At 33.4% G+C, this 72,089-nt stretch overlaps 4 protein-coding genes and 1 long non-coding RNA gene across 6 annotated transcripts; 2 read left to right on the top strand and 3 right to left on the bottom strand.

Moving 5' to 3' along the window:
• Positions 1–1,610: 1,610 nt before the first annotated feature.
• LOC111918004 (uncharacterized) lies at positions 1,611–3,181 on the bottom strand. Its single transcript, XM_023913648.2, has 6 exons — positions 3,022–3,181; positions 2,857–2,910; positions 2,329–2,402; positions 2,105–2,222; positions 1,969–2,027; positions 1,611–1,878 (listed from the first exon to the last, which is right to left on the bottom strand). Exons 1-6 carry the CDS (start codon positions 3,124–3,126, stop codon positions 1,800–1,802), a joined length of 489 nt encoding a protein of 162 aa, XP_023769416.1. The 5' UTR covers positions 3,127–3,181; the 3' UTR covers positions 1,611–1,799.
• A 3,351-nt stretch (positions 3,182–6,532) lies between these two features.
• Positions 6,533–8,525, top strand: LOC128128463 (uncharacterized). Its single transcript, XR_008226414.1, has 2 exons — positions 6,533–6,635; positions 8,360–8,525. It is a non-coding gene; the product is annotated as an uncharacterized LOC128128463 (long non-coding RNA).
• Positions 8,526–22,822: 14,297 nt separating this feature from the next.
• Positions 22,823–26,259, top strand: LOC111918003 (splicing factor SF3a60 homolog). Its single transcript, XM_023913647.3, has 13 exons — positions 22,823–23,071; positions 23,429–23,542; positions 23,680–23,784; positions 24,004–24,146; positions 24,228–24,324; positions 24,420–24,584; positions 24,675–24,746; positions 24,978–25,136; positions 25,217–25,294; positions 25,377–25,502; positions 25,573–25,719; positions 25,810–25,970; positions 26,043–26,259. Exons 1-12 carry the CDS (start codon positions 22,898–22,900, stop codon positions 25,954–25,956), a joined length of 1,527 nt encoding a protein of 508 aa, XP_023769415.1. The 5' UTR covers positions 22,823–22,897; the 3' UTR covers positions 25,957–25,970; positions 26,043–26,259.
• Positions 26,260–27,012: 753 nt separating this feature from the next.
• LOC111918002 (histone-lysine N-methyltransferase ATX4) lies at positions 27,013–32,809 on the bottom strand. 2 transcript variants are annotated; one of them, XM_052767512.1, is made up of 21 exons: positions 31,233–32,809; positions 31,029–31,150; positions 30,874–30,942; positions 30,718–30,786; positions 30,554–30,645; positions 30,367–30,459; positions 30,056–30,191; positions 29,869–29,974; positions 29,680–29,779; positions 29,461–29,585; positions 29,240–29,385; positions 29,043–29,147; positions 28,883–28,947; positions 28,580–28,796; positions 28,396–28,479; positions 28,239–28,295; positions 28,058–28,147; positions 27,889–27,975; positions 27,723–27,797; positions 27,459–27,559; positions 27,013–27,352 (listed from the first exon to the last, which is right to left on the bottom strand). In XM_052767512.1, the coding sequence occupies exons 1-21, from the start codon at positions 32,380–32,382 to the stop codon at positions 27,262–27,264; spliced, it is 3,180 nt and encodes a 1,059-aa protein (XP_052623472.1). In that variant the 5' UTR covers positions 32,383–32,809; the 3' UTR covers positions 27,013–27,261. The 2 variants fall into 2 exon arrangements, with proteins under 2 accessions (XP_052623472.1, XP_023769414.1); XM_023913646.3 differs by having other exon boundaries at positions 31,029–31,154; positions 31,237–32,808.
• Positions 32,810–67,259: 34,450 nt separating this feature from the next.
• Positions 67,260–70,226, bottom strand: LOC111917996 (two-component response regulator-like APRR5). Its single transcript, XM_023913642.3, has 4 exons — positions 69,902–70,226; positions 68,292–68,714; positions 68,076–68,174; positions 67,260–67,617 (listed from the first exon to the last, which is right to left on the bottom strand). Exons 1-4 carry the CDS (start codon positions 69,983–69,985, stop codon positions 67,528–67,530), a joined length of 696 nt encoding a protein of 231 aa, XP_023769410.1. The 5' UTR covers positions 69,986–70,226; the 3' UTR covers positions 67,260–67,527.
• Positions 70,227–72,089: the final 1,863 nt, after the last annotated feature.

Consider the following 72,089-nt stretch of genomic DNA (forward strand, 5'->3'; position numbering starts at 1 on the left):
ATACGTTGGCTCAATTAATCATCGGACTGGAATGCCAACATGCAACAGATCCGATCAGTAATCAGACTGGAATACCCAGGGTTTGTCGACATGCCGCCTTAACCTAACCGCTCTTCTCGAGCCTCACTACCTACAGCTTACAATCGGCCCACACCAGGTATCTTGTCCTACAACATATAGTAGGACCACCTCAACTTATCCCACCACCATATGATTATCCCACGTAAGATGTCGTGAGAAAAATTTTAAGAAATCATTCATAAATACTGAATAAGTACAAAAACAAAAATGACTTATTTTGCAATGAAAAAAATATTAAGAACTAAATGTGTACAAAGTGAGAAATATATTACCCTATTAAGTTATTTTTACCGGCTAACCTGGAGTAACCGGTAATAAGGACTAAATGTGTACAATTTAACAAGTTGGAGGGGTAAATGTGGACGAAAAAAATCAATTACTAAATATGTATAAATCAAAAAAATACATTATTTTTTTTAAGTCGTTATCCTTTTTTAAGACTGCGGACTCATTTTCAAAATTCAAAATAGTTATTTGGAAATATGTAATATCACCTATTTTTCAACCAAAACCCTCATTTTACGCTGTATCATATTTACTTCCTATGTTTTTTATTTTATTATTATTTTTTTGTGTGTGTTAGATTTCATTAAAAATAAGCATTTTCTTAAAAATTTGAATTCGTTCATCGAATATCGGAAATGTTCTGAAATTTCTTTGAATACAATATTTTTTGTCTGAATATGTGCTTTTAATGTGACATAAGTTAGTTCGTAATAACTATGAAATACCTTCGTTTCAAACATGATGGTCATTTGACTCATTTCTAAAACTAAAATGGTTTGATTATTTTATTATATTCTGAATTTTCAGACGGTTATTTTTGTGAATATCCTTATTCGAACCCGCCATCCTTTAAATATAATATTGTTTTTATTTTGTATTTATTTTATTAACATTTAGTTATCTTATCTTATAATTAATAATTGAATATAATCCTTAATTTTGAAGCACTCCCTACTTACTTTTTATTTTGTAAACCTAACCGACTAATTTGATTTCTTGTCTCCCACACGAACTAAAAAACCTTAAATTAGACGTTTCTAATTTATTTTTTGAACAACTAATTTGTATTTATAATTGTATTTATTTCAAACTTCAAGCAAAATTTTATGGATTTGTAACAGTTATTGCTAAATAAACCTCCAATATATGGTTTTGTGCGTGTTTGGATCCCAGGTATGCTTCAAAATTTTATTTCCTACTAACCAACTTAATCATATATTAAAATATTATTTTTTTCTCTCATATGCGTAAATAGCCTAGTTTTATATTTTACCAACACATTATTGTCTATAGTTAAAAGTTATTTTATTTCAGATCATAAAAAGTAAGTAAATATTATTATTTTGTATAGTTTGTATATTTTACTTATAATCCACCTTCCATTCTCAAACTATGATTCACCTTCACTTCTCTTATAACCTCTAATAAAACATGTTTCACCACAACACCTATATATTTCTATCAAAACATTTAATAACTCTTTTTGCATTTCATGGGTCTGAATTTTGAAAGATCTTAAAGCATTCAAATCAATCCTCCCTCATTCAATATATAATACCAAAACTTGCAATAATACGTGAAATCCAACACAATAATTATTCAAAAAAACCACAATATATTCAATGACATGTGACTCCACGATGACACACGTTAATAAACAAAATGAATATAATAATGATCATGAACGAAATATTTTCTTGAAAACTCTTTACCTAAATCTCAGTGTCAAAAAGACGAATTGTCACTTTTGAAACAACTGCTCGAGCAAAAGGTATGTAGCTTAAACTATACCTGAAAATATTTTATACCACTTACATTATCAAAAAAAAAAATTTTAAAAAAAAAAGGAGTAAAGAGATTGAATAAAGATGACAAACTTACCAGATGAGTGCACATATCTCACATAGTATGGCAAGGATAGTTAACAACTTACTATGAATCTGCGAATGAAAAAAAAAGGTCAAATCATAAAAAGTCAAAATATCTTTAAATGGATTCAAGTTATTTATTTTGTTACCCCAAGAGCACAAATGAGAGCTAGAACAACGAATCCAATGTAAATAGATGTTGCATAAATACGAACTGGATCAAACATCATTTGTAGTTGTCGTGTAGCTCCCATAAGAAAAACTGTGCTGTTAAATGGTAAAAAGAAAAAAGATTAGACAAATTAAATAGATTAAAAGTGCAATTTTTTTTTATAATATAAAAAGGATTATATATAAATACAAGAAAACATACCTTCCAATAGCCAACAAGTTACCAAAGGTAAACAATACAGCAAACTTAATCGGAATGGCAAACACAATTGTCGACTGCAAAATTACCATTTAGATTTTAGATAGATGATGTTAAATTATGAATAATCATGGCCTTTTTATTCATGCCATTATCAATTTAAGTACTTAATGAAAATTTAGTAACATATATGTCAATCAAGATTCAAGCTTGATGCTTGGTGTTAACTTTCATCATGCCAAACACTTGAAGGATTATGATTTAGTATACTTAAGCATAACCCCAATCCCAATTTTACTTGAGATCAAGAACATCTTTCAAACGCAATCGATAATTCGCATTTTCAAGAAAATAAGGGTTTCCATCATAGAAGCCAAACCCATACTTGATTTTTTTTTTTTTTGTTTTTTGTTGGTATCGAATGATCAAAGTAACTAAATAAAACTCAACAGTATCACATTAAAAACGCCTTTCGAAAAAAACCATATAGTGGGAATGAGATCGTATACAGAAGAGTGTAAATCGAAGTACCAGTAACATACAAAGGAGTCCAGCTAAACAACACGCACCGAAGCCATATAATCTCTGTGTCGAACAAGAAAACAGTGACGTTGTATAAGCTTTTAGGGTTCATCACAGATGATCGTGATTTATGGGAAATTTGCGAAATATTGGGGGAATTGGATAGAGTAATACCTGTGTGGGAGATAAAGAACAGAGACCTTCGGCTTCTTCCAACAGATTGTCTTGTGAGTCGTCATATTCTTCTTCCGCGAACAGAGATTGTGCCTGCTTCCACATTTTTCAGACCTGGATCATTTTATTAATGGCTGCTTTACTCCTTAAACAACTTTCCCAACTGTAATTACAGGGCGTAATCGTAACTTTTGAAATATGAGGGGGTTGTCTGTATATTACAGAATTACAAAAAGAGCAAACTATCGTTTTGGTCCTTGTGGTTTATATCCATCTACAATTTTGATCCAACTTTTGATATGAATAGCCCATATGGTATCCAAAGAATGCACGCACCATGCATCGTTAAATCTAACTATTTGACTATTAAATATTTTAAAATGCCCATACCAAATGAGTAAAAACATAAAATGAAAGAACTGGTCATGTAAAAACTCCAAACTCAAACCTAAGAACCCTAAAAGGTCGTCCCTACTATCATTTGAACCTGACGTCTTCATCACTGAAGCCACCACCACCTTCACCTCCATTATCATTTCCCTCACCGTCGTCACATCCACGACCCAAAGGCTTGGTAGGGTTAGTTAAGTCTTGCTGGTTCGGTGGGCATTTATGTTAGGCTGCGAGTGTTGTTATTGGTTAGCGGATCGGAGGTAAGCCTGAGTGTTGTTCGTAGTTAGCGGATCGGGGGTAAGCTCGAGTATTGTTATTGGTTAGCGGATCAGGAGTAAGTCTGAGTGTTGTTATTGGTTAGGGGATCGGGGTTAAGCCCGAGTGTTGTTAGTATTAGCAGAGTTGTTCGAGCCGAGTGAATACTTGGTCTAGTTTAGTATGTGATTGATTGTTTTTTTTTTTAGTTTTGTCGGCATGTTTATGCAGGGTTAGCAATAACGACATTCGGTCGTGGGTTTCATGCTTTATCTTTCTTGTATGGTGGTATCTGGCCGGGAAGATCTCGATTCGATCAAATCTATAGATTTTTGGTCAGTATAGTTGATTTGGAGGTTGGTTAGCCTCATCTTCTAGGCTTTTCTAGAATTTACGTTGGTGCGTCGGTATGCAAGGTTGTCGGCTATGGCATGGGTGGTGGTTTCTTTCTTTGGCTTTTCAATGGGCGGTGCAAGGTCAGGAGGTCTTGGTTGGGTCAGGTCTGCAATTATTGGGTAGCATGGGTGACAATTGGGATGGCTCGGTTTACCTGGAGGTTGTCTAATACTTCGGAATCTACATGTTATGAATAAGGAAGTGGGTCCTTATCGTCATGGTTTAAGGAGGTTGTGTGAAGATGTTTTCATCAGATTGCATGGTTTCACAAATTTAAGGTTGGCAAAATTGTCGGGAAATGATCGACTATTTAAAAGATGTTACAATAGAGGTGATTCAGAACTTGGAGTCTCTACTTAGATTGGCTTATGAGCTTGGGATGGAACCATTGTTGGCTATGGTTGCAAATGTTGGCATTCAAATGATCTCAACCCGCATTGAGGGAGTAGAGTTTGGAGAATCCACAAGGAATTTGAAGAGTGTGCGGAAGTGGAAGCGAGAACTGATTTCAAGGACAAAATCGAATTTAAGTGGGGGGTAATTGTAACATTGAGTTTCCAAATCGAATCGGTTTAGGGTATCAAGGAGTGAAGTGCATGGTTTTAGGGTAAAATCGGGTGTCATGATGTGACAGGTTGAAATTGAAATGTGTATCCAAGGGGGCTTGTCACAACATGACAATAGAATGGTCACGTTGGGAGAGTGGTTGCAGCCCAAGCCCACGAATTTTAGGGTTCTCTTCATATTTAAGGAACTTATCTCATGACCTAGGGTATTCTCTTCAGCCTCCACTCAGTTTAAACGAAACCCTAGCCCTATTTATGAGTTCTTGAGCTTTTGGTGGTGACTTGGTGACCATTGAATTTTGACCAGTTTGACCCTAAGCCAATCTTGAAGGGTTTTGGGCTGATAAATAAGAATCTACCATGTTTTGGTGCTAGTAAGTTCGTGGCATCAATCAGGGCGTATCGCGGTGTTTTTGGGTTCTCCAATTCAGGTGAGTTTCCTCACTATACCTGTGGGTCGAAGGCACCAATGTCGGCCCACTAGATTTGATTATGTATCCTTGTGTACAGGATGTTGTTGTGTTGTAGTGATATATATATATATATATATATATATATGTGTGTGTGTGTGTGTGTGTGTGTGTGTTTTAGTCAAAAATCGATTAAGTAGAATCAACCAAATTGTATGAGGGGATGTGATGTGTAACAATTGGTAAAAAAAAAAAAAAAATAGGAACGATCGTACGATGCTATCTTTTGATTATTAAGCAATATGAGTATTTTATTAAGAATGGTTGAAGGAATTTAACCTCTTTTATTTAAATAAGTTACTGTGAAATATAAAACAAGTAGCTATTGATAAATTTCGTTATGATGTATGGCTACGAACCATCACCGGTTTGTGAAATTAGCATATAACATCATTTGAACGCAACAAACTTAATTTTTGTAACAACATGTATCTAGTTGATAATTAAGTTAGGTTCTATGTAAAACGTGTGCTTAATAGTTGTGTAGGATCTAAATTCGACAAATATACGAACCAAAGTGACAAAACGTGTTTAACGATATGGTTAACCGGTTAAATGTCACGAAATTATACATTGGTCAATAAATTTTATATTTAAATAAATTAAAATATAAAATGAATTATTATAAGGTATAATTAAAATGTATCCAAGTGTTTTTGAATAAAAAGAATAAAACATAAACATTAAAGTTCAAATACACAAAAACTACATTGTTATTTTATACTAAGTATACATGTATGTATTTATACATATGTATTATTATCTAGTGAATAACTAGTTATGGGTCATTACCTAAAGTGATTTCATGTAAGGAATATGATTTCTAAATCAATTAAGATAAGAGAATTGGTGGAGATAAGTGCCAACTTAACTAATAAGTGCTTAATCACTTAAGACATTTTACTAAGAATGCTTATTAATCCCTCTTCTAATTTTCAAGATTAAGACCTTCCCTCTCCTTAAATAGAACTCCTAACTAACTAAATAACTAGTAGTTAGTTAGTTAACTAACTCTATCTCTAAGCAACCACCCAAGCAAGTGGCTAGACAAGATCACATCACTTAAACTCACATCCCATCACAAGCTAGTCTAGGTTTTGTCCCCTTATCCTCTTCCACCCTTTCCTCCTTCATAACCACGAAATTTCCTCTTCATTTTACCCTCATTTGACCAGCCAATACTCCAAGTAATTACTCTCAACCTTCATCTCATTTTCAAGCACAAGAACTTCCTTCCAAAGCCATCAAAACCATGAACTAAAGGGTTGCTGTCCCTTTTGTGTTTCAGCCACCATTTCACCCATCTACACCTTCCTTTTGCTTGATATTTTTACCACCAAATACCCCTGGAAGTTACTTGTTTTGATACTCAAAATTATTGATTCAAAACAGTGAGTAAACTACCCTTTTTCTTGCACTTTTGCTGTGAAATTTTCGTGACAGCAACATAGCCAAAAGAGTGGCTGTTTTGGAGCATCAAACCAACAACCAAAAGTTCATCTTCAACTTTCCATTCTTCAAGTATTCACATAAGGTGAGTTCATACCCCTACATTTTCATGTTTTATTCAAGTTTTAAGGGGGGGAATACAAGTTAGAACACTAAACATAACTCAAATTTAAATGACAGCTTTCTACAGAAAAGTTGAGTCCTGTTCACGGACTGTTTTGACCATCTTAAACTTAATATCTTTCAAAACTGTACAATATGCAAATAGTTCAAGTTTATACCTTTCTAATGACTACTCGCACACGTTCATACGATTTTTCTACAATTTATGGCGATTTTTATAAAACTGCCTGTCATTTCAGAAGTGATTTCGGACCAGTCTGTGAAGATGTTCATTTTCACACTAGTTTGAGACCACTAAAAATCATAATAAAAATTAGGAGCAAAGTAGACTTATTTTATAAACTCTCAGAGGTGACGGATTCAGTTTTTGACTTACGATGATTTTTCTATGAGTTTTCTAAAAACAGGGACAGTAAAGGGTAAAACTGTCAAAAGTGGTTTATAGATTTATTAACACCTTCTAACATTTTTGAGTAATGTTTATACATTAAGGAAGTTAAAACACAATCATTTAAATATGTTTAATGACCATTTTTACAAAAGTAATAAGTACAAAAAGGTCTTTAGTATCAAACTTAAGGATTATTTCATGCAAAGTTTCTAATAAAAACGTAAGAATATGAACAACAATTACGAAACATGCCAAATCATCCTTTAAAACTTATACATATATATAACCATATACATATATATGTTTTGTTTACAAACTTGTCTTCTACATCAAAAATTTAACTTTACTCGTTTTTATCAAATGAATCACTTGTGATTTATTACTACTATGTGAAAACTCTTGTCATACTTCGCATGCACTAGATTTATACAAAGTATTTAGAAATTCCAAAGTATTCTTCGTTGCTAAACCGTTTTATACATTCTAAAAACTTATGATTTATGCTTTGTCAAACATTGTGAAAAAGGATAAACTTTGCATACAAAACTACTACCTTATTACGGACTTAGTTGAGAATCCATGAGTCGTGTATATCTTCAAACGTTACTTTCTTTATTAGAAAATAATGCTACAAGTCCTGTCTATAACCAGAGTCTCCCGTTCGGAGAACGTGTCAAATGTGTATAGATCTATACGGGAAGTCATGATCTCGCGCCCTGACTGTTAGCTACAGTCCGTCTTTTGGGGTGACAGTTGTCATAACGCTACGACGCCTGAAGAACGTCGCTACAGGCATATTATGTTTAGTATGGTTATAAAACTCATCGGATATACAATTATTATGGTATTATGCTTTTATGAAAGAGTAGCTATTAAAACTATTCTTCATCTAACAAATGCGATCTTCGTATAGCTTTATTATATAAAACTATGCCACACCTTTCGAGCACGTCGATTGCTTGCGATTTTCGGTCTTAGAGACTGCCAGTTATGTCAGGAAAATAAGGGTTTTTCCTGTATACAAACCAAACAACTAATAGGAAAATAAGGGATTTTCTCGGTACAATTAGTTGCAACTTATAACACGAACATTCATATGCATTTCATACTTTTATAAGAAAATAAGGGTTTTTCTTGGAAAACACAACAAATCATAACTCCTTACATTTGAAACAGTGCGTTTTCTGGAAAACATACACGAACTTTCGAATGGCGTACACTTTCTCAAAACACTACTTATGAACTCACCAACTTAATTGTTGACACTTTTTCTTTGAAATAACTTGTATTCTCAGGGAACCGCTAAGCAGATTTGGAAATCAACTTTTGGGGATTAACGTGCTGACGTTAATTACTTCTTTTGAAGGATGTTTTTGTATTTATCTTTTGAACAAGTAACGAATACGATTATGTAAACATTTTGGAAACTTTAATATATATGGTGGTGTGTACTTTCCTTTCTATGAACTGTTATGATACTGAATATGACGTCCTCCGCCCCAGAACGTTTCCGCCGTTCGTGGTTTTGGGGTGTGACATGATGTTCGTAGTAAATCAAGTATGAAATGATGATCAAAGTGACACAAGTGAGTTACAAGGAAATCCCTTGATCGTTGATAGGATCTCTAGCATAAAACATTGGGATGTGATAATTATCACCTGCCTTGATGTTTTATTTGATATCAAAAGTTGATTTACTACCTTGATGTTTTATTTGATATCAAAGTTGATTTACAGATATGAATATGTAAATATGAGTACAAGTATCATAGATAAGCTAAATGTATCTGTAGTGTGCTAGTTACATGTGCTATTTATAGTCTAATGTTAATAACAAAAAGTCTGGTAATTTTAGGATCCTCTAGAATCAGCATATGAACTTTATTTGACTTGGTATTCTGGGTCTTTTGCCTAGTTGAGATGACTCTCCATCGAGAATGGGTCATGTGTGGACTCGTTCTGCACATGTGAGAAAAATAAATAGAATATGGTCATTACAAATGTTAGAAATATTAGTGGTAATAGTTAGGATCCCGGGATATATTTAAGGATCACGAGGCTTTAGAAGTATTTAAGGATCCTGAATATGATTCAAGGATCCTGCCCCTAACAATTGCCGCTAAATTATATTTGTGAAATATCGAGTTTAGTTTTCCCGTATTTAAAGGTATAATTTAAAAATAATAAATGAAATATATAAAAATTTTGAATTTTAAATCCTAACTGATAGAATTTATTTGTTCCATAACCATCATTACCCGGTCAAATCAATTTTTCTCTCCTCTGTTACTAAAATAAATAGAGGTTATTGGTTCGAGTTGTTCTTCTTCACACTCTTTAGCTTTCATCTAGGGTTTATCAATCGTATCAGAAGGTATACTTCTTAAATTTTCTTTTCTTTGACCATGGGCAAGAAAATGACTCTATCTCGCAAGAACATCCTCGCTCCTTCTAAGGATGATTTTTTTATCAAAAGATCTTGTCTTATGACGAAATATGTTCTTTTGATGATGATGATATCGAGTTGTTGAAATCTGTCGGAGCTTTTCCCGATGATGTTGTTTTCAAACATTTTAACACAAAGTATCAACCTGATTTTGTTTCTTCTTCTTGGGTCTGCTTCCTTAAATACCCATTTCGAAAGGGAAGAGCTCAGGGTGATCGTATCGCATACACCAGGTTGTTCCGCATTTTTGTTGACTTGTTGTATTTGGATGATTATTGACATACTCTGATTTCACTATGGTTTTACATGAAATGTTTGGCCGATGGTCTTTTAATTAAATAAAAATGTCAATTTTAGCTCTAATTTTTAGGATGTTACAACCATTACCTGAACTCCTACGATTGTGATATGTTATGGTGCAGGCACATGCTCGATCATACGAGGCTCAGGCTGTTGGTTTCCATTAACATCTCCAAGTCCGCTATGAGTTCTCACCATGGCGTTCTAGTGTTCATTGTACCGAGAGGTGAGTTATTATGATAAAGAAGGTTTTAGTTATGTTTAGACACATAATCCTCTTTATCACTCCGAAAAAGTTATATGCCAATTATAATATCGTAACCAAACGTTTAGAAGCTTGAACATATAAAATTTATTTATCCAAGTTATGGTCGACAATAGACCTTTATTTAAGCAATATCATTTTGGCAACCTAAGACATGTTGTAATAGAAATCATTTAGCACGTAACAATAAATAGGCATGTTATCCTAAAGCAAGCTAGTGCTAGTGTCAATTCAAGTATACTACCTAAATAAAAAAGATACTCATCTCACACCCATTTCTTAGCATTCTAAGTTTAAGTCTAGAATTCCTCAAAGTTCATAGTTTGCTTAAACTAATGCTCTAATACCAAATGTGACATCCCTAATTTCTTGGCCAGAAAATACCGTTTTATTTATGCTTATTTTAAAAAAGAGTTTATTTATAAATGCGAAATTTGGCCCATAAAATATATTTACAAAGAAATGTTTTTCATTTATTTATTAAAACTTTGGATGTCATAACTGATACAAGAAACCTAAGCATAAACGTAGTCATTACCGGCCTTACATCATCTAATGGCCTACATTTCCTTTAATCTCTCATCAGATCCAAATATCAAATACCTACGTATCGATACATGTGATACAAAGAAACTAAGTGGGTCAGGTTGGGAAACTTGGTGAGTATATAGGGTTTTCAACCTACAATAATATAGATAGCATGTTTAATTATCAAACAATTAACCCGATTATCATCCCCATTTTCTTAGTTATTCGTCCCTAAGGATCTATCATAAGGGTCATCATAGTCATCATTGCTGACAGTATTGTTTCAGGGATTTCTCTACAATAAATTTTAGTAGGTTTCTTTCTATCTTCATTCTAAAGGATATATCCTAAGGATCATATTAATCATCATTATTGATAGTACTATTTCATGGATTTCTCTGCAATACATGTCAGTAGAAAGTAGAGTACATCAAAAGGACACAAAGTCATCACCTACATGCTATAAACTGCAAATGTTCCATGGGAATGTCTTGAATGGTCTAGTGGTCGTCACCTATACTATGTTAGATGACTGCATCATTATTACACTAGTATCATTCCTACATCATTAGTATATAGTACCATTTCTACATCGTTAGTACACTAATACTATTAAATTTGTGTCATGCTATTGTTAGTTTCATCATTCATCGTACTATGGCATCTTATCAGTTTAATCTCTCATCATACTATGTCATCTTAACTCTCATCATACTATGCCATCTTATCATTCTAATCTCTCATTATCCTTCATCACCCAATGTATTATATTCATGAAAATACATATACGACATAGGTCATATAAAATTTATCTTTATAATGTTTCTTCTAACACATAACATCTTTGCACATGAGCACATATAACATTTAATTATCTAAATACTTCATATCTATGTGTAATATGAAAATAACTATGTACTTGCCTGTTAAAAGTGGGTAACTAAGAAGTCAGGCAACACTTCGCTTCAGTACTTAGTTTTTCCTTTGGTGTGACCTAGGTTCGTATCACTAAGTTTTAGTCTCATATTTCTAGTGACTAATGATAGTCTAGATTTATGACATCCCCAATTTTCAAGGTCTGAAGAGACCTTTTTATTTATGCCCGTTTTAAATCAGAGTGCTCTTTATAAATGCGGAATTGGTCCCATAAAAAGTATTTTCGAAAAAAAATGTTTATCATTGATTAATAAACTTGGGATTTCGTAACCAGTACAAAAGATAAGCATAAACATTACTGGCCTTACATTAACTTATTGTACTAAAGGCCTAAACTCCTCGACTCAATCGTGTAACACCCATAAAATTCAAGCCAGTTTAAAACATTTAACCCATTCAAAAACCATTAAGTTATACAACTTGTTTCAAAATAGTTTAAACATCAGAGTGTTCCCAGAACCAAATCACAAAATCATGAATATGAGGAGCGGTACAATCACGCATTTGCCTTGCCACGATCTCCTGATGTACCTGAAACAATAAACTAAAACTGTAAGCCCGAAAGCTTAGTGAGTTTCCCCCAAAATACCAACCACATACAATCATTATCATATCATATCATATCACAATACAGAACAACCATGCCTCTCCAGTCTGCAGTGTGACTGGTCCGCCCTCAACAGGCCTTCGGTCCACCTGGTCCACTCTCTGAGTCTACAGTATGACTGGACCGCCCGCACCGGGCCCTCAGTCTATCTGGATCGGTATGACTGGACCACCATACGGGTCTACAATCTATCCGGACCACTCGTAGGGTATGTTGGCCTTCAGCACAAAGCAGGACCGCCTCAACCCAACATCAAGCAAATAACCATGTGCACATATAGCAGGTAATCACATAACAATCCATAGACAAACAAATCGATCTAGCAGATCGTAAAGCATAGCAACATCCTAACCAGGATACTGACCTAACCGACCACTAACATAGCATCATCTTATATACCAGGATACCGACCTAAGCCAGGTCACTAACATAATACTGTCCTAATTACCAGGACGCCGATCTAAACAGATCAACAAGCACATCAAACAGTACACATACAGATATCAGATATAACTATATTACAGATCATCGATCATAGTAATCTCTCATAACCAAAACACCGACCTAACCAGGTCACTAACATACCAATCCTAATGGATTATAAGAGCATGACAACATACTGTCTATCAGGATACTGATCTAACATATCATAACCACATGTAGCATACTGTAACCATGATAACAACTAAAAGGGCCGACATTGGTGCCTTAGACCCTATTGATATAGTGAGGATAACTCACCTGCAATTGTCGACTGAAGAGATAAGACCGAGCTGCTCCGACCACCGACACGAACTTCACCATAGAACACTACCAAAGAACCAATTCCATAAATACCAAAATTACGAAAATACCCTCGGAAGTCAAACTGGTCGACTCTTGGTCAAAGTCAAGGTCCTCAGTCAAAGTCAACATTCCGATTGACTCTACTCGCCGAGTCACCCCATGACTCGTCGAGTTCAACAATCTCTGAGTCTCATCCTGACCAACTCGCTGAATCACCACCCAACTCACTGCTCTGAGTCTTAACCAGAAAAGGTTGAAGGTTCTGCTTATGACTCACCAAGTCCAAGAACAAACTCGTTGAGTCCACGACAATCTTCATCAGACTCGCTGAGTTGTTCTTCAACTCGCTGAGTCCAAGCTCATCATCATACGACTCGCCGACTCACCTATGTGACTCGCCGAGTTACTATGCGACTCAAGCCTAAAACCCTGGCCCAACTCGCTGAGTCATCTCCCAGACTCGCCGAGTTCATACATGGATGTCCAAAATCGAGAGATTCAGAGCTACTCCTTTGCTCCAAATAATAGATCTGGGTCTCTAGAGTCCATTGGCAACATAAAGTTGTTACCTTTACGCGCTTCATGCCCCATTACTCCAAAAACCAAGCTAGAAAGGAACTTAACTCATGGGGAATGGCTTTTCATAACAACTAGAAAGGCTTTCTGCATCAATGATCCACATAGAACTCAGATCTGGAGTTTCAACTCCAACTCTAACTCATGCACCAAGATCTCATCAATATTTCTCCAACCAAACCCTAAAACTCCATGAAAATGGAACTAGAAAGGAGAAGGCCAAGGATAACGATTCCTTACATCCAAAATGACCTCCCACTGAAGTATAATCCGGATCTCTTCAAGTCTCCTTGATCCAAGCTTCTTGATCTACAATATCCCTTCACAAATCACACCAATTTGCTTCCAAGGCTTCTCAGAAACGAAATTAGGGTTTCTGGATCTCAAAGGGGGCTAAGGGGGCTGAAGGGAGGACATTAAGTCCTTTAAATAGGGTGCAAACCCGAAGATTACTCGCCGAGTCCCTTCCTTTGTTTTCATATAGCACCCTTCAACTTCTTGCTTCTGAACTTGGGATGTTACAAATTGATTGTACCGTCATATTGTTTCTTGTGATACAAAGAAACTGAGAGGTTCAGGTTGGGAAACCTCATGAGCACATAAGGTTTCCAACCCATAATACTGTAATTATATATTTTTCACAATAAACAAATAATCTCAATTACCCATTCCCATTACCCTTACTCTCTAATCCCTAATGATAGTCTCAAGAGACCTACCCTAAAGGTTCTTAATGAGTAGACAATATTGCTTTGGGGAATCCATATCAATACATGTAAACAAGGCAACCTTAAGGGGTATATCGTACCCGAATGAACAAGTTTCATTTTTCCCTAAAAAGTATGACCATTAACACCTATAGTTGGCAAACCTGCTAATGTTCCACCATACTACCTATAATAGTCAATGGTTGTCATATATACTTTGTTAGATGACTGGTCTCGGTAATACAATGTGTGACCTTTCACCATTATTTTATTTTCCCAAAAACCCTTTATTACCCAACCCATTATTTTATCTTTCCCAAAACCCTTCACTACCCAATGAGTATGTGATACCATAATTTATATAAATAAAATCATATCATATTATGGCATAAATATCAAGTACACAGATAGTAAGCACATATAACATTTAATATATATTTCATATATATGTGTAAGCTGAAAGTAATTATGTACTCACCTGATAAAGTGGATGATTGGTGATTTCGGCAGAGCTTCGCCTAACACCTTGACTTTTCCCCTTGATGTAACCTAGGTATTATTATTACCAAGTCTCGGTCTGTTATTCCTTATGAAAAATGATAGTCTAGAGTCCTTAACAATCCCAATGTCTACATCAAGATCTATCAAGTAAGGAATCATATCGAAGGGAGGGCTTGTTTGGTATACAAAGTATACTATTTGGAAATCCCACTTTAAACACCTCACTAAATCCAATCTAGAGATCACTCCCATAAGTAGATCAATCAGTATAATGACCTTTGAATCGCTGATAAATCTTAATTATTGGTTCATAATAACAACTATGATTATAATTATAAGTTACACTTAAAGCGGAATAAGTGTAGCTCAACTTACATAGTATTCTGATGAAAACCGAGAATTATGTGGCCAAAACTCTGACCTGGAATCTTCTAATCGCTGACTATCAGACACCACAAGGCCTCGCTAAAGTAACTAGGAACTAAGGAGTAAAAGACTAGAGATACGAGAGAAATTCCAGAGAGGATCTAAAGGAATGGGGTGTCGGGTGGCGATGAGGCCGTATTACATAGTGCCAGTAGGGTGTTTAGTGAGCGCCACGATGACGAATCTCTCTCCATGCTTACCGTGGACTTCTCTAATGCCTTTAACCTTGTCAATAGATCCACATTACTTCAAGAGGTCAGCTAGAGGTGTCCTTCTATATCCTTGTGAGTAGAATTCCTATATGGTCAAGTATCAAGGTTGTATCTAGGCAACACACATATTTGGTCCACTACTGGGGTTCAACAAGGAGACCCCTTTGGGCCACTTATCTTTGCCCTTGTGTTGCACCCACTCTTGCATAGTATTAGAGACAATTGCAAGCTTCTTCTCCATGCATGGTACCTTGATGATGGCACGCTTATTGGAGATTCGGAGGAGGTGGCCAAAGCATTGGACATCATTACGGTGATTGCCCCAAAATTGGGCATTTAGCTAAATATCAAGAAAACCAAGCTCTTTTGGCCCTCGTGTGATGGTAGGAAGCTACGTGAGGAGCTATTCCCGGCTGGCATCGGGAGGCCGCCATTGGGGGCGAAACTTCTTGGGGGAGCTATTAGTAGAGATTCTAGTTTCATTAGCAGCTTAGCCATAAAGAGAGCCAAAAATGTTGTGAAATTGACGTGCCTTCTTCCACAATTGTCTGAACCCCAATGTGAGCTCCATTTGATTCGGTATTATATGGGTATTGCTAAGCTTTTCTTTGGGCTGAGGACGTGCCAACCCTTTCACATGGAGGAGGCGGAAATATTCTTTGACAATGGGTTGCGCGGGGCGATTGAAGACATTGTGGTTTGTGGCGGCCCTTTCTTTGGCGACATACAGTTGCGAATTGTTTCCATACCCATTAGGTTTGAAGGTTTAGGTTTATACTCGGCAGTAGAGGCTACATCATACGCTTTTCTTGCCTCGAGGGCCCAATCTTAGGTATTGCAAGTCCACATCTTACGAGATAGCGACATATATGGTATGGATTCTGATTATGATTGTGCATTGGCTTCTCTTCGTAACAAGCTTCCGGATTTTGACCTTAGCAATTTTACTACTAAAGACACCCCCCCTAAAACCCAGAATACATCGGCGAGTGCCCTTTTTCGTAAAATTTTTCAATATATGGAAGTGCATCTCGACATGACGGCTCGACAGAAAGCGGGTTTCCAGTGCTTATGTGCACCACATGCTCAATATTTTCTTTTAGCTATCCCTATAAATGGGTTTGGCCAACATATGTCTCTTGTGGAGTATCTTACTATCCTCAGATATCGACTAATGATTCCAATATTCCCAGTTGGCGAGATATGTCCAGTGTGTCGCAAGGCATGTTTGGACTCTTTTGGAGAGCATGCAGTTCACGGTATATGAAGTGAATTAAGAGCATTGGTTTAACATGCAAAATTAAAGAACACACAAAGAACACGGTGATTTGGGTGTTTAAAAGATGCATTCGATTATGAAAGGTGTTTACAAAAAAGGATCTAGATCTAAATCTACATAATTAACATACACTAATTCTCAATGTTACATCTCTCAAGCACACCTCTAAAAGTGGTATGAACCCACCTTATATAGAGGTGTTTACATCTCTCTCTCTCTCTCTCTCTCTATATATATATATATATATATATATATATATATATATATATATCATGTCATAATGCTACTTTACCACATGAAAGTGGGTCTACAAAAGTCAAACCATTTACAAAGTCATACATGGATAACTTTGTACCCAACATTCTCCCCCCTAAAAGTTAAGAATGAATGACTTGCTTCAAATATTCCAAACTCGAGCAACTTCACGAATTGAGCCTCAAACGTGACACATGTAGAGATGAACATCAAATCTTCAATTCTTCCATGATTGTTCAATTTGGGTTCTAGAATGTGAGACCATACAAACTGTGCATCAAAAGGTAATTAGGAGTTTCTCATTCTCCAAATAATTACCCAAAATTTGAGCATTTATGCACACTCCAAAAATCTGTAATAAGTCTAAACCCATCATGAATCGAAATCATTTTCGAATCTCCAATCAGATCATTTCATAAACTTCAAATACTCGAGGTCACTTTGGTCTTCAAGTTCAAATAATATGAAAATTCAACTTTCAAATTTTCGTATCTAAATTTCTCCCCTTTTTATATCTAAAAATGATTATAAAACCAAAAAGGGAATAAGAAAGTGGTCAATTCGGAAATTTTCTATCCAAAACTCCCCTTAACACATGGCATAAACATTTTGCTTCAATCCAGAAAGTCCAAAAAATCTTCAATTTTCAGCTTCGTTCACGGACCACCTTTGACAAAATTTCACAAATTTGGGTAGAAATTGTCAATTTCAAAATTCTATAGTGACCTGGAGCACCCAAAACAACCAAAAATACGAAACACTCCCCCATTTTTGAAACATGGTAGAAAGCGTCAATTCGCATTAATTGCAGGGGCCTGTTTCGAAAATTATCTCATTTCTTAGAATTTTCAGCCCAATGTCGAAGTTGGGTAAATTTTGCCGTATCGTACAAACTTCAGGATTCGAAACGAAACTTCTTCATAATTCTTCAAAATTTCGAAATTATAACTCAATGTCGAATATGGGTATAAACTATAAATTTCAACAAAAGCACAAGGGATTGAAATTAAAATATAGTTTCTTTTCTACCAATTTTTCGAAATCAAGTCTATATTTCGAAATGGGTGTAAAATGTCAAGTATTTGAAACTTTAAGGACTAACTTTGAAACATTTGTGTTTCTTCTCCAATTTGTTACCCAATGACTATCGACATCAACTGTCGACGCTTGATAACAACCTTCGACTATCTACTTCCCATCCACTTGCACCAAAAGCCTTCGAAACATAGTGCATACTCTTCCCAAATGAATTCAAAACCTTTGAAATCAGACCCAAAGTCATCGACATTAACAATCATCCAATTCACAATTCCTTTCCCACAAATCTCGTTTAGTGATGTCTAGTCTCGAGTAGGCATCCCAAAACATTCGATATCAAAACCTTCATCAAACCATCGACATAACCATTCATCAAAATCAAAAGCATCAGACTCCTAACTCCAAGCCTTTAACTACTGAAATCAAGACTAACATTAACCCAATCCTTCAATTTCCAATAAATGACCCACTTTCGAAGTCTATTCAGCCTTCCTAATTTGATTCTTTATTCTCATCCTCACATGTTGTAGCGCCCGGTTCCTGGCATGTAATTTAAATATGAATTCTTGCACTTTTACTATGGGACTCGACGAATTGGAGGCCCCAACTCATCGAGTCAAGGCAAGACTTGGACGCGGGTAAAAGGATTTACTCGCCAAGTTGGAAGCCCCGACTCGACGAGTAGACCTATCTGGATGAAACGCTAAATTTGAGGGTTTGCACCATATTTAAACAACTTATAGGGTCTCCACTCCAGCCTCCACCACCCTCAGACTCTCCTCACAAAACCCTAACTGATTATTGAGTGTTCTTGAGCTTTTTGTGCCATTTGTGTGTATCTTTGAAAGCTTGAGAAGAAAGAGGAGGCTTGGGAGATCAAGAAAAGCAAGTAGATCCAGAGGTTTTGACACATTTCCAGCTCAGTTGAGGTATAAAGTTGAAACCTTGACTATTCATTTCGTAGACCTCTATTTAGGGCTAGTTTATACCTTTTATAAGTCATAGTGAAGCCATTTTCGGGATTGTGTGCTTCTTTGGGGTTGTGAATGCAAATATCGAACCTTTAAGGGTTCCCATGGCATAAAGGTGCCAACTTTATGGACATGGGAGTTCCATGCTCCATGTAGACTTCATTTTAGGTCCTTATGAGCTAGTTAACCCGTGCATGCATGTAAAGTTTGTAACTTTACGTGCTATATCGATCCTAGGAGGTCAGATCTAGGTTCTGGAAGCATTAAGACCGATTAAAATCAACAGTATGGACATGGACTTTGGGGGACTTGATGAGTCGTTCATGGGACTCGGCGAGTCGGGTTATGGTTCCCCAACCTTTTCTGTTTCTGATCGATCTAGTAGAGTCTAGAAGAGGACTCAACAAGGTGGATATGAATATGGACTTGAAGATCAAAGAACTCGACGAGTTCAAGAAGGAACTCGACGAGCTCAAGGCAATGTCCCAACTGTATGAAGAACTCAACGAGTTCATAGAGAACTCAACGAGTCCAGGACTAAACATGCCAACTTCCATGAAGCATGACTCAGCGAGTTCAAGGATGAAGTCGGTGAGTCGGTTGTAGAAGGTACTGATTTTGTATGAAGGAGAACACGGCGAGTTCTTGAAAGACTCGACGAGTAGGGTCGAAGCTTTTAGCATTCTAAGGATTATAGAATTCAGCGAGTTGGTGGATCAACTCGGCGAGTTGAGTCAACCAGATGTTAACCTTGACCAAAAATTAACTTTGACCTGAGTTGACCCTTGAAAAGGGTTAAGAGTATGAAATGGTAATTAAGGAAGATTGTTATGTGTAGGAGTTGAGAGGAGTTGATCCGACATCGTGGACAGTTCAGACACTTCACGACATTGAGGTGAGTTACCTTCCGGTAGAAGTGGGTCTAAGGCACCAAGGCCGACCCACTAGTAAGAGTTATAGTAGAGATAATTGTCTTTGTGATAATTATGTGGTGTGTTGTTATTTGTTAAGATTATGTGCTAGCATGGTATGATGTTATGTGATAGTAAGTAGTAGGGGAATAGTCCACGTGTTACGATCGTAAGGACCAAAGGGTAAGATGGCACCCCATAATTGCCAGACAGGGCAGGTCGGCACCCCAAAATTGCCAGACAGGGTAGGCCAGGCACCTCGGAATTGCCCGACAATATGTTTGTTATGTGGTATGTGGTATGATGGGGGAACTCACTAAGGTTCGTGCTTACAATTTTTAGTTTTGTTTCAGGTACCTCTTCAACGAAGGGGAAGGAGCTGGCGCGGTAGCTGCGCATCACACACACACACAAGATTTCCGCACTATGACATTCTTGGGATTGTACTATGATATTATTACTATTTTTATGATATGGTTTTGAGACATGTGATTATGGTTTTGATGAAATGATATGGATTGATGATGTTTTCTTTTAAACGTTTTCTAAATTGTTATATCAAAAATGAAATTTTTGGTCTTGAAAATTGAGATTTTACACATGTTTGACATCAAAACAACGAAACCCAACTCCATAATTGTTCCTGTGGACCACGGACCAAGATCTTTGTTCTCAGAAGTCAAAATTACTAACCATCTATCGAACTTCAAGTGTGACCCAAAAAACGAAATCAAGTTATTCACACATTGAAATGGCAATTAGTACATCGAACAATTTAATCATCATTTCGAAATCAACTCTGTTCAACTCCAGGACTTCATTAGTCAAATATGTGACCCCAAGAACTCGTTCGATTTCGTTTCACACGTCAAAATTATCAATCCCATCTAGACATTCAAAAACTGATTTCGAAATCAATCAACCCAAGCATCGATCATTCAACATCCAAGAACACGAATATTGGCTTTTTGGTTTGACTTTCTCATTGAACCAGAATCACAAATCGAACCAGGAATCATACTTCCATCTATAAGCTCCAATCGGTAAACTCCAAACGGTTCAAGTTTTCAACATACTAAATCAATAACTAGAACAATAATGTTTAGATTGACTCAATACAAATCTATAAACTCCAATCGATTAGATTAACTGAATCATCTACTCAAAATCAGATTTAAGATTCAAGAATGTAAAATCAGATGAAGATTCTAAATAAAACGATCAACTAAAGTATTTCAAATCATGAGATCAAGATTTAAATGGAATCGATAGAAAAAAAGATTGATTCAACTTGTTTTGAAGCAAGTAGACGTCGTAGCAAGCCAATTTTGAAATATAGTAATTTCTGTCAATAACTAATCAAGAAATCGGATTTGAAAAGTCAATGATATATTGAATGAATAGTAAATGGATCAAATAAAATGGATTGGGCTCAATTCATTTGATCAATGAACAGTAACATCATAATTTGGGACCAAATGATATTCATGAACAATTATTGGACTTAAAATGAACACGATTGTTTATGGGCCAAATTTTGGTTCAAATGAATATTTGCAAATTTGAGAATTGAATCAAACAAGAGAATAGTATCAGATCAAATTTGATCTTAAAAAAATTATTGGATCATAACAAATGGGTTTCAAAAAAATTGATCAAATGAGTCAAAATGATCAAAAATTCAAGAACACAACACACAAATTAAAGAGATTTAGAGATATCATAGAGAGACTCATCATAAATGTTCCAATTGTGTCAAATGTAGTCAAACCGAGAATCGTTTCTTCAAAAAATCATGTTGATCTTCGAAGACCCGCTCTGATACCAATTGAATTGAATTAAGAGCATTGGTTTAGTATGCAAAATTAAAGAACACACAAAGAACACGATGATTTGGGTGTTTAAGAGATGCATTCGATTATGAAAGGTGTTTACAAGAAAAGGATCTAAATATAAATCTACATAATCAACACACACTAACACTCTGAATGTTACATCTCTCAAGCACACCTCTACAAGTGGTATGAACCGACCTCACATAGAGGTGTTTACGTTTCTTTCTCTCTCCCTCTCTCTCTCTCTATCTTATGTCACAATGCTACTTTACCACATGTAAGTGGATCTACAAAAGTCAAACCATTTACAAAGTCATACATTGATAACTTTATACCCAACAGTAAAGAACTCCTAGGGTTCAAATACAGGTACGATGTGGTTAGGGATATTTTGTTTGACATATTTAAGTGTGTCGGGGTTTCCGCTAAGAAAGAGGCACCTGTGAATTTCTTGACCGACCCGACAGAAGGAAGATCAACCCTCAAACCGACTGACATTTTGATTTTTTGATGGATCGGAGGGAAACCCGCATGTGTGGACCTTACAGGGGTATCCCCTCTCGTGGTCTTGAGGATTGGGGGTTTCACGGTGGGACATGCTGCTTTAAAAGCTACTACAGGCAAAGTCACCAAACATGAAAAATCGTGCATGAAAAATCAACACGTGTTCATACCATTTGCATTTGATACGTTTGGTTTTCTCGCGTCGGATGCGGTAGAGCTTCTTAATAGACTACAACGAATTATGCATAACAATGTTATATCTCATAAATCTATGAATGTAGTATTTAAAAGAATTAACTTTACCATACAAAAAGGGTTAACAGTACAACTTGTTGTCCATTTGTCATCTCAGTCGTTGTACGATGATAATTAACTATCTTAGGGGTGATATTGTTGGAAATATAATAATTCTTTAAAAAAATTAATGACATGTTTAAAAGACATGCATTTTTGTGGACAATTGGATATGTTATATTTTATTTATTTAATCTCAACGCTTCATTATCCATCGAACAATCAAACGGTTTCTAGAATATTGGGAGAAAAAAAATAAAATATGAGGTCAAATACGCTGAAAACTCATAGCACAAGGGTGTTTTGTGTAAATTTATCCATACACGAGGGGAGCAAAATGAAAATAACAATCAATAATACTCGATTCCAAGTCTGTTCGATTTGTTCCCTTCTTCTAAAACCCTCGTGGTCTCGAGAACCCTAGATTGAATCACACAGTGGATAGAGAGCGGGAAGATGTCGTCCACGCTGTTAGAGCTGACTAGAGCAGCTCACGAGGAAACTGAGAAATTGGAGAGACTGATAGTGAAGGATCTACAGAATGTACCGGCGTCGAACAAGGATCGCCTCTCGCAAAGCCACCGTGTGCGCCATATGATCGACCAAATCACCTCCACTACTCACAAACTTGTAAGATTTCTTGTTCTTTCTACTTATTTTGTCGTGATAGTATGTAATACTCGCTTGTTTTGATATTTTTTTGGCATTCAAAAGGGGAATGCTTGTGTAAGCTGTATGTTTTTTGAAACTGAGCAGAATTAATTTTAATTTAGTGAAAATGTTCACCTAAAGAATCTAATACTGTAGGTATTCAGTTTGCAATAGTTTTTTGTTCATCTGATAAGGATTAGCTTGGCGTAATTCGTAAAAGTCATAGGGTAATTTTGTTTATTTCATAGGGTACTTTTGTTTATTTCATATTTCTTGTGAAACACAGAAGCAAGACTTTTGACTTGTTTTTTTACATTACTGGTTGTATGATTGTAGATTGAAATATATGAAGACAAAGACAATGCTAGGAAGGATGAAATCGCAGCCCTTGGTGGACAAACTGCATCTGGGACTAATGTTTTTAGTGCATTTTATGATCGATTGAAAGAGGTCAGTGTTACAGCTTATTTACTGTAGTTTCTAGCATCTTTATTTATAAGTAGGACCTCAATAAGCTCTTAAAGGAGATAGATGCGGGATAAATTAGTTTGGTCTACATATCCTTAAAGAAATAGTTTCTTATACAGATTCGGGAGTATCACAGACGCCATCCATCAGCACGTGTCATTGACACCACTGATGAGTATGAGGAATTACTTCAAGAGGAACCACAACTTGAGTTCAGTGGAGAGGTTAGTCACTCTCTATGTTTCTTTTAGCATCTAAATATACATACTTTGCATATAGTTTTATAAATAAATTGAGGTATTCTACTATTCTTACATTGCACTCTCATTAGATCATACAACCATGTTTGTTGGTTATTCATCCCTCATTATTATTGGCACATTCAGTTTGTTGCAAAATCTTTTGCTTTGTTTTCTCTTATTAATGAGACTCATTCTTTGCAGGAAGCCTATGGACGCTACCTAGATATGCATGAGTTGTACAATGACTACATCAATTCCAAGTTTGGAAAGCAACTTGATTATTCTTCATACCTTGAAGTGTTTTCACAACCACATACAATCCCCCGGAAACTGAAAATGACAAGGTAATAAATAATCACTGTTTATCTGTGTTTATATGCACAATAAAAAAGATCTTTAGCCCTGATTTTATTTTGTTTCTTCAGGCAATATAGAGAGTATTTGAGCAAAATGATGGAATATCTAGTGTATTTCTTTGAGCGTACAGAGCCCCTGCAAGATCTTGATAGATTATTCTCAAAGGTTCTCACTTTTTACCTCAAATGTGTTAATTAGATACATTACAAATTTACAAATCTTCAAACGATTAGTTTCTAATCACTGGATTTGGATCTCAGGTTTCAGCAGAGTTTGAAGAGCAATGGGCAAATGGGAAAGTAGATGGATGGAAGAATGAAGGTCAAGAAAATGGACATGTTTCTGATGAACATACTTCCATTGATCTTGACTACTATAGTACAGTTGAAGAGCTTGTTGAACTTGGTCCTGAAAAATTAAAGGAGGTAAAAAGAACATATTACACAATTTATCTAGTAACTTTTCCCCCTATCTTTTTAAAAAGTTACTTAATTCACTATCTTCTTGTTCTTTAGGCATTAGCTGCACTTGGATTAAAGACAGGAGGCACTGTTCAACAACGTGCAGAAAGACTTTTCCTCACAAAGGTATTATTATTGATCACTTTATATGTTGTTATCTTTTGAAAAATGCAAGAAATGAAATTATTAGTTAAAAGGGTGTGTTCTTAGATTAGAATTTATTTCCATTTACATTGAGACCTTACTTGCAGGTTTTGGGGCATATGTAATCTCACTGTGAGTAGTGTTATTATTATTATTTGATGGAACTTATATTTTGTTAATTGTTAAATAGAATCTTACATTTTAATCATGCAGAATACGCCTCTTGAAAAGCTTGATAAGAAGCATTTTGCAAAAGGTTCAAGAAAGCCTCAACAGAATGGTGGTGTTGCTGTTTCAAATCAAGAAGATGATTCAAAAAACATTGCTCTAATGGAAGCCAAGATAGAGAAGCTATGCGAGATTTTGTCAGAGGTACGCTAAATCATTCTTTTTATTTATTTTAATTTAATTTTATTTTTTTGATGTTCCTAATTTTTTTTTTACCTTTTCAGACAATCATGCGAACAAAAGAGAATGTTGAGAAGAAACAGGCTTTGACTTATGAGGAAATGGAAGCTGAAAGAGAGGATGTAAGATAGGTTTATTATCATCATTATCATTATCATATTATCATTTTCATTATTATTATTAATTAATAATTATTATTTATAGGAGGAAGTACCTGATATTGAGAGTGATGATGAGGATCAACAAATATATAATCCTTTAAAGTTGCCAATGGGTTGGGATGGAAAGCCTATACCATACTGGCTATATAAGCTTCATGGCCTTGGACAGGTAATATTTCTAATCATGAATGGAATGGAATTGAATGACAACGGAATGGAATGACTAATTGCTTTTATAGGAATTCAAATGTGAGATATGTGGAAACTATAGCTATTGGGGAAGAAGAGCATACGAGAGGCATTTCAAGGAATTTAGACATCAATATGGCATGCGTCGCCTTGGTATTCCAAATACCAAAAACTTCAATGAAATCACATCAATCGAGGTACTACGAATTATTTTCATTTTCTTTTTTTTATACTAAAAAAGTACAAAAATGTAGTTTAAATTTTGGTTTATTACACATACAATACAGGAAGCGCAAATATTATGGGAGAGAATAAAAGAGAAGCAAGGGGTGAACAAATGGAGACCAGAGCTTGAGGAGGAATATGAAGACAGAGAGGGGAATATTTACAATAAAAAGACATACACTGATCTTCAACGTCAAGGCTTGATTTGATATAGAGAAAGCAAGTAAGTGTTGAAAGAATCTTTTATAGTTTTTGGAAAATGATTTTTTATATTTTGTTGTGTACTTATTTGCAGTTCCAGTGATTTTGTGAGGGTGTGATGTGAAGTTTGTATTAATGAAGGGGCATAAAGGAAAGAGATTTTGATCGGAATTTTCTGAATGATGTTATGTATGACCATGAGTTTACTTGTTTTTTTTTTTGTGATACTTTGTAGTCAAATTCTAGTTTTTAGATATTTATACATACAAGTAAACCAGCCTCTTCTCAATCTATTTGATAATTTTCATGCATTAGAATACTAATTGAGTTTATTGAATGTGGAGAGACTCCATTTACAAGTTTATGAAAACATCACCCAATGAATGAATGCTACTTAGACTACTTCTCATTACACTCACAACTCAACTTTCTTCTAACTAATTGGATGCTAAAAACAACAAATGGTCTTCTTTAGACTTGTCTGGATCACTACAGTTATTATCTCCTTGATTTTTAGGGAGGATAAATGGACAACTGTTGTATTTTTCTCTAGTTTGTCCTATACTATTAGGGTTATGATCAAAGGTTTTTTTTCCTCTCTCTCTCTCATATAAGTACTTACCTGAACATAGAGATAACAATAAAGTTTCTGAATATATATGGATAATTGATTAAGTTTTTTTGTATTTTGCCCTACAAAATAAAGTATTTATATACAATTAATTTCAACTTAACTATCATAAACATAAAGTTAAAATTTCAATATATATCACGTACCAATATCAATTAACTTTATAATACAACATTACAATACCAATATCTATTAACTTTATAATATAACATTACAACAAATATCACCATAAAAATATGATTATAAATTTAAATAAACTAGGCATACATAACATCCAAACTTACAAAACATAAAATTACCTATTTTGCACCAACCATTTGTACATTTTAACACAAACCGAATATATATAATCATATACTTTGTCCTTTTGACACAAACAACGTTAACTTTCTCCCCTTTTCCATACGTGTAAAGACTAAAACAACATAAAGAATCATCATAAACAAGCTTTCCATGAGACAAAGAACACCAAAATCGTGTTTAAACTATGATGACACAATTGAGGTAGGTAACCTATCAATTCATCCTTCCAAATCCCCCTTACACCTACTCTTCTCTCCTATATATCTAAACATTTTTTTATTACCTTTTTCCCAAACCCAAAAAAAAAAAAAAAAAAAAAAATTACAAGTTAGCCTAATGAGCCCAATTCTATACTCTTTTATCCGGTATCACTATCATCCTAATTCATAAACTTCCTGCAATTTGGGGCATTACATAAACACGGAACTTTGCATTCATCACTTTCATCTGGATCAAACAAGTAATCATACCTACAAACACAACCAAAAAACTTTCAAATTTTGTTACAATTTTAGTTTAAATAGCAAATAACTTTGAAATTTAATTACAAAAAAAAAAAAAAAAAAAAAAACTCACGTTAGTTCATCTCCTGTTGTCACATTAGTCCTTGCAATAAGCACAATTCGGCTTTCATCACCACCCACACTCATAATCCTCGCGTAGCAATTTGGCATACACTATTCAAAGTTGAAACAGTTTCAATAAATAGCAACCATGTTTCAGTTTTAGTCCTTATTTGAGATTCTTATAACATTTTTGGTCCATTGAAGGGACCAAAAGTGTAATTTACTCTTTATTTGTTTTTTATTGTGAAAATGTTAAAACATTGAAGGGACTTACAGAATGGTTTATTAGGCGTGCTACGTTTCCTTTATCTGTTGCGTCCACCACCACTTCTTCACTGATTTTGAATAGCTGAAAAAACAAGATTTTCAATTTTTCAGTGAAAATGACTAAAATACCCTTTTCGTGTATTATACGAGAAACGTGTAAAAAAGAAACCCACGTAGCAATCTTTTCCTTCTCTTCTATACGATGCTTCCCTTAAATCCGCCACACTCCGTCTCACTTGTTCACCACGATACTCAAGAACCTACATATATATTTTACAAAAAGTGAGTGAAATGACTAAAATACCCTTGATAACTAGAAAATTCTTAATTTTTTTTAAAAACCATTTCTCCTTCCATGATGTTTCGACGTGCAAAGAGACCCCATCCATGTATCCCCGATCTACCAAAGCAAACGCGATCATTTTCTGTTCTCTGAATTTACAAAAAAAAAAAAAAAAACCGAAAATTTTAGAAAATTTGTAAATAAATAAAGTTTTGTTTAAAAAAAATACAAAAAGTTTGCCTGTAAATGACGTAATCTTTCTCTAAAAGTAGAAAAGCTTCGAGGTTCTTGCATTTCCTGTTAGAAACAAATGTATCCATCCGATGAGTTTTTAAAGCTAAAACAAGATTTTTTTTTTTTTGAAAAAAAAGGATAAAATATTAATTATTATTATTACTCTGAGGCTGTTTAACCGTTGTATTGTTGTTAAAGAATGATGACATGGTCTTGTAACACGGTGGACAATTAGCCCCTCTGACTTCTAACAAACACAAATTTCGAAACAATTAAGGGTATGAATGAACATATGGCTAAACCTCGAGGTTAATAATGAAAAATGTGGATAAATTATATTAGACTACCTTATTGTCTGATCTAATGTGCACTCTGCATCTAGCTGCTGAAAATGGTTCAGCCTCATTGGAAATTTCAGAAATTGAAGCTTTTTCAGGTTGTAATTGTAATCTTCTAGAAGAAATCAATCTTGAACCATTCTTGTTGTTGTTTAATAGTAAACTTTTTGCCGAAATTACCCCTCCAGGTGTCTGTATTATTAAAACCGTATCTGGATTTGGTGCCCTAAAAAAAATACCAAGATTCAGAACCCCCCCCCAAAAAAAAAAAATATTTAAAAATTTAAAATTTAAAAAATCCCAAATGGTTACCTGTGATAAGCACAATAAGACACCATTCTTGTAATCTGCTTCCCATTCTTTTCAAGAGAATGCAACTGTGGAAATAAAAAATTAAAAATCACATCTTTATAACTTTTTCTTTTTTCCATTTTGAAAAATGATTGATGGATTTTGACAAAAGTAGCCTCACCTCCATTCGATAGCCAGCTCTTGATGCACATGTGGCATGGTAATAAGTGGAACATTTTGAACATTGTGTACATGATCCATGAATTTGCTTACAAACAACACATATCTGACACAAAAACAAAGAAAAAAACACAAGATTTTTATAAAATGTACTATTTTTTTTTATATATAGTAAAAAGTAAAAAAGATAGCAAGTACCTTTACAAAAGAATTTGATGGAATACTTAAAATCCCAAGTGCAGGTTCCATTTTTTCATCACTTGCAAAACAAACTTCAGGTCGAAACCATGCACATGTTACATGGACCCACAGTGGGTCCACATCAGTAGGCTTCAAAGCACCTCCTGAAAAAAATATATTTTATTTTTTGAATTTAATAATTTATTCATAAAAAAAAAAAGATTTATTAAAGTTGATACCTTTCACAGGACAAAGGCAGCATTCGCGTTCGATATCTGGTGTCTCACATGATCTGCATACCCATGATGTGAAATCTTGAACATTTCTTGCACCATAACATTCTTGATGCACAGCTATTTGACACCTGTCATGTTTAGATTTAGATTTAGATTTAGATTTCTTTCTTTTATATCAATGGGACCCACAAATGTTTAAAAAAAGAAAGATAGGATCTTGACCTGATGCATATAATGATTTTATTGTAGTCCCAATCTTCAATCCAACGACACACAGCACAACGTTCGGTTGTCCACTTGGCATTTACAGGTTCGTATTTTTCTATTAAAAAAAAATAAAAAATTGTTCAACTTTATTTCCAATTTCTAAAAACCAGGACATATATGTATTTATGTATTATATATATATACCTTGTAGAAAACTAAGCAGTTTCTGCTTTCGGGCTTTTAAAGAAGGGCGTTTTAGGGAATTCACCGAAACAACAGTACGAGCATGATACTCGGCTACTTGAAGCATCTGAAAGATAACATTTTTTGGGTGATTAAATCAAAATCTTGAAACATTTAATGAAAAAATGTAGGAATTTAGAAAATGTACCCATTGTTCAAGTGGCAACAAGGAGTCCTTCACTTTAATGCTAGTTTTCCAATTTTTCACTTTTGACCCTGTGTGTCTCTCCCATTCACTAAGTGCTAGTTTTTCTGTCCCACAAGATCCACACTTGCACACAACCCTTTAAACAAAAAGAACATAAAAATATAAAAGTTGTTCCATTTCTGAAAAAAAGATATATATGTTTCCCTTAATGGTTGACACATATAGTGAAAAAAAACTATCTTTAAGCTTAAAACTTATGAATCATTCGTTTTCTTGACTATAGTCAAACATGAGTTACTCAAAATGCTTACAAATGCAAGCTTGGAAAATACACTCCTTCTACCCCTGTGCAAACAACAGTGACTTTATCAGGAAGCACCATTTCCTCTTGCTTTTTATTACATCTGGAAGCCAAAATACATTGTTATTTAGAAATAATGAACTGTTGATAATATATCCAATGAGAATTTATATCAAGATTCAAGATTCAAGAGTTACCTGTGTTTAGGTTGATAAGTTTCTGAATCTGATAACTCAAAATTGAACTTAGCTTTGCAATCTGGGCAATAGTAATCAGTTGCCCCAAGATCCTACAAAATGTTTTGACTTTGTAAGACTTTATAAAGAAAAGGGACCAAAAGAAAATCAAGATTGATGATAACCTTAAAATGATGACCGGATATTTTGTCACATTCTGCATGTACCCATACTTTACAACCATCACATCGTACCTTAAATTAATCAAGATTGTCACCAAATTTAGTTCTTGAAGGATAAATGAAGGAGCTTTTTGTAAAAAAGATTTTAAATTTCCTCACCCAACTAACAGTATCCGCACGATTCCATATCTTTTTGCATATCCCACAATAATGTTTCAATTTTGTCAACTAAAATAAAGAAAGCATTTCATCAAACACTTGGTAGACAAGACAATCATAATAACCAAGAAAGTGAATGAAATGAAACCACAGACCTTAGCACACGTATTACAAAGCAAACGGTTATTAGGAGATGTGTCATTCATTTTTCTTAACATTCTAAGAGATATGGTGGACCCACATCCTTCACATGATTGTGAGTGACGTCTATTAGATACTTCCTGCAAAAAAAAAAAAACATTTTTATTGTTACACAGATATAACAGGATACTGAATGTCAATGAGACAAAAACTTAAACTTGCCTGTTTTTGAGAGATACGTTGATGTTCAAGATTTTGAACTCCTCTAGGGATAGAATCAAGATAATCTAAGTTACCAGCTGCTGCATTAATTTCAACCATTAACATTTCTGTAAATCCATGTTCTGCTAAAAAAGCTTCTTCTATAGCAGAACGAAGAACACTTGGCTCATTATCATTCAAGTCAGTTTGACCTTGAAACCTATCGACATTTTCTACAAAAGAATATATCATTCCACTTTTAATCCACGCATAATCCCTTTGTGTGCCATTTCCAGAATACCCAAAAAACATGACGCAATAAGCACCATCAACACGAAATCCAAGAACTTGTTGAGGCGCATGCAATACAGGATCAAGAACAATGGCTGGCCAAGCTGGATAATGCTTCCCTGATTTTGCCCACACGATGTCACCAGGAGAGAATTCATCGGGTGCTTTGATGTTTGTGTCATTATCGTCGTCGTCATGTTGTGAATTTAATCTGGAATACTTTGTCATCTCGAAGCTCTTGTATTCTTCATCTTCGAATTCTTCAAACTTTGGTAAAGATTTGCGACATTTGTAGCTAACTTTATCCCCGACATGTTTCTTGGTTTGAATTTGATCTCGGGGTTTTGGGATTTTGAGAGTGGATTTGTCTTTAATAGGAGTGAATTCATGGTCGAAGTGGGAATCTTGATTGACATCGAGTTTTGTTTTTTCTTTCTTCCAGTTATCGAGAATTGAATCGTTGAAACGAGATGGGAGTACCTGAACACGACCTCGGGAAGTTCTTACCAACGGCGGTCGTGGTTTAGCCGGTCGTACTGTATCATTGTTGATAGCATTACTGTTATCTTCCAACTCCGTTTTTGGTGCAATTGGTTTCGAGTCAACGATCACCACCGCGCCGGTGTCGCTGCAGAAGCTAGGGATAACGCCGGCGGCGAAGTGAAATCCCAATTCACTCAACGTAATGATCCCGGCGGCAACCTCTCCGAGCAGATGCAGAGGGTAATAACCATGGCCATGGCTGCCGTTTTTAGTCTTTCGTTTCTTTCGAGATTTCCCCGACCATTCGTCGTCATCTCCGCCTCCGCCCGACTCACTAACTCGACAACGCTTCAAACTCGGCATTGCCGATTTCAACTTCCGCTTGATTATCATTCCTCTAATACTCCCAACACCCACAAATCCACTCTTTCCGAAACCCTAACCACCAAGAACCTCAATTCACAAAACCTAATCGTCTAATTGAAGAAACCCAACACTTCCCTGAAAGAAATATCCAAATGGGTGTTCCAATAATCAATCGAAACAACAGAGTACCCGACAAAAACAAGAGATTTGGGAGGGAAATTTGATGAATTGATAGAAATTTCAAGGTTGTGAATTAGGGGATCTCTCTCTTTCTCTCTGTTCCACGAAGCCACTGATAAAATAAGTCGATATGAGTTGTTTTAATTAACATTACCACTGCACATTACATACAATCTCTATTTCGTGAAACAAACGTTAAAAAAATGAAACCCAAACCAAACTTCATGTCATGTGGAGAGAAGATTATAAAATAGGGAAGAAAGATTTATTTAACTGTAAATATTTTTCGTTTCTTTTTGGACATATAGATACAATGTCATGTATCTATAGATACATGGACTGCTTCAGAGGAGAGAGAAAGTGAGTTTTATGTTAACTTACTTACGCCTAATTGGGTCTCCAAACAAAGCCCACTTCCAACTTCTTTCAGATAATCTTCTCTTCTTCTTCTTCATTCATCAAATGAAATGAAATGTGCGTACTTTCTTTCAAGAATCTATCACAAAGCTGCTATTTCCTGTTAGTTTTAGATAAAGACAACAAAAAAGAGGATGAAATTTGAATACATATATGTTATGGGTTGTTTAGGACTTCAATTATTTTGTTTATAACGATTTCAACTTTGGCAATTGGGCACATAGTCCCGCCAAATCTTGTTACAGTGATCTTTCTTTTTAATTTACAAAGATTTAACCTTTTTTTAGTGGGTTTTCAAAACGAAAATCATTTTTTTTTATGATGGGCAAGTTCGGGATTTCAAAAAGTTTAGATTTAGTTTTTGTATAAAAATGTCGTCTTTATGGTTTTTGGTGGACGATAAATGGTTGTACAATGATTTGTTGCTGTCAAAGATCAATCTTCATGAGCTTTTTTGGACCTTTTTTTTTCCGGTGGCAGCCATCTGAGGTCGCCGGAATTATGAAACATCTGTTCAAAAAATGGGGTAAATTGAAAAAAGAGACACCCAAAAGCCAAAATGTTAATGAGATTTATATGTATGGAAGTCTTGTCGTGTTTCTATGAGCTTGGAATGAAAGGCTGTTCGTTAAGATATGCAAAAGAGTAAAGGGTCTGCTTTTTCTTTGATGGTATTAGTTATAAAAAGGAATATTCATGATATTTTGTAAACCTATATTACATAGTAATCATATTTTTTTAAACTAAACTACAAATTTGGTCTATGTGGTTTGCAAAAAAATATAGATAAGATTTAAAAATTTTCAATTTGCACCATCGGTAAAAAAAAAAAAAAAAAAGAGCTTTTTATGTAGTTTTGGTCCTGAAAAACTTAAAAAGACTGTTATATCATTTTAATTTTCTTTTTACATTTCTTTTAATATTTATCTAAATATTCTTTATATATATTTTTTTATAGTTTATTATTCTAAAATTATATAAATACTAATTAAAATAATTCAATACATATCGATTGAAGGCAAACCGGCAACAAGCTGTGTCGCTAGCTCTTTCTGGATGACAAAACTAATTCTTTTAAAAACAACATTTGTGGATCTAGGAGATATGACATTAGAATTCATGACCCATTGGACTCTGTTGAGGAGCTCCACCGCCTCTGGTGCGAGAAAAAACCAAATGTATCGAATTCAAAAGGTATAAACACATGTTGATTTTATATACATTCATTCTCGTGCTTTACCACTTTGCACGCAGCGGCTTTCAAAGCGGCATGCCCTGTTGTGAAACCCCCGCTCCCCAAACCAACGAGAGGAGAGACCCCAGTAAGATCCACGCACACATGCTTCCCTCCTATCCATCCCACAACCAAAATGTCAACCGACCTAAGTGTGGACCTTCCATCCTGTGAGTCCGTCAAAAAGTTCACTGGCGCTTCTTTCTTCGCAGAAATACCATCTCGTCAATTGGGAATAGGGGAATCATGAGGTGGTAACGAAGGATAGTTCGGTACTCCACATGAGACATGTGATGGCCAAGACCATCAATAGGAATAGTTAGCAGAAAATCCCGAGCATGAGGTGCCCGCAGACACTTAAAGACTGATTTCTGTCTGACAGTCATGTCGAAGTCGACTTCCATATCTTTGACGATTTTGCTAAAAAGGGCATACAAATGCTTTTTGGGATTTAGGGGGGGGTGGGGGTATCCTTATTAGCGAACCGCTACAGTCAAATCCCGGAATCGTATCGTGAAGATGAGTCATAGCACATAGGTAATCCGAGTCCATACCACATACGCCACTGTCACGTAAGATGTGGTCTTGTAATGCCCAAGATTGGGGCCTCGAGGCTACAAATACATAGGAAGCCTCATATGCCGAGTACAAACCCAAACCACCGAAATGAATAGGTAAGGAAGCCAGCTGCCACTGAATGTCTCCAAAGAAGGGGTCTCCACATACCACCATATTTTCTCTTTATATTAAAGAGAAAATAGAAAACTACCCCCCCTCCCCCCCCCCCCCATTTTACTAGGTTAATACTGTATCATCTTTGTCTTGCCTCCTCCCCCTTCTTCTAGAGCCACCTCCGGCAAGACCTAATCTTTGTCGTCGCCCACGTCTCTACCGAGAACAACAATTGAGACTACCTGCCACTCTCACCTACGATATCCCTCTATCACCCATCTCTCTCTCTCTCTCTCTCTCTCTTTCTCTCTCTCTCTCTCTCTCTCTCTCTCTATATATATATATATATATATATATATATATATATATATATATATATCTTTTTCTCCATCCCAAGTCACCCTCTCCACCTTGAAATCATCGTCATGACAAATATGATGAAATCATCACAAACCGCTCCAAATCAAACTCGTTGAAGCTCTTTTACTTTCTTCTCTTAAAGATGAGAAAGATAAGAAGAAATGTAAGCACCCATATGTGGGACGACGATGTGGTGGTGTTGTGACTGTATTGGGGTTACGCATAATGGTAAGATTCAACATTAGAACTCTTTTTTAAATACGGCCTACGAGGTGCTTGATCAATTGTTCCTTATTAGCGTTTTGGTGCTTAAAAAAGGTACCAGTGACATGAATATCGATTTTTCTTTTCTGGGTCCTTGAATCAACTAAGCCTTCTTCACCAGACAATTTCTCATCAATTAGAACATGGTTTTCGAATAGGTTTTTGTGGATTTGTGTTATTTGGGAATTTTGTTTGGTTTAGGTTCAACAATCAAATCATAGTTTTCTGTAACATTTTGCTTAAATGATTGGAATTATTGTTTTTGCTAGTTTTCTCCATGATTGTATACCTATTATTCCATAAACACATATTTTTGATTTTGTTCTTTGTGTGTTTAAATCACTTGTGTATGTGTGTTTGTAAATCTCATCTTTTTTTTTTTTGTTTATTTATGTTCAATTTGTAGCTATTTGTGCGTGTATACGTGTTTTCGTCAAGAAGTGAGAAGGGTTATACTGGGTGGGGCGGAGCTGTGCCCGACAAATTTAGTGGTGGTGTTGTGGGGATACAATGTAGGGTCGTACAAGGTGGAGGGATTTGTTTTTTATTTTAATTTAAAAAATACCTAGATAAATCTTTAAAAAAATGTTAAAAAGAAACTAAAAAGACAAAATAGTACTTTCAAGTTTTAGAGGGACCAAAATCACAAAAAAAAAAAAAAAAATCCGATTTTAAACCAATGATACAATTTGAAAAGATTTTGAATCTTATCCACTTTTTTTTTTGCCAACCACAGTACCAAATTTACAATTTACTCTAATTTTTAATTAAACTTAAATATTATATAATAATAATAATCATATTTTTAGGAAAACCCAATTAACAGTCTTCTTTGAAAATCTAAAATTTTCTTACCTCCTTTTCTCACACAGACATATCAAAGAAAATGTTATTTTTTCAAAGTTTTCAACCATTTTTAAATTTTGCAAACTATTAATATAATTGAAAACTGTTTTTTCAAAATTTATTATGATTTTTCCAACTATAAATTAGCCTACAATTTTGAACATTGCAAAAAATTCCTTATTTTTAGACTATTTAAGGGTACTATTTCTTTGATATTTTGATGCACATTCTAAATTTCACTTTTTATAGAATAACATATAAATATAATACCAACATATCGATATATAATATCATATAATCGTTTACATTTTTTGATTGTGTTATCATTAAATCAATAGATGTCATCAATTAATGCAACATGAGAAAATTGCCTGCTAAAGACACATAACATGTGGTATGGAAGAACGGTCGAGCGGGGGAAACATTGTCACTTGTAACAAGTGACAGATTAAGATAAAAATCAACCTGGATCCACCCTATAACTAACAACATTGTACCATCGAGCGACGATGACAAGAAGAAGAAAACAAGAGATTTGACAATGATTCCTAAAAAATTATAAAAGCATACGGAGTTTTTGATTTTTTTTCCAAAGAAATGAAAAGTCTAATGGTAAAAAGTAAAATGGGGTAAAAATCGTTCATTCATGGTATATGTTAAATAAGAAAAGAGAGTAAAAAATCTAAAATTTTTAAAGGAAATGCAAAGATTTAAGCAAGTGGCAATATCTCTGCAATTTATAAGAATAAATATTTTTTTTGTCTAAAATATAAGATGATACCCACTTCCAATTGGGGTTTAAGAACCCCACTGTTGCTACAAAAATCCACTATGTAATATGTGTTATGTATTAACTGAACCACAAACTACAGTAACTTAGTATTAGTAGTAGTATCAGAGTTAGCCTAAAAGCACCATTAGGTTTTTACCTATGATTTGGCATGTAATTGTAAGCTTTTAGGAAGTCTGAGAAACAACTGGTTAACCGACTCGATCCTTGAATATTTATGAATTTGTATTTACTTTTTGGTTCAATGACGACAACAAGTATGTCAGAGACTGATCCTTTATAAGAGTTGTCATCGTCCAAAAAATAACTATTCATTCCTAGATACATGAGGAATTTGTTATTAAAACAACATGCATGTATCAAGTTGGGATATGTATGTATTAATTTCAATAATTTTTTTTTAACCACTTCATACTACTAAAATTGATAATATCATAATCTTATTTATAATAAAAAAGTTTCATGTATAATACATTATGCCTCCATAATCTATATTGTTAGTCCAAAAAACCTAGAAATGAATTTTTATATCTCGGTTAATGATCACTTATGTGAAAGATTAGTCTCTGACACACTTTCACATGAGTGATCATCAAAACAAGAATAAATAAACATTAATGACTTTTTTGGAGCAACATCTCTAGGTTCATCGATAAAGGTCTCGTTAGTTAGTCAATGAATAACTAGATGGCTTATCATTCGGTCAATGAATAACAAGAACCTTTCGCCTAATGTAGATCGACTACTCATCACCGACTTCAACTCTCATTATCGGTTCTAGTCCTGTCCGCAAAAGGCATCATATAGCATACATGAATGCCTAAATGATTTTCTTCATTTATCTTGGTTTGATGGTCACTCAGACACAAAAAAGCCTATGAATTTTAGATAAACAAAATATTAATAAAAAGCTACATCTTGATTTCAGTACATGTTCTTCATTTTGCAAACATGTTCATGATTTTCGAGCATGTTCTTGTCAATGAATTTCGAGAATGTTCATGATTTGTGAACATTAAGATGTGCATGATTTCAAACATATTCATGAATTTTGGACATGAAAAAGTTATTTTTTATTTGTATACAACCAAAAGCACATTAGATAAGATCAAATAAAAAGAGTTTCCATAAATATTTATAAGTTTTAAACATGTTCTTCACGACATATATAGATAAATTTGTATATATATATATATATATTTTTTCCGAAGTGGTGTTGATGAATTAAAATCTCATATCAGGACCAATCATGCATAAAAAAAAAGCCGAACTCATCCTTTACTTCGTAGGAAAATACCATGGCCCATTTAAGTATTTTTCTCAACTCTTGTTATTTTGATTCTTATTTTATTCTCCCCAAGAAAAAATTGTTTCCATTACATTCCTCTCGTGTCCTTCGATATTTCTAAAAAGCAGTTATAAGACATTAATACCCCTTCGATGATGATTGTGGTTAATAAAAGTTGTTATACCTAGGCTCGAACCCTAAGTGAGGATTTTGTTGGGTACATGATCCCTTATCGTTATGTCAGTTATGTTGATTTTAAGGTTCGGTCTCAAAATGTCTACAAAGCTCATGACATGGTTAGCTAGAACTTCTTGCGTTCTTCGTTAGTTGGATTTGGATTTTTCATGTGCATGATCGATTGGATTATGCCATGTGTCTCCATTGCTACCTACTATGTTAGTATCAATTGGAAAATCCATTGTTTCTTTGAAGTTAAGCATGGTCTCATGTAAGGAAATCCTTTGTCTACATATCTTGTCACCTTGGTTAAGAAGGTCATTAACCTCTTGATTGAAATGAGGATTGCCAATTCTAATGCCTCCAAGTTCCATAAGCTTTTAAGAATAACAGAATACCATACGATATGATGGTCAAGACTATTACTATGATGTTCATTCAAGACTCTCAAGCCTTATTTTTAAGTTCTACCAAATGCTATTAAATCCAAGGTCCTTTGGAAGCTCCCTCTACAAAACAAAGTTATCTCCACTACACACCTACCTCGACTCTTTGATCTAAGGTTTATTTCTTTTATTATCTTCTTGGGTTGTCTTTCTTTTTATTGTTTATGTGGTTTTTGTTTTCTTTTTTCTATGTATTAGGGATTAGAACTTGTTCTAGCCTCCTTATTATCCCTTTCTTTTTCCTTTGATTTCTATATTCTTTTTAGGTTGTTTTGGTTCATGGGGTCTGTCTAAAGCCCATTTCCTTTCGGCAGGTGGGGAGTCACCAACATACTATTGTATTATTTTTTCCATTAATAAATATTTATTTGCGGTGTCATCCTCCATTATCAAAAATATAGGGGGATGACTATTATTGTTCGCAAAAATAATAAAAACATTCATAAAAGTTTCATCATCAAACAATAACACTAGAGAACAAACTATAAGATTACAAAAAAAACGGTCTAATAAATATGTCAAGCTTCGGGATGCGTGTTGACCTATTAATTGTTTAGAAATACAATTTCATTGATGTTTGTCTATAATCATTGTTACGAACGTTCTAGAATTAAGTTTATCATACATTAAATATGTTGGAAATATGTGTCCAATGTCATAACTATATTGATATAACTTTAGGAATAATAACAAAGTCCTTTTTCTGCTGACCTCAAGAGTTAAAAGAGTTAGAATGGATTTGGGAGATTGAGATAATTAGTTTATTAATTTATTACATATTAATAAATTAATTAGAAATAAGTTAGAATTGATTAAGAATTAACTAGAATTAATTTAAAATTAATTAGAATTAATCGGGAATTGATTAAATGTGTAGGGATTGAATGTTATGTGACAAATGGTAGTTTTGGGTCAATCAAAATCAACAAGTCAGCAAAAGTCAAACCAGTTAACAAAAGTCAACTGATTAGGACATGAATTTTGGGTTTATACCTTTTTGTTAGAGTTTTCGGTTTAGGACCGAAAACTCTATGATCTCGGTGACACTGGACCAAAATCACCATGTGATTTTGGTGGGCTAGTGGAGTTTTCGGTTGGAAGGAAAAGAAAAAGGAGTTGACTTGTGATGTGATAGATACATCTGTTCCCAATAAGAAATATTACCCAACATATAACAATGCCTTTATCCATCAAATAACAATGCAAACATCACTTCACCCTCCCCCTTTTTAACTTCGGCCGAGAACCCCCAAACCCCCCACCATCTTCAAACTTCTTCACTTTTCTCTCAAGAAACAAGTGCAAACGTTACAAGGATTAATTCTTCAAGTTGGTTTTTAGGATTTTTGGATAATACCACCTTCAAAGAGTTCTTCAACCAACTTCAAGTGTTCTAGGCTTGAAGATCTTCACCATCACCTCTTTATCCAACCACAACCACACTCAAGGTGAGTTCATACCCCCATATTTTCGAGATTTTCATGTTTTAGGGGCGGATACAAGTAAAGTTTGGTTTATAACACAAATGTTTGCGTGTTTCATTTCTATTTTGAATAATAAGTATTATTGCATGAAATATGAGTATTACTAGTTTTTAGAACATTTACACAAATAAAAAACTCAAAAATCTAGCATTTTATGAAAAAATGGGGTTTTCTAGCAAAAATGGTCCTAACTAGTTTATGACACCATTTTTGCGTGTTTTGACTAAAGATATATGGTTTTACAAAGTTATATTTTACTAATTACCGGTAAATGTCGTTAGAAAGGGGCAAAAGCTAGAAATGGACTTTTTCATACCAATTTCTCATACTTGTGTTAGATGTAAGTTTATATGATATAATCTTTTAAAAACATCCAGACAAGATAACTAGTACGTATTTATATAAATGATTATATAAATAGACTTAACAAAACAATCATAATAAACTATATTTAGTATAATTTGGGAGTCACAAACACTACTTTATCATTTCGGACGAAACATATACTTATTTTAAGGTATAAATATTTTTACAATATGTAAGCACTATGGAAGAGTACTTACATTTACAAGAAAAAGGGTTTTCATTACACTAGACGTAAACCGGTTGATACAATTTTGTGAGACATTTGGCTTCACTGTACCTACCAGAGTACACACTAAACTCCTGAATTATAACTAGAGTATCGGTAAGAGAGCGTGACACTTGTGTATAGATCTATACGGGATTGACAATCCTGCACCCAAGCTGTTAGCTACAGTTAGACCGACAAGTCTAGGGTGACAAATGTCTAACATTCTGACGCCTAAAGAACGTCGTAGTAGGCCACTAGTCGCTAGCATGATTATAATAACTCACATGGGGTATTAACAATACATTTGATTTACGGGGTTAACATACATTCAATTAGTTTTATATATAGATAAATCTTCATAATACTATTTTCCTGTACAACACTTCGTACATTTTGGTCTTTGGGTTTAAGACTTATAATTCATTTTTAAATAAAATATTGGATTTTCTGAAAGTGCACTCTATCTTTTTACAAGGAAAAGTTATCGATTTTTCTCATACAAAACACTATGAACTCACCGACTTAATCATTGACACTTTTCAAAATCACTTGTATTCTCAGAAAATCAGTAAACAGGTAATCTAAAGAGTTTTGAGGATGGCGTGTCACACGTCACGCCATTTAATTTTGTCGTATGTATTTAGTATCAAGTAAACAATGTGTCAGATACAATGTAAACTTCTTAATTATCAATATAATGGTTATATGACTTTGATCACTATTATTCATTTGTTATGATACTGTACATAAAGTCATCCACCCCCAGACGTTTCCGCCGTTCTGGTTTGGTGGTGTGACATGTTAATTTTTTAAAAGTTGAACAAAATGAGCATTCTAGAACCCTTAAAGGGCGTAGACGATTTTAGGAGCCATTGGAGGCTTCCATAATCAATTTAGGTAACCGATAAGGAACTAAATTTGATTATTTAATTGATTCAAATCCTACTTTGTCTGCAAGTTACCTCAACTATAAATAAACCCTTAGAGCCTTGGGAATTTCGTTCCTAACCTTACCAAGAGTGAGATTTCCTTCTTAATCCTTTTTTTTCTCTCTCTCTCTCTCTCTCTCCTAAATATTCTAGGGTTTTAGTCTTTTGGGTGTGAGCCGTTAGAGACACTCTACTTTGGGTGCTATCCCTTCCAAGTGATTACAAGGAGTTCAAGATCCACAAGTGGTCAATAGAAAATATGATTTTGTCCTAATGGTTAGCAATCCTTTCCCTTTTGATAGTTTAAATTCATGTTTTAAAAGTACGTTGCTATAATAGTAAAACTTATATCCTAGGGTGCATGTACGCTTAGGATGATTTTTGAATGTTTTTGTTGCCTTAATCTAGTGTATAGTTGCATAGAAACCCAACAGTGGTATCAAAGACTCAAGTTTTTGTTATATGTACAAGATTTAAAACTGAAAAAAAAATCACAGAAAAAACCTGTTGTCGAAGGACGCAGCGCCCTAGCCTTGGCGCGACACTCCTTGCCAAGTTTTTATGATTTCAGGATTTTAACAAGATTTTCAAATTTAGTGTGACATCCACTGTTTTCTAGAACCAAAAAAAAAAAATTTCTTTGTGATTTTAAAATTCATAACATCTTTATTTGCAAAAAATTCCAGTATATTACAACATTTTGAATGCAAATGATTGCTTCAAAATATCAAAACTCTGAGGATGTCATAATTGATACACAACATATGTTACAATGTAAATACCTAACGATCCTGAACACTATTGCATGTCTCCTCTTTAATCACTCAACATCCTATTTAAGTCTTCTGCACTCTTAACACTGCTACCTATGATGCATACAAAATGAGTGGGTCAGGTTGGGAAACTTGGTGAGATACATAGGTTTTTCAATCCCATAATGTTTTATTGATAATAAATCATATATCTCAAACCTACAAAATCAACTGTCATCAACAACACACACACACACACACATATATATATATATATATGTATATATATATATATATATATATATATATATATATATATATATATATATATATATATAAGACAATCTTCTCCATCTAGTCGATCCTTACATACTGATCCTATATAATGATCTTGATGAGATCTATCCCGATGGATCACTGTAAGCAACGAGTGACTGTACTGCTTTGGGGAGCCCTTGGCAGCATGCACTATTCAATAAAGGCAAACATTATGGGGATAGAATGCATTGAATGAACATACGATCCAATATCCTCGGATTAGTATAATTCATTAACACTTACAAACTATAATTCTGCTAGTGTATTCCACAAGATTGGGTTTAGTCTGTAGTCTTCATCCCACTCTGACAGATGATTAGTTATCAATGCACCTAACGACTGCTCGGTATAGATGCACCTTTCCTAGCTGTCTAAAAAGGAGGGGAATACTAATATAGTACTCTTGTACATAAAACGTGCCCCACCGGTCAACAATGTCATCGAATAGAGTTCTACTCTGTATTCCCATCTCACACATGCCCTTAATATGATGCTACCCAATATCCAAAACTTAATTGAACTAACCATATCTTTTGGGTCTTAGTCTATAACTAGACAAGATTACAATGTCCGTAATCAACCTCCAATAAAAATTTTCCTGTCTATGTAGTATCTTTACAATACAGGATATTATCAACACTTTTTCAACTTAACTCGAACTAAATGTCCTTGACAAACCTTAGTTTGTAACAAGTCCAATTCACTATTCATCATCAATACAAACTTCATGATATCATTCCAATATAGAGTATGACTATTATCCAACTTAATTGGATCTAAACATCATTTATACATCTTAGTTTAGAAACTAGACTAGACTACAATCTATGTAATCAATATCCAATACCAACTTTGTTTATTCAACACTATCCTAATTAAGTGTGTATATTTATCATAGAGTATTAGATATTTAATATACATTAATCTTCTCAATAATAATAATATTTATATTATTGACATCATATATACATCTTAACACATATAGAACCATATCTGGTTCGTAGAGCGTATGCCATTAAATATACATCTAACACATATTCCAGTCAATAAATATATAATTCACATATAAACTTTCAACATATATTTAATACTTTTCAATAAATACTCGTATTAAAAATCATGTTCAAGAAATTAACTATGCACTCGCCCGATTGAGGTGGAAGATCCATGGGAAAGCTAGCTCATCGACTAATACTTCAACTTATCCCCTTTAGATAACCTAAATACGAATATTACTATGTTTCAATATTCGTTTGTATTTATAGGCTTATAAATTATTTTTGGATTCTTCAATAATGCCCATAAATACTTCAAGTTCTATCAATTAAGGAACAACTAGGTAAGATCATATTGGAGGTAGGACCTGTTTGGTGTGTGTGTGTGTGTATATATATATATATATATATATATATATATATATATATATATATATATATATATATATCCCCTAATCTAATAAATAAGTAGAATTTTGCCACGTTGCATTTCCTAAGCCATCCCCAATCGATTTTCCCGCTGAAAATATAAAAGTGAATTTCCCAAAATATCCTCTGCTTCATCTTTAATAGTTATGCATTACATTGACTTTTTGAATTGATATCGACAATCAGCTTTAATGGATGTATTATCCTATAACAATAACAATACGATTATTCCAATAAATCAGCAAAGAGATTTGAATTTCATTTACATTAGGCAAGAAATCAGGAGTTGTTATCATATCCAAGATTAAAAACGATGGCTAGGTCTTCCGATTCATATATACTTCCAACCTAACAAACTTGCTTTCAGCTGCATGTAATTAAAGATGTATTGGATTTGTGGCATCGAATTTCTGTTCATATATACCTCCAACCCATCAAGTTTATTTCAATCGCCTTTAGATGCCTTCGATTTTTGCCAAGAAATTGAAGATTTTTCTGTTTTACCCATAGATTTCAGGTAGTTTCAAAGTTCTTCGTCTTCCTGTAATGTGTGTATAGCTATTAATGTTGCTCTGTTTTACCCATAGATTTCAGGTAGTTTCAAAGTTCTTCGTCTTCCTGTAATGTGTGTATAGCTATTAATGTTGCTCTGCTTTTTTGGATGTCATTTTTTTTAATTCATGATGTGGCTAACTTGGAAAAGTTGTTTTTCCTACCACATGTTTGATAAAATGCCTAATAGAACTGTTAATTAGTATATACAACCAATTGCAATCATAACTAATATACTATCATTTGAAGTTATTGTTTGACAACGAGCAAAATAATATAGTGATATAATGTTTAATTTTGTAATTTTTATATAATTTTAATACCTTATGATTCATTTGTAGGTTTTGTATTGTAAAGGCCCGATGGTTATAAGGATCCAATGCTTAATTGTCCATGGTGATTATTGTTTTCATAAAATAGATTATTCTCTTGCTAATGTTCCTTTTGAGGCATAAGATACTTACAAATATAAAAGTGTGTAGCAGTTATGTAGTGGATGATGGGTAACTCGTGATGAACTATTATACTATCTTGTGTCTACATTAGATGTAGTTATTTAGTTATTGCAAAACTTCGGTAAGTAACACTTCTTTGATTTTGCAGAAACAATTACATAATCAATTGATTAGTATTCATTTTTCTTACCTGTTATTCTACCATATATGAAGTATACATGCTTTAGCTTTTCATTTAATAATATGCATGTGGTTTGTAGTGATGTAGGTTTGTAGTGATGCATGATACCATATTATTTGGCTTCTTAAATATAAATAACACGGAGAGGTTTTAGCATTAGTTAAAGGCATACATGACCATAGTGGCCTCCTTTATGAGGTAAATATATGAAGTATAAGAACCTTTATGGATGTGTTGGTATGGTTTCTGTTTTTATAAGATTCCATACATCTCCATAACGCTAAAATCATATTCGGGTAATTAAGATCACTTTCCAATCCGAGACATTATTTTAGTTTATGCAATTTCAAGAAACCCATAACTGAATTTCATTATATAGTTAATTATCACCATTACATGAGATATGTTTTTAGAATTTGAAGTGTGTTTCATGTAGTTTTACTTTTATTTAGGTAAAATATTGTATTATTTTTTAGACTGTTTAAATCCATCATTTGTAGGCTGTTTATTGTATGTATTAACATAATTTATTTCTATGTGATGATAACAAGTTTTTCTTTGTTGGCATCACCTGTTACTATTTCGTTGATATATAAAGTTTGTGACTTATGTTTTTATTTTTAATAAAAAAGCTTTAATTGTTCTGCTTACAGCCTCAAATTTTTAAGTAAATTACTTAGGCATAATATCATAAGGGTATTTCCGTCATCATTTTTATACATAGCTAATTTAAATTTACAATTATATAGTCATGGACAAAATATTTTTAAGTTTTTAGAAAAATAATTATTTGCATATATATTACTAATTATTATTATGTTTACTAAGTTTCAAAATCGTTTTTATTTTGCTGAACCGTGTAGTACACAGGTTAAAACCTAGTATATATATATATATATATATATATATATATATATATATATATATAGGTTCAAATGTTTATAGAAACTATTGTGTTCCTAAATGTACCAATCACAATTTAGCAAATAATTAAATAATTAATTAAATCAAAAAGGGTATTTCTGGTTTTTTACACTTGCAATTAAGGAAACAAAACAAATATATGTTGACCTAATATCTCTTATTTATAACCATCACAACTACTCAATTCTATTCTATACGTGTATGATCTGTACTCAAAACCCTAGGCGAGTTCTCCGATCATGAATTTGTTGAGATCGCTAGGTCGCGACTAGTGAAGATCGAAGAAAGCTTGGCGAATCAACTTGAAGAGGTCGCTCTGTCCGATAAATCTTCCTAAAGCCTTTGGGAAGCTTTGTATGTTGGTTTTGTTGGATTAGTGTCTAAGTCCATAACTATTTTGGTATGTACTCGACCCGATGGTGCATGGTCCTTTTGGGTTGCCTTCACCAAAACAACTTGATAGGATGAATTATGGAGAGAAAGGATTAAATATGATTTATTAATATATTATGAGAATAATATATTAAAGGATAAATCATATTGTTTAATTAATATTAGTCAATAATTAATCGGTAATTAGTTTTGTGACTAAAAGAGATTAATTAAACTTAAGGGACTGGAATTGTAATTATAAGATAATTGCAATTAGGGCCATGGATTGCCTTTTATTATAAGGTGGACGAATTCTAATGGGGAAGCCCATATGAAGTCGTCCAAGGCTTTAAGAAAAGGGCTCCATGGGTTGCTTAGGGCTTAAGCAACCAAATTAGGGTTTCCTTGTTAGATAACCCTAATAGCCTCACTATATAAAGACCCCTTATGCCTCAAAAACGGGGACAAGCAACCTTCTAGGGTTTCACACGTTTTTGGGCAGCTAACCTCTCTCCTCTTCATCCTCTTGCTTATGGTGTTTGTGAACCATTAGAGGAGTGACACTTGTGACTCTAAGCCTTCCAAAGTCAATTCAAGGAGGAATTGGGATTGTTATTGCTAGATAACAATCAAGGTAACATTATAAACTTATTCTAATATCTAATATGATTACTTGTATGCTAGAATTAGGGTTTATAGTCTTGGATTCAAAGCATGTACAATAGAGAAACCTAGATCCAAGCATTAGGGTTTGTATGAGCACATAGGATGTCTTATGACCAAAACCCATCAGTGGTATCAAAGCCTAGATTGGTTTCTATTGTATTGATGCTTGTTGTAACTGAAAAATTCGATTTTTTGCATTCTGGAGGCTGGACTCGCCGAGTCCATGGCTGAACTCGCCGAGTCCATGCAGACTCGACGAGTCCAAGCCTGACTCGACGAGTCAACTCGTCAGAAGGAGGGTACTTCGGGATTTCTTGCTGTTTTTGCTTATGGATAGTTACCTTATCATGTTAGATCAATATTAATCCGATTATATGATATATTTGACCATAATTTTGATCTAATTGAAGATATTTATCAATTAATAAGATAATTGTTTCCTTATGTGATAATTGATTAATTATTTTGAGTAAATTGATAAATTGTTTTGCAAGAAATCATTAAATAAATCAAATATGGATAATTATGTGATTAATTGTTAATTTAGATTATTTGTTATTTGATCCTTGTTGTTATGAAAAGTTTCATATTTTGCCCTTTTAGGTTTTATAGTTTAAATTTGAACCCAAAAGTTTTGTTGTTTTGAAATTTAAATAGTTGAAACCCTAATGTTTTGAAAAATGTTTCAAAACTTGCCCTCAAGTTTTGGAATTTAAATTTTGATTAATTGTTTAATCTTGATGTATATTTAAATTCTAAACCCTAATGTGTTGAAATGTTTCAAAACTTGCCCTCAAGTTTTGGAATTTAAAAGTTGATTAAAAGTTTAATTAGGAATGTTAAATTCTAAAACTCTAGTATAGTTTTGAAAAAGTTCAAATCACACCCTTATGGTTTATTAATTAATTAAGGTGTATAATTAATAGAGATTTAATAAATCCATAAAAGTTTAGGTTTACAATTTAATTGAATTAAAAGTATAATTGTTAAATTAGACCACCTAATATTTTAAAAGTATAAAATACACCCTATACTATATATATAACATTAAAGGTCTAACATTATATATATGTATGAGTAAAAGTCAGTCTTACGTTAGTAGGCCTCATTCACGAAGCTAGTCTATAAGGGATGTTTAAGGAAATTGCCTATAAAATGGCGATTGAATGGGTATCCACTCTTACCCACCGCACTCTTGACTAGTGGAGGGTCGTTAGCCGAACGGGTAGGATAGGACGAAACCTTCCATTATAAGTATAATGAATTACTAAAGTAACTAAATGTTTTCATAAAATTCCCAATCTTAGTTACTTAGGCAAAAGTGAATTGATGCAATTCCATGAAATTACACTTTGTGCCCTTGCGAAGACGTTAGTGGAGCGTGTGTGGTTAACCGGCACACTAAATGGTTCTAAGCAAAGGTAGCAAAGGGTGACTCAATGTTTGTCATAGTTCGGTGGAGCGTGTGTGGATTACCGGCACATCGAATAGGTGACTGTAACATGTGAGGGCACCATGTAAGTTTGCATGGTTATTCACACCCGCTTTGTGATCCTCGGCATCCCAGTTACAAACAAGAGGGGCATATCGAGATATAAACATGCCATTGAAAGTTCAATGTATCTCAAAGGATCTAGGAGTTTTCATAGATTTAAAACTTAAATTTCTTTTTCGTTATTCATGATGGAAATTAGTGAATCGTCATTCACTTACCTTCAAATATTCTGCAACTAGATTACGGCATCCCTTTTCTAGGTTGTAGCGTATTGTGTTGGGTCCTAGCCTTAGTATCTCATTTGGGTGATTTACTAAGGACTCAATTGATCAACTAACTTGAATTCGTTTTCTCCCGTTTTGAAGATGTCAAAGTTTGACAACTATGGTCTTCTCAAATCCCGTGGAATAAGCATTCCACATGAAGATGATATTCCACGATTCGATCAAGGAACAAGAGATCATACTTCACTTCCTCCTCCTCCTCTAATTATTCTCCCTAACCCACAAGTACGAAGGCTTGAAAAGTTCAAGATCACTCAATCCCTTTTGGCAAGTAAACATAAAGAAGGAAAGTCGGTGTGTGCACACGTCCTAGGGATGAAGTCACACATTGATAGGTTAAGAATGTTGGGATCCGTTGTTTGTGAGGAAATGGCTGTTGGTTGGGTTCTTCAGTCACTTCCTAACTCATATAGTGAGTTCATAAGAGAGTACTATATGATGAACTACGACGTGACCCTTATAGATCTCACCTATATGCTTATTGCTGTTGAATCAGAAATGATTTGGCGCAATAGAAAAGCAAAGTTGATTGGTGAATCTGCCTTCGAGACCTCTATGGATATAGACAATGGCAACGAAAGACATGCTATGATCGAAAAGTTTGATCACAAGAGAAAGGCAATGTCTGAAGTAGTTCCATGTCATGTTCCAAAAGAGTCAATTTGTTTTTATTGCCAAGAGAAAGGGCATTGGAGACGAAGCTGCCCTATTTACCTAAGAGATCTAAGAGATGGGAGAGTCGAAACGTATGGCTCTAATTTAGGTAAAATCCATTGACTAACTCTTTTAAGCTCCTATTCTAGATTCTCAATACATAATGTGATAAGATTACAATTAATGTTTTGTAGGATCGAAGAAAAGAAAGGAAGCTTAAGGGAAGAAGTGAGCAGAATCTGACCGTGAAGGAATGGATTTCGATCGCAATTCTCGAAGATTAGATTCTTGAACTACTACTTAGAGTTAGAATTAGATTGCTAAGAAAGATGTATTAGCATAAGTTTTTCAATGAGTTGCATTGTAAGGACAAATTTTTCCGCAATAAAATAAATTTTGACTTTAAATTTTATTTATTTATCCTTGCAATGGCGAGTATGAAAAATTGATGTTAAAATGTTTCTATTATTAGCAATAATGGATTTGGTTCTTATTATGTTATGGAAAGTCGAGAATTTACCAAATAGGGAGAGTTTCTCATCCCCCAAGTTTCAATTGGACAGAAACTTGGAATCATGCAACGTGGATGCACGATGAATGAGAAATTTCGTATTTGGAAATTAGACTAATTCATTGACAAAGTGTCAAGTGAAGGACTAGGAGATCGAATACACAAAGTTGTGTATTGATCAAGTCCACCATAAGAGTAACAAAGATATTCGTCATGATTTACTAAAGGCTTAGTAAATATGATTATACTTACAAGATTAAGTGTAATTCTGAATTGATTAAAGGGTTTAGATCAATAGCAGAACGAATAAGAAGAATCAAGTAGGCAGAAAGATAAAAGTTTCTCCATTCTAAGAAGAAGGGAGAGTACCTTTTATGCTTTATGAGAGGTCTTAATGATTAAGAACCATATCTCAATTGATCCTCTAAGTGAGTCTTAGTACAATTGTATGTCTAAGAAGAGGAATCAAGAATTGAAGAAATGGTTAAATCAATAAGTCAATCATACTTCGTTTCAATAACAAGTCTTAAAGTTAAGATTGTGACAATGAGTGAAAAGTATTAAGAAGGTTTAAAACATTCATTAAATGTGGTAAGTTGTGATGTCTTAGATAAGACAAAGACCAACTAGGACCAATTTATGAAGAGTTTTGATAAAAGCTACACTAACTCTTGAATATTTGTTTGTCAAGAAATGTTTTGACAAGAGAATCTTATATGTCAAGGAGTCAGTGGGAGTCTTAATGGTCTTGAAAGGTTTCAAGAACAAATCAAATAAACCTTATCGATCATCACTAACACACGAGTTGAGGTTTACAACCTATCGTGCTGACATTATTTTGTTTCTGTGCCAATCCAATCGAGTTAATTATGCATGAGAATTCTATGAGTTCTCATTTTGAATGCATAAAAGGCAAAGCACCTTAATCAATGAAAGGTACATTGATAGAAAAGGGTGAGCTGCTTAACTACTTGGAAGACATGGTGGGCAGCTGTGCTACCATAAGGCAAGAAATCAAGATTAAGAAAGTTCGGTCCATATGAGTTTAAATTTGTTGTAAACCTTGGTTTTAACAAATTCACATGGATAGGAACAAATACACCGCTTTAAATATAAGTGTCATAAGATTCCCTCCTTCATGAAAATGATTGTGAGGAAATGATTTCACTAAGAAAAATCTTAAGAAGATAGTGATTGTAAAATTGCATTCTCAAATTCGATTATGGTTACGGCATCCCTTTCCATAATTTGAATTGTGAGGTTTGGCAATTGTTTACACACACATATGAACTATCTAAGGCAAAGGTATATAAGAAGCATTGATAAAGGATTATCAAAGCACTAAGTATTAGAAACATGAACTTAAGAAATTCAATAAGTATTGTTTTCTGAAAGTTAAGATGTTTATGAATACATGTCGAAGCTAGTGGGAGCATAAATGTTATGTTTTACAATAATCATCATGATAGTGGGAGCATAAATGTTATGATTGTATGATGATTAAGGCAAGTATTGCAAGGTTAGCAATATTAATTATAGAAAACAAGAGTCATACTTTGCAAAGTTGTAAGAGTTGAAATGTTGTTTTGCTATAATTAAGGGAGAGAATATTATGCTTTATTTCAAATCTAAAGGATTAGGTTGAGAAATGTTAATAAATTTAGTCAAAGGTACATAGTGTGTTCTTAAAATTTCGATTATGATTACGGCATCCCTCTTCACAATTCGAATTTTGAGAACATAGCAAATAAAACATTATGCGTCGTGTCCCATACGATTCGAGTATAGGATCGATTGCAAATGATTTAATGTTGGACCGTTCTAAAATTTTCCAAATGTCGAGCGCATTTAGAGGGAAAAGGGACTAGAATTGGTTTTGACTAAAACAATTAAACAACTATCAAAGGACAACCCAAAGTTCGACGAGGATTGGTCGCTTGTGAGTAGTTGGAAGTATAGTATTGGAAAATATGGAAATGGTTCCATATTGGATGGACCGTATCGACATCATTACGAATAGATAAGATTCTATTAAGAATGAGTTGTCATATGGAACATATGGAAGTGTGTCCATATTGGGAATTGAATATTGAGAAATCTATGACTAGATTAGAAACTTCTATGCAAAAGGATATTCAAAGAATGTACTTTGAGTGAGAGACATCACGTCTATGGAATTGTCTTGTAACAATCTCCGATAGAGGACTTTGTAATATCATTGGCAATAGTCTTTGTGACTTTGGTGCAGTGACATTACGAAAGGATAGTTGCATAGAATGTTAGAATCTAGCATATTCTATAAGTAACAAGAATTTGATATTCTTTGACTTATGAAAAACGGATTTGGAGTTGTGAAGTGAGAAGGATTGGAAATGTATTCAATGAGATCTATTTCACAAAGTAAGAACCATAGGTAAACATTGTGTTCATGCTAGGAGCATGGGACAAGTGTTGGAATTCAAGTAAGAAGTTGATTACCCGAAACGACAAATAATGAGTAATCAATATGGTGATAAATAAAAGGCGTTTTATTTATACTCAAAGGTTTGAGGCCATATGGGATTAGTATTATTCTTGTGTTTCACTTTGCATGTTTTGACTTCCAGAATAATTGAGTTTATTAAGAATAATCGAATTATTCAAACGGGCCATAGTCGTTCATATGTTGGAAGTAGATATGAATGAAGACTGTCATGAATTGGTGTGTGGATTGTCTATAAGGTATTAGACATAAGCAAATGTTTGCTGCAACGTTCATGAGTGCTTATGAATATGATTTGAGCATTGGATCAAACCCACGCTCACTTGGATCACTCCATGAATTGTATCACGAGTGATTGGTGAGACGATAACATCTTATATTCTTGAAACCGAGATGTGTGAGTTGTATCTTGCGAATCGGTTGCACATTGATAATATGTAAACGCACTAGTAACTTGGTGTTATTAAACATATTGTTGTGTGTGATTCGGTGCGTGAGTGCAAGCGAGCATTGTATCAAAGTTTATTCGTTCCTTTTATTCAAAGTAGAATAAAAGCGATATCTTTGGGCCCCTCGATGGTTTAGTGATGACAAACGTAAATGCTCGGCCGGGCTAGGGCTAATTGGATTTGTTCAATTAGTCAGTCGTCATAAATCGGAAATCGAGACATAGTACAAATAGAATGATTTGAAATCATATCTCATATGATATCTATAATGGAGGAATATATGATCCCTTATCTAAGGACACGCGTTTCTGATAGGATCAGAGTTGACAGCGGCTTTGGAAAGCTACGATTGCAGATCGGGATCCGAAGTCATACACATAATAGTTGTTAGACTTATCCAAGTGGGAGACTGTTGGATTAGTGTCTAAGTCCATAACTATTTTGGTATGTACTTGACCTGATGGTGCATGGTCCTTTTGGGTTGCCTTCACCAAAGCAACTTGATAGGATGAATTATGGAGAGAAAGGATTAAATATGATTTATTAATATATTATGAGAATAATATATTAAAGGAGAAATCATATTGTTTAATTAATATTAGTCAATAATTAATTGGTAATTAGTTTTGTGACTAAAAGAGATTAATTAAACTTAAGGGACTGGAATTGTAATTATAAGATAATTGCAATTAGGGCCATGGATTGCCTTTTATTATAAGGTGGACGAATTCTAATGGGGAAGCCCATATGAAGTCGTCCAAGGCTTTAAGAAAAGGGCTCCATGGGTTGCTTAGGGCTTAAGCAACCAAATTAGGGTTTCCTTGTTAGATAACCTAATAGCCTCACTATATAAAGACCCCTTATGCCTCAAAAACGGGGACAAGCAACCTTCTAGGGTTTCACACGTTTTTGGGCAGCCTCTAACCTCTCTCCTCTTCATCCTCTTGCTTATGGTGTTTGTGAACCATTAGAGGAGTGACACTTGTGACTCTAAGCCTTCCAAAGTCAATTCAAGGAGGAATTGGGATTGTTATTGCTACATAACAATCAAGGTAACATTATAAACTTATTCTAATATCTAATATGATTACTTGTATGCTAGAATTAGGGTTTATAGTCTTGGATTCAAAGCATGTACAATAGAGAAACCTAGATCCAAGCATTAGGGTTTGTATGAGCACATAGGATGTCTTATGACCAAAACCCATCAGGTTTCTCTTAAGATATCCTCGAATCAACTTCAGGTTAGTCTAATAATTTCATCACCATATCATATTTTTTTAATTTAATTGATTTATGTACTTCAATCATCTACAAAAACAATTTCAACCCCGAAAATAAGCATTGTAGAGGAGAAACAGAAATTAGGGCTTGATTTTGGATATTCATGCTGTTGTTTATGCTGCTGTTCCAGGGATATGTGTTTGATAAATGATAATCATTAACATTGCCATCATCTTCAACTGCTTCGAATTTTGAATTGAAAATCATAACCAAATGCAGGGAACCGTTTGGATTATTTCTCCCTCTGCCTTTCTCTTGGCTTGATTGAAATAGTGGAGTTGGAAATCCATGTCAGGTGGTGATGGTGAAATTAGCAAATTTCAGGAAAGAATTCATTTATGTAAGTCCTTTATATCTCTCTCTCCTTTTGCAATTTTGATTCTTATGATTAGATAACTACCACAATTTTTTGATTATGGGTGTATCTGACAACAATTTTGGAAGATCAAGTTCTAATTCTGTCATAATGGAATCTCGATTTTATGGCATGGAATCTCAAATTACTCATTAGTATTTAAAGTTATACACTTTTTTTTTATTGTAAATTGAGTCACATTCATGTATTTATTAATTATATATGTTGTATGTTTCATCAAATGGAGTATAAAGATATGGGCATCCGATTTTGCCCGCCAATTGTTTGCTAAAATGCTTGAATCAAATATTTCATCCAATTTTTTTTTGTAATCTTTGAACTATCATATCTCTGTCATACTAGCTTGGAATGATTTGAAATTTTTTATGCTTTTATTTGGATTAATATTGGTTGAGTTACAGTCCTTCGAACATTGGATGTTACAACTATATTTTTAGCACTTCTACTTTGTTCAGAAATTTTTTGTGATCTTTGAATTGTCATATCTCCCACATTCTTGCTTGTAATTAGATTAAGTCGATTATTCAGATCAAGTGACTCGGGGAATACTTGATCAAGTGACTCGAGTATTACATTATGTTAGAATAAATTAAAAGTCTTTAATGTCTAACACATTCTATTAGAATTTATAGTTTTATTCTTTAAGACTATACTAAGGGTTTTAATATTTTGAAGTTGATTATGTTTAATTTGTGGATATAGATTTTGAAGAGGCTGCCATTGATATGGAAAAAGAAGAAAACATGGAGAATGAGAGTATTCTAGCAGAATGTATTCTGCTAGAATGTATAAAGTGTTTCTTAACAATAATATTGTTTCAGAATGGATTAATGTTTTTGTTAGATTTTGATGTTTTTATTTTTATTTTTTTAAACCATTCATAATTTTAATCTGTAAGAATAAATGTAAGTCTTATTCTTTACGAATTAATGTAATTAGTGATTCTTAAAAAATAAAATCCGTATTCTTTAGAAAATGTTATTCTTAATAATATGTTGTACAATTCTTTAAGCGTGTTAATTATAAAAACTATATTGAATGAACCATATCCTGCAAGAATAAAATCGAAAATATATTTACTAGTTTATGTTTGACTCTCTGTCATTCTGACAGAATAAAATCGGTTAGTATTTAAAATTATAATAGAATTAAATTTGAATTAATTTAAAAAATCCAGATTTAAAAAAAGTAAATTAATTATCCCTTAAAATCTGAAAATTTTCTCTTTTAATATAGGTTAATTGACCAAAACACCATTTTGCTGAAATTTGTGTGATTATATGGTACATGTTACCCTATTGTAATATCGTAGACCCCCAGATCATGATTATTGATTTTGTTCATCCATTGGTCCAAAATTGTGCTTACGGGCACACAATAGATGTAAGAAACAAAATAACTTATCTAGCCTAGACATCACTCTTATAAGTAGATCAATCAATATTATGACTTGAAATTATTGATAAATCTTGTTTATAGGTTTATAATATGATAATGAACTTAAAAATAAGTTACACTTAAAGTGTAATATGTATAAATCAACCTACATATTTTCTAGAGAAAAATTGGAAAGTTTGCAGGCAGAACTTCGACTTTGAATACTTCATTTCGTTGGAATTTCCAACACCGTCACACCTTGCTAAAATTCCCGAGACTCAGAATTCGGATCCCATAGTTTAGGAGAGAGTTTGAGAGAGAGATTTGAGTGAAAATGGACAAAGAAATGAAGAGATTTCGGCTGCTATTTATATAATGTTTGAGTGGGTGTGTCTGGTTTATGGATAAGAGCGCTCCGTGCCTTAGCACGTTGGCCCCATCCAGAGTTTGCCACGTGTCACGCTGCTGTTGGTCTACATCATCGACACGTCATCATGTCGGTGGAAGAGTTCGGCCTTCGCTTCGCCACGTGGCACGCTCTCAGGTCGCCACGTCATCATACGTAGGTAAATCCTTAGATTTCCAACAAATCATATCTTTTGCGCAAGAGCTCCATTTTCGACGTTCTTTATATCCGTGCGTAGGTATTTCTGAGTACGACAACTTTTTTTAGATCTCAACAGCTAATTCTTACTCAAATTAAAATCATATTTTTATAGAGATTACACTGTTAAAATCTAGAGCTCTTATGTTAAAAATCATAACTTCTTCATACATACTCCGTTCTCAACTGTCTCTATATCAATGTTCATATTTACCATATATTCAACTCTCGTTTACATTGTTTTGACTAACAATCCATCGATTTTAATTTCAATTTCTGTGTCGCACACTATTATACCATCACATTGAAACTTCAAAAAACCATAGCTTTCTTATACAAAGTCATATTTAGACGTTCTTTATATTCACACTTTTGTAATTCTGATTACTACGACTTTCATTTAGATTACTTAGGCTAATAAACAACCTACCTCTGATTCATCTTTTATGACACATTTTGTCGTATACGGTTGAACGCGGAATTTGAAAAATCATAACTTCTTCATACAGAGTTAGATTTAAGCGTTCTTTGTACCCACATAATGGTCATCGCGACTACTACAACTTTTATCAAGACTATTTATCCTAAATAATATTTTATTTTTAAAGGTTTATTTAACGTAATTCGTTGATTTTATAATAACGTTTTATACAAATACTATAAGCCCATAATATTTGTCCATAAAACATGAACACAATATATAAATATAATTAATATTAACTCGTATCGTGTAGGAATGATTCTTATTTATTTATGATTATTCTATTTGAGGATTTAATTATTCGTCAAAATGAATATTTATAATTTATAATCCTAAAAATGTCTAGCACGAATTCACGGACGTTACAATTAAGTTTTATCTTTAGTTTTGATTATTATCTAAATTTGTTTAAATCTGATTAATTAAAATAGGAAGATAAATATGCCTATTTGAAGATAATGATAATGATTTAAATATTAATTAATTAAAAGTTACTTAAAGATAATTAGATTTTAAATTGTTTAAAATTCACCCCACATATAATTAGAATAGTTTATAACATATATATATATATATATATATATATATATATATATATATATATATATATATATATATATATATATATTACTATCTTATAAAAGAAATCTCACTATTTCTAAAAATAGATTGAATATAAAAATATTATTTTTTTAAGACGTTCGAATCATTAAGCTAATAGTTTAAGTAGTCATCAATAAAATAATATTAAATTTTAACTTGTGTTTTGAATCCTTATATTTCTCAACAAATTCTATCTCCTTACCTAAATTTCGGATAATACAAAATTTGAAACCATCAGAAAATACATGTTGATTCAAATATCCCTCCTGCAGATGGCTCTTTCTTAACAAGTTTTTATTTTAATCCTTACTTGTAATTGATTTCATTATTTTTAACTTTTTGTATTTTTATCTTATAAATATATTGGGTGAAGGCTTTATTATATTAGGTTTGTTCCTAAAAAGGTTTTTACTATGTTTCTTTAATGTGTTGGCTTTGCAGGTTCAAAGAACTCAACCAAGATGGTCAGTTAGATCATTGTATTATCATTAGTTTGTATATTTTAGCATCTTACTTTTGCAATAAAGAACGATTAAACACAAGATTTGACATGATTAAGGTAGTTTGTATATTTTTCATATTGTTTAGTCTAAAAATGAAACCTTTTTCATCATTGGTCCTTATAATATCAAGTTTCATCACATGGACTTCCTGATTACGGTGATTATTGTCCTTATTATAAGGTTCTATATAGATTTTGTTCAATATTTTAAGTTTTCGAGAACCTAAATCAATATGAATCCTTGAATTACATACCATCGTTGAAAATGTTTTAATTTGTGACCAAACTTGGTTTAAAATCACAATGAACAAGTTGACACCTGAGTATTTTGGTCTTCTCAAAGGCCTATTTATCAACTTTTAAATCACAACACCTGATATTCTAAAAGTTTATTTTTATAAACTATTATTTATATATTTTAGTGTTTTACTTAGTAGGACATTAAATTAATAAAGGAATTAAGGAAAACGAAAAAAAAGAGGACGATAAACAGTACAAGTGGTTTGGGTATGTATAAATGGAAGTAATAACCATTTAGGGGGTGTTAGGCAAAAAAACTTATTTCTTATTAGTTTATTAGCTTATAAGTTAATAAGTAAGTGTAGGGTAACTTATGAAAAAATGACGTATTAGAGGTTCCCCACCGGAATAAGTTATTTTAATCTAAACACTTTTTTAACTTATAGTGATGTGGAACCTAATAAGTTGTTTTAAAAAAGCTTAGCCAAACACCCCCTTAATATGGTATGGTAATGCTCTTGAAAAATAGATGTCATTTAATATTCATTTCTCGAAATGAACGTAAAATGGTTTTAACTCTAAAGATATCAAATTATTCGCCGCCCGCCGCTTTGCGCGGGTAGACGGCTAGTGTATATATATATATATATATATATATATATATATATATATATATATATATATATATGTGTGTGTGTGTGTGTGTGTATGTGTGTGTATGTAATACCTTAGTATATGTAAAAGAAAATTTACAACATGTGCCCTCATGTGTTTAATTAATGATCATTAGCCGAATCAAGACTAGGCCCCCTTCATGAAAGCATAGTATAAAAGAAGTATAAGGAAACGACCTATAAAATAACCATTGAATGAGTGTGCTTTTCACTCACCGCTTCTTCATGTGGTGGATTGTCGTTAGCTGAAAGGGTTCTATGGGACGATGTATTGTTACAAGTATAACAAGTATAAGTACTAAAAACAAAATTCCCGTTCTTAGTTATTTTAGGAAAATGTGAATAGTTGCTAACCCATGATAACACACATTATTTTTTACGAGCTTATTTATGGGGCGTATGTGGTTAACTGACACATAAGTTTGAGACGTAAAAGGAAAATGATGTGGACTTATGATTGTGGCTCATTGATTGTGTGTGTGTGGTTAACCAACACATCAATTTGAGAGTCATGACATAATCAAGGGTCACATGTTCTTTCATAGTTCGTTCACCATCTTATTTGTGAGACCACAATATCTTGACACAAATAGAAGATGTGTAACTTTGAGATTACCATGTCATTAAATATTTTTAATGAAACTTAAAAGATCTAGGAATTTTATAGTGACTGAAGTTAGTAAAGTGCATTACCTACTTAAATAAATTCATGGTGTGTTGATAGCAACCCTTTACACATTGCAAAACAAAATATGGATCCTAGCCTTAGTAAATAATATATTAGGGTTGAAAAAATTAATTAAAGGACCACTAAAACAAACAAGAATGGATTTAATAAAATTGAATGATGTATATAAGATAATCCACAAAATCTACTGGAATAAAACTTCTCAAAAGGATTAGCTAGAAGGATAATCACAATTCGTAGTTTGAGAATAGTTCTCACTTACGATTTGAAAGATCATGCTTTATATGAAGCTCTTATTGAGGTTTCCCTTTAACCACTACATCCCTAAACTATTAAGAACAATTATGATATTAACATATTGAAGTAAAATACAATGTCAATTAGTTAGGAGTTGACTATGGTTATCAACTTAGCTGACAATGCACATATAAAGTTCAATATGATTTTGATACAAACAACTTAGAAATATTCATTAAGGAGTTGAATGGATGGAGAGACCCTTTGTGACTAACATATCCAATCATAGAACTCCAACTTCAAATACTCTCATATTCACTATCATGAATAGAAGTGTAAAAAAAGCCATTTATCCATACAATTTGTGGTGATATACCTAATCGGACCCCAAACGCCAAGGACAATATGAAGGATTATTCTGAGGCTTGTTTTGATACACTATCGTTTCCAAAATTAAGAAAAAGGACTAAAAAGCATAAAAGCCCAACATGCCTGATTGGTCAGACTAAAACATAGAAGAGATAATTTGATCATGGATTATGAGCCCATGTTACTTACCATAGAATTAAAAACTCGTGAATGTTTAGTCTACAATCAAATATGATAATTCATAATACCATTGGAACATGTAGCATACACGTTTTGAAATCGTGTTTTGTAAATTTTAAAAGTAAATAATATTATGAAATATTATATGAATTTGAGTATTGAGTTCTAACAGATAGTTTTTACTAGAAATGAAGTAAAACTATGTTTTGAATCATTCAGAAGGTATTGGAAGTCTTATGAGATTCCAATCAAAAGGAAAATATTGAAATTTAATGAAAATATAAAATTTGAAATAAGTAAAATTTTATTATTTAAATTTGTAAAGAATCTCGTTAGAAACATTTAGGCGAAAACCTCATCGAAATCCGCGTTATAATGAAGAAGTTATGACCAATCGAAGATCCGCAACAGAACCGACAAACACTATTTAGCGTAAAAAGTGAGTTTTCGATAAACTACCTTTTAGCCTTAGTGATCTAAATGAAAGTCGTAGTACTCGTTAAACCGAGAATTTTCATAAAAAGAACGTCCAAATCTGACTTCGTATGAGGAAGTTATGATTTTTCTAAGTTTCGAAATAGCAGTAGACAACTAAAAACTCGAAATAAAGATCGAGTGATATTTAGCCGAAACCACCTAAATGAGAATCAAAGGTCTCGTCAATAGTAGTACAACCGTAAAAAGACTAACAAAAACGGACTTCGGATGAAGAAGTTATGAATTTTTAATGGATTTTCCTGTCCCGGTCTGTTAAAAATAATAATATTAAAAATAAAGTCAGAATTAGCCAACGAAGTCTAAACAAAAGTTGTAGAGTATATTCCCGCCTACACGTGCATATAAAGAACGTAAAAAACGGAGCCCGTATGAGAAAGTTATGGATTTTAGAAGTTTGGGGTACAATTTCTGAGAATTTTCGCATGTGTAAGGCTAAGAAGCGGCCACGTCATCGGATCCTCGCAGCTCACCCCGTGTCCGACCGCGTGTCGCCACCTCTCGCATCCGAAGTGCAGTCCAACCAGTGACCAACGCGTGTAGCGCTAGAAGCTCCTGAGTCCAATGTGTGCCCAACGCTGTGGCGCGTCCGAGGCTTGACGCGTGTCTTCGCATCCGAGCCGCCAACTACGCCTTCCTCCCTTCGGATCCGAGCCCTTACCCTATATAAAGGATGCGAAATTTCTCGGGTATTGTTTGGAAATTGGCATATTTTCACCCATTATTCCATATTTTTACTATTTCAACTTCCCCCGAAGCCCCGAGATCATTTCCAACACCCGAAATACGTTCCGAAGTGCCCGGAGAGCCCGATAAATTTATCTTTTCGGTTTGAAGCTCAACCCTTGCAAGGCCCGGTTTTCAATAAAGCTCCCGATTTTCAACGAAGAAACTTAATTATTGCAACGAAGTGCTGCACAAATTACTATTTTAACCCCCGATTATTTCACGGTGAGTTCAATATATAGGAACAATTGTATGTTATGTATTATATGTGCTATGTACTTTTTTGTGTTATTATCTCGTGTTTTTATTTCTGCTATTTAAGATAGCAAAGCTATACCTTTGGCCATGTGATCTGTGAAAGGACTTAGATTCACAGTGGTATTGGTATGTAGCCTCTGGCCATGTAGAGCATGTCTCCATATTAGAATGACTTCTATTCTATGGCATTGGCAGATGGTTAGACAGGGCTATACGCCTGAAATCTACCAAAATGTTAATCAGAAATTGTATGTCTTCTGTGCCATTCGGGCCGAAGCGTTATTGATGTTTATAAAGTATTGAAATTGTTAAGTCTCTTTGAGTGTATATCTTTGAATCAAGTCATTGATTTAAATGGAAAGCTTGTCACATGATTTCACACATGCCTTTGTTTTTCCTCTTTGCTTATGCCATATTGATGTATATATATGACATAACGTTATATTGTATCTATTATTGAACTCACTAAGCGTAATCGCTTACCCCTCTCAATGTTTTAATAAATTGCAGGCAATAAGCACCCAGTATAGTCATATACTGTTGGAAGAATTAGAATAGTTAATACTATTACTTTTGTATATAAGTTTTAATATGTATAAAATTGCAATATCCTGGGTAGTTTTGTAATAAACTTTAAAGTAATCGGTTTGTATCCAATCATTTGTAATCAAACTATCAATGTAAAATATTGTTTATAAATATGCATGCAACATGTTTAGAGGAAGTAACTTAAAGTAAAATGTTTATTATGAAAGGGGTTCTTTCAGAACATTACTTCCAATCCTTAATTATTTTACTAAGGACGAAGTATTGACATTCATAAGAATGTGCAGTGACTGTAAAGGAGTAAATTGGACCAAAACAAGGAGAAGTAGGGTTGATCATGAATATCAGGCTATTGCTAATATTCATAGATTAAAGACTTCTCGTTCTCCCAAATGTTTAGTCTATGATTTTATGATTTAAAATTGTTTGTACAAAATTTAATAAGATTGTTATGACTTATTTAGAAAAGTTTAACGTGTTTAAAAGAAAGTCACAAATCTCTGAAACTTGTATAGTAGCAAAAGGTTAATTCAAGTATTTAAATGAGATCGAATATTGTCGAATCATATTATTGAAAATAAGAATTGCATTTCCAAAAGTCTAGTTCGATAGCCATGAAAAAGTATTCAAAGTTGTTTTCATAACTTGTCTTTATATGTGTAACGGTCCGTAGATTCTTCTTTTCCAAATTGTAAAAATATAAAGGAAGTCTTGCAAAGATTTCTTTAGGGGTCCTCTTAATAGATTTAAAACATACATTTTAGCACTCCATGCTTGCCAGTATGAAATATGTACATTAAGACGGTTATTTAAAGTTCGTTGTATTCGTTTCCCCTGCAACATATTAAATGTATTATCAACTAATATGCCCTTCAAGAAGCGATGATAAGAAGGAGCTGTGTGTTTGAGCAAGTGTGTCTATCCGATAGTTTAACCACTTGAAATATATCGGTATCTTTATCTTTTGTAGCCCGTAAATGCCATTTACAATTTTCCACAAAGCTAAAATCTTCAAATCTGTCTTTTTTAGATTTGTTGACTCTTATTTGGAGCCCTCAATAACACATTTGAATCCTAAATTAAGCTTAAGTTCATCTTTTCTTTTGAAGAGTTGATACTTCTTCACATAAGATGTATAATTGTGGGTTATGGTACCTTTACGTTTTTGTTGAGCTAATTCGGGCAATGATAAAGGTTCAAACATCCCCCAATGAGTGGTTTGTGTTTCTTCAAAATCAGAAACGTAATAAGGAAAATTTTCATTGTTGGGGATTTCGGGATTTTAGGGGCTTATTTCCTCATCTTCAGGTTCAGTTTCATCCCCATGAAATTCATTGAAACTCTTAAAATGTTCAACTAGCTCTCTATGTGGAATTATATTACCATCATAAACCAACAACATTAATTTTGCCTCATCATTTGCAGATTCATCAACATTAAATGCTAGAGAAGCATCATCAACAACCTTTACCTTTATAACTGAAATCACCCCATCTGCAGGGCCGTTATAAGAAGGAACATGATTGATTGCATAAATCTCTCGATACACTGCCATTTCCCTCAACTGTCACTCGAAAAAAAATCCGTATACATATTCATTCTTTTAGAATACGAAAACATGTGGCTTGTGGATGAACAAAGAACACCCAAATACCCTTTTTAACTCTATGGAACAACAGTCTGAAATGGTCGTACATTCCGGTGTATAGTTCGAAATCCTACCAACCACCACCAACTCCAGAATGAACATGAATACTCCATAATTTTATATTCCGGAACACATAGTCCGAAATACACTTTGTTAGTATGAAACGTACGATTGTGAGATTCCAGACCCGATACCTACCAACCAACCTAACCCTAAGGGGTTGTTTGATAGTTGTTGTCTGAGTCAGATCTGACTGAGTCAGGGCCTGATCGGGTCATGATCGGGTCAGAAGCTCTGACTGAACCTGTCTCTGACTGAAACCATGTTGTTTGATTACAACTTTGACCGGTTGTGCTGAATGCTGAAAATGACCATTTTACCCTTCTTTACTCCAATACGAAAGAAACAACTTTAACAATCTATTCCATTTTGTAAATTAGCAACCTGAGAGCAAAAAAGGGACGCAAATGGCTTGTTTGGAAATTTCCCATTAAATTTTGTTCCAATATTAACGATTTAAATAATAAAAACCAAAAGAATCACATATTGTTCAACTGTTTCATACATATATGACTTTAACATACATGAATATCATTATATGATTGATGAAGTTAACAAAGGATTATATAAAAAAACACTCGGCTATATCATTACAATTTACAATAATAACAAAGAAATTTAGAAAAAGCAAAATAGGATGATATAACTAAGAAATCTGGAAAAAGATAGGATGTTATAATTGAAACTTGTATATGTCCTTCATGCCTAGAAAATTCTGCACAACACCCAATTCTCAAATAGAAGCTCCCTTATTTCTTCATAAAAAATCTGCTTTTTTTTTTTCTATAAACTTTGTAATTGCTAAAATGATGATGCTTGATTGAAATCTTGTGCATGACACCATCACTTACCAAACATCAACCACTTTCCATTGCACGGACAAGAATACCTTCAAGCTTCTCTCTACAAAAAACCACAAGAACAACACCACGTCATCATCAGGGGTAAAATGGTCAAAAATGGAAATATAAATAATAGAAGGTTCCAAGAGCAACCATCAAGTTGTGTCATCCAATTCAAAACAAGGAAAAAACATATTGAAGGGCAAAACCTTCAACAACAATGCTTATCATCTGGTAGAAAAAAAACTACAAAAAAATGCATCACATATATGTAAATGGTGATATTTGACGATTAAACAGACAAACCCCCAAGTTATAATGTCAATGGTGTTGAAACCAACGCTCTTTTATGCTAGAACAGCTATTGCCCTCCCTCAGCAATGAAGGACTGAGCCCTAACATACCGGTCCCTAAATTGAACTTCCAAAATATGATCTTCCAATTGATACCCTCCTAAAACCACTGACTGAACCACTCATATTCAATAAATAAAAAGTGTCAAAAAGAGCTACAAAGAAATTAATAAACTCCGCAACTATCCAATTTCAGCAATTTAATGAAACTATAGCTTAAATTCGAGCCTTAGATGCAAACGAGGTCCACTCCAGAATTCAAAATTGAAATAAGAAAAGGCATAAGATCATACCTTTGATTGCTCGTTTAGTAATCAACTGTTTGAGTTCGATCCAATTAACAACAATCGATCATGTTGCATCAGGAGAGGCAGAGATCGACAGGAGAAACCTGGGATGTGGAGGTCGGCGACATTGCTTGCTGCGGCGGCGGCTCTGCCTGAGGTGGGGGCCACAAAATTGTCCGGCGGGATGGGCCTTTTGAAGGAGGAAGAGTCGTTGATGGTGCTCTGTGGAAGGCGGAAGGCGCTGTGTTGAAGGTGTTGGAAGGAGACATGTTTTTTTTTTTTTTTTTTTTTTTTTTTTTTTTTAATTTTTTATTTATTTATTTATTTTATCAGGGCACGAATATCTTTCTTCCATTACTTACTCGGTCAGCTTCAATTTTCTATATGACCGAGTCAGATCAATTTTATGGACCAGATGCCTAATCTATATATATCAAACGCTCTCATCGGATTGAGTCAAACAAAAATGACTGACCGGACAGGATAGCACCAAATCAAATAGGACCTTAATTTTCATTAAAGTTTGAAAAATTAGTTATGTATATACGAAAAGTCCTAATATAATATTTTTATATATAACTCTAATTTTTAAACATTTAATAAACAAAATCCTAACCAACCACCGTAAGTACATAGTAAATCATAACAACCCAAATTTTAAACAAAGATAGAAAAGATAAATATTGCCCTCCAAGGCTCCAATCATGCCATCTAATGATACCTAAACATTGTTCTTTCTGCTGGCTCTAATATGTTATAATTTTAAGTGGTGAAATCATAACTTTATCAACAAATATGGAGCAACATAACGATGGATATGGGCCAGCCCAGAAGCCCAAACTAAGCAAGTCGATCATAAGGTTTAATTTCCAACTTATTACAAAAAAATAAAAATAAAAAAATCTCAAACATTCCACATAAAACTTTCATGTTTTATCTTACAAGAACATAACTCGGATCCCAAAAACACGATCTTTCAAACATACTCTCACAGTTTCACTCCATATAGTTCTTAACATATTCAACACAAAATTGGATAAAATGACATAAAAAAAAACCAACGAAAAACAACACAATCATCATCCGTGATCAACAAAGATCATTAACCTACAAGATTCCAATTTGTTCCAAATGCCAAAATTTGAAGTTTAACAATCTCTGATTACTTTCTACAGAATTCCATTTCTTCTGTCTTGGCAAACCTTCCTTTAATCCGTGGCTGGCCATCCGCTAACGCTTTCCTGGAAGCATACTAATAAGAAATAAAGTAATAATTTTAGTGACACAATGGTTTTTCCCATAATTTTTAAGGTAATAACTCATCACACATGGATATAATATAAGAATTGTGGGACCCTTATATAAGCAAGGAATTGTTGGCTATCAATAATTTTCACCATGATCTTAAATAGATTCGGGTGTCTTGCCTTCAAAAGTATATATTTTATTTAATTAGTGTACGCTAATGCCATTTTATCATATGAGTAATAAAATATTTTCACCATTGTTTTTTAGTGACATTAGAAGTTAAGCAACTGAGCTTTTATCGACACAAAATTTGGTGTTTTGTGCAAAAAAAATTTGGTTGCTTATCTATTTAATATACTTAAAAAAACAAATGATAATATGTAGAAATCAACTACTCCATTATATATTTTACCCATTTTTGACATTAACCTTCCGCTAATGAAAACTGTAAAAAACAATAACCTTAATTTTTCGGCCAAAATTCCTCTTTGTCTTCTTATCCCTGTATCTTGAAAGCTTCTGCATGCGAGTTTCTTGAACTTGATCACTCGTAACCTGTGGCTGCAACCCAAAAACAAGAATACACACAGCTCATAATTTAACCATTTTCTTCTTGAAGAGCTCAGATTAATCGCATGCAAACACAATGAAGAAATCAAAGTAAAAATAAAACCAAACCTTTATGTATCCTTCACTGGAAACCATTCGCATACCATGAAAATTATTCAAGTCCATTTCACTAAAATTCATGGAAATCTGCCTCATTTGATCCTCATCCACCGAGATCAAACTGTCAGAGCTCATACTTTTTGTGAATGTTCCAAAAGGATACAAAATTTCTTTCGTACTGATGCTATCATCTGTTCTGAAATCTGGAAACTCTGAGGAAGATGATGTTTCTTTTGCCAAGATATCTTTATATTCTTCAAAAGGATTGCTCATGAAGTTCTCATCTTCAAGTGATTCAAGATATGTAAACTTGTTTTCTGGAAAAAGGATGTCTTCTCCACACAGGGTTATCAATGGTTGTTCTATTATCGGTTCAGGTGCTTTGAAAAGATCTTCTTTGAACCCTAAGTCATAATCAGATATACTAGAGATCTAAAACAAGAAAACAAAACTTACTATAAATAGATAATACGATCAACCAAATTTTATTGAATTTTTTTCCAGTTTTGTTACATCATTAGTTCAACAAGTATAAATTTATTTAAAGCAAGTGTTTTCAGTTTATGAGATTTTTTATTCTAGCAAATGTTACCATGCTTTTTAGTCACTTAAAACATTTCCTAAGAAAAAAAATTAACAATGAAAATAGAATAAAATTGCTTTTTCATTAATAAAATAGTTAAGACAATATACATGTGGATAATGGTGTAATTACTACAAACAACATCAATATTTATCACTATAATACACATCAACAATTAGCTAGATGTTTGATCGTTCCTCCATGGATTCTAGGGGTTGAGAAGTTTGATTAAGAAATTTAAGATAAAATAAAATAATTTAATCAGTCTCATTCACATTTTGGCTTTTTATCGTTTCAATAATTACACCATAACGGAAGGTGATAGTGATATCATTAAAAATGATCAAAATTCCGTACAAAGAAAAGCCAATGTCAAAGAATTAATTAAAAAAAAAAGGCAAACTAGATAATATACTATATTTGAATTAATAACCTCTTATTTATCATAGTTATTTCTTAGTGTTAGACCAAATGCCATTTGGTTGTAGGAGCATTAACTAACTTAATGAATTTAACTTCTAACAATTAATTAACCGATTGTTCAAAAAAAAAAAAAAAATAACATCGTACAAAAAATTAGTGATCGGTTAGAAGTAAGAAAACTCATAATAAAAAACTAAATTAAAACTAGAGCCAAATCTTAAAAAAAGTTTGAGTGATTAAAGCTTGACAAAGACATAAATATGAATTACCTAAACGACAAGAAACTTTATAGAACTTGATTACTATTTAAGAGTTGCCACTTAATTTGAAACAAAATTAGCTAATATCTCTTTTACATCTTAACAATAAAAAAAAACTAATTTATCTTTTACATCTTAACAAAGATAATGGTTTTAACCAAGACAGCAACAAAGAAAGTCAACATTTGTTGAATGACTCAACCTTAAAGATTAAATTGCTAACTTAAGACCGAAAAACCACTCGTAATATAAAAACCAAGTATTGCAAACAATAATTTCCAAAAAGTCAAACAACTGATAGTATCACTAATAAAGATAGCTTCAAACAAGAAAACCAGTGAAAATGGAATTACCAAACACGAATTAGACGTCTGTGAGTGACAGAAATCATTAAAGTGCTGATCATCGGGTGAGAAATTATCAAAATAATGGAACATTGAGCCACTCTATGCATACACTTCTCTTTTACCAAAAAGTCAAAACCTCTTCTTTTTCTTCAGCGATCTGAAGAAAAAAGATCACACCACCTGATTGTTAATGGAGAAGAAGCCAAAAGGCAAGAAAGATACCTAAAGAATATATAGTAAAATGTACTACACTTCACAATAAAATTATAGAGTAAGAGAGGAGAAAAGATGGACAGAGAGACTGTGAGTGTATTATTATTCTGTGGATTCTTGGTAACTTCTTCTTCTTTAATTTATATAGGAATGAACTACAAAAAGACAGCCATTAAAGGACCCTCCTCTTTTTGTCCAACTCTAATTTCGTTTCTTGTAACCTTTTTCATCATTAATAATGTTTATATTGATTTATGTAACACACTAATTTATTTATGGGCCGATAACATATAATGACCAAAAAGGAAATTTAATGTAGGGATATTCACCAAGATAACCATATTTGTTAATTATTTCTAATATTTTAACATTTTTTTTTGAGAAATAGCGATTTTTTTTTCATGTTTGTAATTAGGTTAGTTGCGAAATATGTTGCGACACTACTAGAAAATCTGATTATACCTATGTCACAATCCGTAGGTATAGGGTGATACCTACGGAATTGCAACGGAAAATGGGCCATAACATAAATGCTCGTGGGTAAATATTTCTGACAGAATAGGTACGAAATACCAACGAAATTATCCGTCGATAAATTACCAACGAAATAGTTACGGAAATAAATAGCTACGGATTTCCTACGGGCCCCACTTTGACTAACATTGACTTTATCACCTACGGATTTCCGACGGCCCACATAACCAACGAATTTTCCGTAAGTATTCCGTCACTAAATGTCTTTTAACAAAAAAAAAACAATGTTTTACAAAAAAATCAGTTAATTATGGCCAAAAGGAAATAAAAATTCATTATATTAAACTACAAATGTCAAATACATTACTAAATGTTTAACATATTACTAAAAACAACATTTTCCAAAAGTAAACATTATAATAAACATCATCAATGCATTCAAAGTGTCAATTACATTACTAAGTGTTTAAAACATAAAAACTAAGAATCACTTGGTGGTTAATGAATTCTCACATAAAATCCGCCAATTGCTTTTCAAGTTTGTGTTTGTCTTCATTGCATTTCTACTTGTAATGCCTTTGAACTCATGCCTGCAACTCCCACACCTGAAAAATGGTAAGACAAACATATATAATTAGTAAATATACTTTATTTTTAAACCACGATAGCAACATACTTTACTTTTAGATAATAACAACAATGTATGTTATTTTTAATCCATTATAGGATAATAAAAATCAAAACTCATTGCCCACATTGGTAAAAAAGAGAAAGTATGTTGTTATTTCTTGCAGTTTACCAAAAAATAAATAACTTTCAATTAAAAGTACAATGCTATTTCTTACATTTTACAAGTATGTTGTTCCTAAAATATAGAAAATAACATTATACAAGCATGTGGTAAACAGTGACGAATCTAGAACAAAAAGCTACATGGTTCATCATATATAATTAGAACAAAAAGCTAGAAACACGAAGAATAGGCACCAAGAAGATAAGAAAATGATTGGAGAAAGAAAATTGAATTCTTTAATATGTGCAATTTGATTACTTAAAACTTGAGCGGACAAACAAAAACATGAACGTAGAATCATAAAAATAAAAGGAGCAAATTTATTTATGGGTAAACATCCAAATAGTGAAAAAATTGAGTGTTAAATGACAAATAAATTCACAATCATATTTATACAGTTAAATACATCAATGCACTTCTATTTTTTTGTTTATTACAACATTATACTTTCATTTCTTCATCTTCCAACATTGTTTTATGTAAAACTTACCTTGTTGGACAAATTTCCAAAGTATAATGCTAGTGATGGATAAACAATATTGTCAATGTATGCACAAAAAACATAAACAAGCTTGGTTATCACAGAAATGAACTCATAAACAACTAAATTTTATTATTATTATTATTATTATTATTATTATTATTATTATTATTATTATTATTATTGTTTTGGTATCTTTCCTATTTAGAGAATGTCTTGTTTCTTCATATTTA

The sequence above is a fragment of the Lactuca sativa genome, chromosome 9 (genome assembly GCF_002870075.4).
Source record: "Lactuca sativa cultivar Salinas chromosome 9, Lsat_Salinas_v11, whole genome shotgun sequence".
Taxonomy (NCBI): Eukaryota; Viridiplantae; Streptophyta; class Magnoliopsida; order Asterales; family Asteraceae; genus Lactuca; species Lactuca sativa.

Excerpts from the sequence above, each read along its gene's own strand:
- LOC111918002 (XM_052767512.1), bottom strand. The coding sequence starts at position 32,382 with ATGATAATCAAGCGGAAGTTGAAATCGGCAATGCCGAGTTTGAAGCGT. Across the intron at positions 29,780-29,868 it reads ACTGCTTAGTTTTCTACAAG|AAAAATACGAACCTGTAAAT; the intron begins GTATATATATAT and ends TTTTTTTAATAG. Across the intron at positions 29,386-29,460 it reads CTGCCTTTGTCCTGTGAAAG|GAGGTGCTTTGAAGCCTACT; the intron begins GTATCAACTTTA and ends TATTTTTTTCAG.
- LOC111918003 (XM_023913647.3), top strand. The coding sequence starts at position 22,898 with ATGTCGTCCACGCTGTTAGAGCTGACTAGAGCAGCTCACGAGGAAACT. Across the intron at positions 23,072-23,428 it reads CCTCCACTACTCACAAACTT|ATTGAAATATATGAAGACAA; the intron begins GTAAGATTTCTT and ends GTATGATTGTAG. Across the intron at positions 23,543-23,679 it reads TTTATGATCGATTGAAAGAG|ATTCGGGAGTATCACAGACG; the intron begins GTCAGTGTTACA and ends TTTCTTATACAG.
- LOC111917996 (XM_023913642.3), bottom strand. The coding sequence starts at position 69,985 with ATGTTCCATTATTTTGATAATTTCTCACCCGATGATCAGCACTTTAAT. Across the intron at positions 68,715-69,901 it reads AGACGTCTAATTCGTGTTTG|ATCTCTAGTATATCTGATTA; the intron begins GTAATTCCATTT and ends TTCTTGTTTTAG. Across the intron at positions 68,175-68,291 it reads CCAGTGAAGGATACATAAAG|CCACAGGTTACGAGTGATCA; the intron begins GTTTGGTTTTAT and ends TTTGGGTTGCAG.
- LOC111918004 (XM_023913648.2), bottom strand. The coding sequence starts at position 3,126 with ATGTGGAAGCAGGCACAATCTCTGTTCGCGGAAGAAGAATATGACGAC. Across the intron at positions 2,403-2,856 it reads GACTCCTTTGTATGTTACTG|TCGACAATTGTGTTTGCCAT; the intron begins GTACTTCGATTT and ends GTAATTTTGCAG. Across the intron at positions 2,028-2,104 it reads CTCTCATTTGTGCTCTTGGG|ATTCATAGTAAGTTGTTAAC; the intron begins GTAACAAAATAA and ends TTTCATTCGCAG.